Below are 72,089 nucleotides of genomic sequence, written 5' to 3'. Positions count from 1 at the left end.
TAGATAGGCTATTGGTGATACTATTGTGGTTGGGATCTAATGATGAATTGCCACTTCAGTTAAAGTAATTTTCTAAAACTGCTGAACTGAGAACAAAGGATTCCATTGATTCCAATCTCTTATCAAGCTCTTTCTTTTTAACTACTTCTGCACTAAGAGAAAAACAGCATATGTTCTGCAATCGCAGTCACTTATGAAGAGGATTTTGTGAAGAAAAAAGACCTTAATATCAAACATTATTAGAATTTACTTGTATTTTACACATATGTGTCCCTTACATAATTATTTTAATATTTTCTTTTAAATTATTTTATTTCTCTTATCTGAAATGAAAGTGATTGGTTAAATTTAAAAGCAATCATAATAAGGAAAACAGTGAATGCTTAACAATCTTTGTGTATACATTAATGTATATATTGGGAGATATATTGATATGCATTCATATCTCCATGATTCATTTGGTAGATTAAGATTTATTTTAATTTTTGCATTGTGTGTTTTCCTAGATGTTTGTACATGCACCAAGTTTGAACCTAGTGCCTATGACAACTAGAAGAAACTTGAGATATGTGTACTTATAAACCACCATGTGGATGCTGAGAATCAATTTGTGTCCACTGGGAGAGGGGGGGAACATGGCAAGTTCTTCTAACCTCTGAGCCATCACTCCATCCTTATATAAACTAAAAAAAAAACATAATCAAGATAATCATCTCCTCATAAGCTACATTTGCAGTGTGAGCCTAATTAGTCTTAATCAATAAAAACCCAGAGTCAGATATGGAGGTTGAAAGCTGAAAGATCAGAGAAGCAGCACAGCCACAATCACTTCTTACCTCTCTGGATCCTCAGACCAAATAGGGGGATCCCATCTCTATGAATCCTCAGACTGAATGGGCAGACGAGATCCTGTCTCTACCTGTCTTATATTCATATCTCCACCTCCCTAGTGCTGCGATTAAAGGCATGTACCACCACCAGCCAGTTCTGTTTCTCTTTTAGACTGGTTCAATCTCAAGTAGCCCAGTGACCTTGAACTCCTAATCTTCCTGTTTATTCCTCCCAAGTGCTGGGATTAAAGGTGTGTGCTGCCACTGCCTGGCCTCCATGGTTAACTAGTGGCTAGCTCTACCTTCTGATCTCCAGGCAAGCTTTATTAGTCAAAACACAAACAAAATATTACAAACATACATTTGAATATTTTATATATATACATATATATATGTGTACACACACACACACACACACACATATATAATAGCTCTGTGTGTGTAGGGGTGTGTGTGTGTGTGTGTGCATGTACTTGTGTGAGCCAGCCCATGCATGCACATGTGTGCATGTTCTTTCCACTTTATCTGTGAAGCCAGGCTCTAATTCTTCAGTAACATTTTGTATTCTGTTTCCCACTATTCAACTCTTGTTACATACATATTTTAGTACGGTATTGCAGTCTTATGTGAATTGACAAAATTAACTGTGTCTATTGACTAAAAATGTACTTGCTGGGAAGTTCCCCAAAATCAGTTTAATTACTATAAAATTATTCTAGTTAGAACCATCATGTAGAACCATATTTCAGAAGAGTGGTTTTTACTGGCAGGAGGAAACAGTGCTTTATAGTGAAAATAAATAGCTTAATGACAAAAGTGATACCTCAGTGTTCTAGGTACTAGAAGAAAATCATTCCTGCATTGTCATATAAATCAGATTGTTATGCTCCTTATATGTAAATAATTATATATAATAACAGAGTGTATATTATATGTAACATATCATACATTATAAATATGCAATATATAATACAATACATAAGTATAGATGAATATACTTATATATTACATATAATATATGCTAATAAATGTATACGTTTTATGTATTAAATACATACCGGTATATATAAATGTATAATTTATAAATGATTTATATAATACAAATTTTTTTCCAAGTAGCCAAGATTTTTATGGTTTTCATTTGATAACTTTTCTGGTAACAAGCTATGCCAAACTAATAATTTCAGATGCTTTCTCCTGAACTCTAATCAACACCCTCTCCCTTTATAGTGAATCTTCTAACACAGCTATTACAGATGAGGGGTGGGGGCTCTTGTGTTTGTTCCCTGCATTGCACTATAACACTTAATGCTCCCAAACTCAACTGTGACACTGGATTCATCTCACTGTATTGAATTGTTTCTTACTCTGAATTTTTTCAATTATGAAAACTTACTGGCATTCAGACTCCTCATTTTGTTAGCCTGATCTGTCATTTTGCTTTAAGTATTGACATTGGATGGAAATATGAGATTCAAGGAGCAAAATTTCCCTTGAATAACTACATAATGTATGACAAATTTATATACATATGAGCAATATGGAACTACCCTCTGAGGGTTTACTGCATTATGAATTACAAAATAAAGGGTGATGAGTATTCAGGTGGGTTTTATAAGTACTGTGTTATGTTTTTCTTTTTGTTGAACTATAAAAATCACAAGTCACTGAAGAATATAATAATGGTAATTGACCTATTAGTTTTAATGTTCTAAGAAAGGTATAATTCCAAGATTCTCCAAATAAAGAATGAATTATATTGCCCTTTAAAATACTGTAGTTCAACATATGAATAGGAATAAAGCAAGGCCTTGTGTAAGATACACCACTGAATCCCATCTGTCTCTTCTTGCTACACATTTTATACGGTTTGTTGAACCATATGTTAAAATGCCAGAGAATGTATTGGACTCTGTGACACACTTTTCCCAATTCCCAATTTAGCCCAGCTATTCTATGAGATAAGAATTAATTAAGACACACACACACACACACACACACACACACACACATACACACACACACTGGCTTTCTAATATATCATACAATTCTAATTTTGATTAGGTAATATTTAACGTTAACTCCTTCTCCTTTTCTGATAGGAATAGCTAAATTAAAATGAAATACCAGTTGAAGAGACTATTTCCTTCCCTGTGAATGTTTGCTAGACTAAGATCTTTGAGGAAAACTTTGCTGTTGCCTGTAACAGATAGTTCCACAAGTGAGATTAGTGAACTGACGAAAAAAAAGACTTAGGAAAACTAACTTACATTTTATTATGTTTAATATATTTTATAGAGTCCAGTACTTTAAACTTTCTGAAAACTGTTTCATGAGATAAAACGTTCAACTCCTGAGTTGGGTCTGGTGCATAAGCCTGTAACCTCTGCTATTAGGGAGCTAGTACAAGGATGACAGGTCAAGGCCTGGCCAGACTTCAGAGTTTTAAGGCAAGTTGAATGATTTAGTGAGATGCCATCTCAAAACTTAAAAAGTAACAGTCAGGGGGAACAGAGCACTAGCTGAGCATGGGTGAGGCTCTAGGTTCCATTCACTTCACTATGGTTTTAATTATGATAGCCTTAACTCACCACTAAGAAATTATTTTGTTGACTTAGCAATTTCATATGTACTAAGATTATGGATATTTTTGAGGTTTTTTTTGGATTTTTGGAAATCTCAGTGTTACTTATGCAAATTAATTTTCAGGCAGTAACTTAAGTCTTCTATTATATTCAGTCAAATGATTATTTAAATAAAGTTCATTATTTGTGGTGCATGTTTGAAAAGACTCATAAAAATAGTTATACACTATATTTCTCATTTTACCCCCAGCCATTATACAACTGGAATGGGTTATTTTCTTGGTTACTGTCTTATGGCTGTGATGAAATACCATGTCTGAGGCAACTTATAAAATAAAACATTTAATTTGGGGCTTTCTTATAGTTTCAGAAGGTTAGTACAGTTCCGTTGTGGTGGGGAGCATTGTGGTAAGCAGGCAGGCATGGCACTGTGGCGGTGGATGAGAGCTCACATCCAATCTGCCAGTGGCAGGCAGAGAGAAAGAGAGCAAGACTAGGCTTGAAGCAAGACACACTTCCTGAAACAAGAGCACATGTCCTCCAACAAGGCCACGCCTCCTACTACTTCCCAAATTGTTCCACTAACTGGGGACCAAATGTTTATCTTGAGCCTATTGGAGCCATTTTTATTCAAACCACCACAGCAATTACCTGAGCTTAAGGCAATGGCTCTCACACTGTGGGTCGGGGCACATTTGGGGGTTAAACAGCCCTTTCAGAGGGGTTGCCTATGAAACACCCTGCATATCAGATATTCACAAACAATTTACAGCAGTAGCAAAGTTGTGAAGTAGCAACAAAAAATAATTTTATACTTAGGGGTCACCACAGCCTCAGGATCTGTATTAAAGGGTTATAGCATTAGGAAAACTTAGAACCACTAGCTTGAGGCTTTTTAAACTATAAAATAAGATTTATATTTCCAAAATGCAAAGTTGAGCAAAAGCATTTTATTAAAATAATGAAGAACAATGGTAACACCAAAAGCCTTTCCAAAAACCATATGAAAATGTGATTATATAAGCTCTTTAAAATCTACACATATCTGAGAGGACTGTAAATGGAGTCACTGTACAATGGGGGAGAGAATGACGCAACTACATGTTATATGTCACCAAGTAAAACTTCCAGTGCCAGGATGGGCTACATTGTGTTGAATCATTGTCCAACAGGGTCCTATAGACATCATGGTTATTGTCAAGGCTATTGGTTGCTCTCTGCAACCTGATGGTAAGGCTCTGTTGCTAAAGACAACACATATTTTTGTCATTGAACATAGAGAAGGTGAGCAGGTGACAAACTAGAAGATTTGCCTTGACTAGCATCCATGGTACTGAGAGTTTGGGTTATTTTATTTGAGGTCCTTATACATCACCTACTTCTTGTATAGTAAGTGTCTCATTTGAACCAGAAACATGCCAATGTGTGAGCATAGAAGGAAATACTGGCATTCTTATCTACAGTTCATTATCTATTGGTTTTATCTAAGAAAAACATCAAAGAGAGTAATGAAAAATAAAATGACCCTATGAGCCTCTGACTATTATGATGTAAACATCAAAGTCAAGAGCATCTCAAAATAAGGCATATACGTGTAGCTTAAATGTTGCCACCATGAAAATGTGTGAATTGTTAAGGTAATGAACAAACATTTCACTAGTTTTGTCTGACTGTTTCTAGAATGTACATATAGATCAAAACATTACATTGTATCTTATAAATTTCAGTTATCATTTTATAATTAAAATAATATACAAACCCAACTAAACAAGAAAGCACAAGTGCTACTGAATTTAATAATGTACTTTGTAATTAAGATAGTATATAAAATGTTATCATTATAACATGAGATTATATTTATAAACTAATGAAATATTTTCTATTTCTGAATATGACTATTGATACTTCAAACTCTGGAATGTATTTTAATTTGCATTTAATTTAATTTAAATACATTTTAATTTGTATTAACCACATTTCAAGGAATGTAATCACACTCGTGATTAGCAATTACTCTAAGTATTTAGACATACAGGATATAAATTTGAGGAGGCTTAATTTCCTCCATGAATAATCAGGGAAAGCAGAAGACAAAGCAGGAACAGACTGAAAGTAGTTCTGAAAATCACTTCCCATTCATAAAGGAAACAAATATCTACAGAGGAGATTACTATAGATGTGTTTACACGTGGGCATATACTGGAAAACATAGAGTAGTGTGCACTCATTCATACCAATACTCAGGAAGCAGGGGCAGGAAGATCTCTATGAATTCAAGGCCAGTCAGGTTTATATAGTGATATATAAGCCAGCTTAAGTTACATAGTGAGACTCCTTCTCAAGCAAAACAACAACCAAAAGAGGAAGGAGAATGTAGAAGTCAATAAAAGGACCACAGCTTCCCTAAACATAACTTCAGAGGAGCTGAGACTAAAACTAGTTTGGTAGGGAAGACAGGAACATCTTGGAGATTCTTTTTCTCAATCAAGGACCAGCTAAATCCAGTATCTTTTGCAACCTTCAGCACCAAGTAGTGCTTGCTTGCTCTCTCTCCCTCTCCCTCCCTCCCTCCCTCCTCTCCCCCCCTTCTCTCACTCACTCTCTGTCTATTTGTCTGTTTCTTCCTCTCTCTGTCTGTGTGTGTGTGTAGGTGGGTGGATGTGCATGTGTGTGTGTACTCATTCACACATGTGTGTGCACTCACACTCATGTATGTGTATGTGTGTCTCTCTGTCTCTTTATGGGGATCAATAGCTTCGGCTTGCTAAACAAATATTCTAGCACTCTATAATTTACTTCTGGGCCTAATTTCTCAGCTCTGTTTATATATATTTCTCAGCTCTGTTTATAATGTGGAAAGTTTTAGACTCCCTTTTGATATATTTTAAGATTACTGTTATGTGACTATAACAGTATTTGGTATAACGAAATACCAAAATTTAAATAGCTAAATCATGGTTTGTATAAAACTATGATGGTCAGTACTGATTTTCAGTTTGGCAGGATCTGGAATCATTGAAGAGACAAGCATCTTGGGATGTCTGTGAGGGATTTTTTTTTTTTTAGATCAGTTTAATTGTAGTTAGAAGATCCACCCCAAATATGGGAGCACAGTCTTATGGGCAGGTATCCTGATCTATATAAAAGGAGAAAGCAGGCTGAGCACCAGCATCCATCACTGTTTCCTGATTGTGGATGTGATGTGATCACAGCCTTCTGCTTCTGTAGCCATACCTTCCCTTTCTTGGTGGACATTATTCCCAGAAGCTGTAGTCACACAAGTAAGAAAAACATAACCACTAAATTTTTCAGAGCGATTTTGTATCTGTTACTCTTTATACAGTTCTCCTTTATGATATCACAAAATTAAAATACAATATTTATGCTGAATGTTGATGGCTCAAACACCATATAATAAAAAGAAACAAATGAGGTTGTTTGGCCATGAGCTTTAATCTCATGATAACCCTAACCTGGCTTCTCTGCTCCTTTCTCCATATACATAAACTTGTCCCAAATGTAGAATTTTGTACTTTATACTTTTTCATTATAAGGAAACTAAACCACTAATCAGTCTTAGTGACTCCTACTTGCTATTTTACATTTTACCTTGAATCGGTCTTCTATAATGATCTATTTATTAGGTTTTTTTCACTTGATTCCTGTTTTCACACATTGCACTGAATTATTTCATTGCAAAGTCCTAAAAGGAATCATACAAATTTAGCCATCCCCAAACATTTGCTGCATGCAGCTGGCCTCAGGTGACACAGACCACTTTCCCAGAACCCACACACACGGACATGTATTCACAGGTCATGCTTCAATGAATGGAGCTTTTCAAGACAGCAAAGAAGGACCTGTGCTAACTTTGAAAGAACTGTTGTGCTATGTATACATATTCTACCACATTCACCATCTTTATTTGTCTAGCACAAATCTTTCTGTCCAAAGCTTTGCAGGATTTAGAATCTTATTCATTATTCACTATTTAATATTCATTTTTTCTGGGAAATGATAGGAGTTTGAATATTTAACTTGTCCTCATATAAAAATAAACAGCATGGTTAGCACCATCCCAGACAAGCTAAAAGCAGCAATTGAAGTAGTTGAAGCTGATCTGTGAATTCATAATTCATTTATTTGAATATATAGTTTTGAGATTCTTGAATCTGAGTAGTCATATATTTCTTATAGAATTCTTTGTTGGCAATAATTTTACAATACAAAGAGAGTTGTCATATTCAATACCATAACAATTAACATAATTAGGCACTTTTTTTTCTAAAAGGATAGCTACATTTAGATTTATGGATGTCAGATACATTTTCTGGTTTTTGTACAATTTGATTTTGATTTCATCACATACATGTATGTATATTTCTTTTTATTATATATTTATTATTTAAAATGTTTTTAAATTTAGATATATTTATTATATTCCTACCCTCCCTCAAGTCCTTCCAGATCCCCTCTCCCTCCATTCCTACACAACTTTAAGTTCTTTCTCAAAAAAATAAAATAAAATATCAATACAATAAAACCATGAAAACAAAATAATTTAACACCTCAAAACAAAACAAGATGTAACCCCATCCCAGTGGAAGCTTTGCTTGGTGATGACATGGCCAGTTGGGATTCTGACCCCTCCTCCCCATTATTTGGAAATTTCATTTAGATTGCTTTCATACATGTATATATTTTAGAAAGTTTCAGTTGCGTTAGGTTTCCATACTACCCCTTCAAATGCCCCTTAATTTTACTGTCTCTCCCTGAATTTCCTCCCACAAGCCCTCTTCCTTCCTGCTCACTACTTGATCCTTCCATTCCAGTATCCCCATCTGTCCACAGTCATATACTGTTTTTCGTTTTCCTAATTGGATCAATCTGTTCTCTCTAGTCTCTCATTCTATATCTACCCTCCACAGTTCTAAGGATTATAGCTTGGTTTTCACTGACGTTACAGCTAATATCCACATAGAAGCCAATACATACCATTATTTTTTCATTGTTTGGGTCTGGGAGGCACTCATTTAGATATGACTGTCACTTCAGTGAGTTTTTAATTATTTTTAAGGAAATGTAAATGGAAACTAGGTATTTTCCATAACTATAGTTTATCAGTATTTTTTTTCTTCCTTTCAATGAAGCAAGGGAATCACTCATGTATGCTGGGTATTAAAACTTTAGCGCTCTATACTTTCATTGGTGTATCATTTATTTACTCCATTATTATACATTTTCAAAGATCTTGTGTAAATGACATTCATAATTTTTCATAGATTAAAATGCCAATTATAAAAATTTTTGAGACATTAGCTAGTCTATTATCTATACAGCCCAAGATAGTCTTGAACTAAGTATGTAACATAAGGCTTCAAATTCATGTGGCCTCACAGGCTGGCATCAAATTCCCTATGAAGTTTAGGCATTTGCCTAGAATTCAAGACTTCCTAGGCTTAGTCTATGGAAGGCAAAACTATTAGGCCTGTCTTATGATGCCTTGTTCCAATTAGAAATCTTTATGGACAGTTATGGTTGTATTTTAACAAATTTTCTCTTAATAAAAAAAGTGATGAAAATATACTTAATTGTCAAATGTTCTTGTTATCGCTTTTTAAAACTACCCTGGAGCCTGTTTCTCAAAGAAACAAAGGAGAAATGATATAAAAATGGACAAATTGTAATAAAACTACAGTTATTTGGTATGATTTGTGAGTTTAGGGTGCATGTGATAGTTGAACCCAGTTTCATAGACAATCAAGAGATGTTGTGCATCCTCTATTTTCCCTCTGAGAGACAAATGAAGTATAATCAATGATTTCCTAAAGGCTTCTTATTGGCAACTAACTGCTTTTCTGTATTTCAGCTATACATAAAACTTAAGCTACCTGATAGAGTTCCAGGCAATAGAGGCATTTCTTATCAAGTGTAGCTTTACCTCACTTTGAAAGTTTTCTAGTGCATTATTTCTGAGTCACTAATTTTTTTTTCTCCCAAAGTAATGTTTTTCTTGATTTTTTTTAGAACTTCACACAAAGCACCCTCATCACACTCACTTTACATTCCTTGCAGGTCTACCCTCTCACCATTGCCCCCCCTCAAGAAAATATAAGTACAATTTGTTTTGCCTGTATACTCACTAGATAATAGTCAAACTCCTAGTGACCAAGCCCCTTAAAGATAAAGTCCTTTCCCATCCCCTGCCAGAAGCCAGCAACTGTGAAGAGCTCACTAAGTATTAATTTTATTTCATTTTGCAGTGGGTACTTTATTTTCAACTCCATCATCATGCTTCCTTTTCTATTGTCATTCTGTTCTTTCGGGTCCAGAATTTTCTTTTGTAAATTGTTTCCTGTTTTCTTCACACACCTTATTTTTCATTTGGTACACCCAATTTCCCTTGTAGTCTTTAAGATGCTGCCTTAGCATCTTGTCAACTTCTCTGCCAGCAAGTGGCTGTCTCAGTATTAACCAGTCACCCAGGGGCCATATTATAAAATTCTTCCTCATGTCGATCCTCAATCTCCAGCTACTTAGAAACTTTCACATCCCTGCTCAGTGCGACCTTTGTGCTCCACTGTAGCTCAACTTGCAAGTATCAGGATTCCTAAAACATCCTCCAGACAGATGTGAACAACACTCAGGCCTTTCCTCCTCTCAGGAAACAAACTACCAGATTATCAGTTTTTCAGTTTATGTAAGTAGTTATTTAGCATACAATGCCTTCTGGTACAGACAAGAGACCACAACTAGGGTAATTACTATCACTTGGGAGCAGAAGTCAACTGTTAATACATACTGTCATTACTTTTCTAAGGAACAAGGCAATTCATATTCCCATGAGCAAAGTGGAAAAATGCCCATTTTTAAAATACACATATTCATATTATTTTTTATTTTATATTTAAACATCAACATGAAAATTTTATGTGTGTTTTCTTTCATTTCTCTACCTAGTGAAACAACTATCTTCTTATCTTTTTATTTCATATAATCAGTTTAAATAGCTTCCTCATTTTAATTGACTTTATTTTATTATCTATTCATAAGGTCCCCACTGCATTTTAACAATTCATTTGATCTTTTACAAAAATTGCATTATTTTGAAATTATATATTCGGAAATTGATATTTAATTTGTAATCAATCTAATCTTGCTTAATTTTATCTATGTGTATTAGTTAATCTAATTATTAATAAAGAAAGACCTTATGATATATGCGTTGCATTTAATAAAAAAATATTAACTATGAACCACCTTCATGCAAGTAATGGGATCACATGTTTCTGAGTTTATTTTTTCCAGAGTATACCATTTAGTGCAGAAGGTAATTATTCAATAAGTCTAACTATGGCTTCCAAAAGAATTAGTTTCAGGGAAAGCTGATTGCTCTGTTTAAACAACTGTATTCACAGTAGGCACTTGCAGTGGCTTGTGATTCACTCAGTACACTACAACTGCAACTGTTAACTATTTTAAGAGACATTTTAATTACAGTAGATTGTAATAACAAAGGACAAGTTAAGACAAAAGTTGTCCTAATTTTTAAGAGCACCAGCTGCTCTTCCAGAGAACTTGGGTTCAATAACCAGCATCCACATGGTAGTTCACAACCATCTGAAATGCTAGTCCCAGGGGATCTGAAGCCTTCTGGATTCCTCAGGCATCATGCACACATGTAGTTCCATAGACACATCTGCAAACAAAACACACATACAAATAAAATAAATACACAAGTAAATAAATTTATCCAGTCATGTTAATGTATACTTTCAATTCAAGCATGGACAGCAGGCAGAAGTAAGTGGATCTCTAAGTTCAAGGATAGGCTGGTCTACAGAGTAAATACCAGGACAGCCAAGGCTACACAGAGAAACCCTGTCTCAGAAAGAAAAAAAGTTCCAATTTTTCTGTGTGGCAAACATGAGACAAATGCTTATGTTGTATTTCCATATTTAGTTAAGAATAGTTTTCTAGTATTTCACTGCATTTCAGAATGATTTCCAAAAGCATTTGTTCCTAAATGCTACCTGCCAAGTAGTAATGCTTTACATGGCACATATTTCTGGCCATTTTCTAATAATAATAAGGCAATAATAGTTCAAAAGCATGAATCTTCTTTTGTCAGACAGGCCAGACATTAGATTAATGCAATGAGTGGCCAAAATTATTATGAAATACTACAAAAGATCATACCAGGAGCCAATAAGCAAATGAATTCATGAAATTATATAACATATAAAATATATGCTTAGAAAGACATACATGAAAAATCAAATTCAAAGAGCTATATATGATAAATTGAAAATATTTTATTTCTAGGAAAGCATTAGAACTAATTTTCTTTTCAAAGATGTCTTACTATCATTGAGTTTCTGTTATTGTTTTGGTCATGTGTAGAAAAAGAATTAGGGTCACTGCATTTATTTACAGAAGCAATTGTATGTTAAATTTATGCCTGAATTTCAGCATCCCCACAAGACAGGCATGGCCCAAAGTATGCAAAGAGAAAACAAAAGTGAATAATATTAATATGTAAGTTTTCTTTGCACAACTGGTCAACCCACCATTGTTCTAATTATACCACTGCTCACTTAACTTATTTAAATTATTTTCCTGAATCTTTAGAAAAACTCTATAAGAAAATTACTTTCCTAAGTTGAAGAGAGTCAAACATCTTCAGGAATATTTAGCATATTGCATTTAGCCAACTTTGACAGATTATAGTGGTTGTGAACACAAAACCTTGCCTTTTAGATTAGAATCCTACAAAATAGAGTCCAAATACAGGATTCTTATGGACAGTGTTGAAAACACATTCACAGAAGATGAAATACTAGTGAGCAGTGGGGAGACTATAACAAAAGCCACTATTGTGACACAGTTTGCTCATCTTTTATGATGTACCACAGTCTCTGGTTACCATTCTCAGGCCTTCGTTACTCTATTCATCTACTTACAGTTGATGCTGGGATAAGCTAGAGGGTAGCTCATCTGAATGGCAACTTTATTCTGTCTTACCATCCACTATGTTATATGGAATCTACTGTCAAGAAATCTGACCTTCCCCCAATCATCATGCTCCATTGCTCCTCCCAATAATAATTCCTTGTTATTTAACCTGTGCCCAAAGTCAGCAATAGAAGTCACAGTTTCAAATTAAGTGATTGATGATTCTCTAAAGTCTCCTGATAGAAAGAAATGTGCATTTTAAAGAAACTGAATCTGAAATCATAAAGCATGCAGTTACAGGGAAATAACACAGATCCTATAAAACACATGAGGCCTGACATGGGTTCTGTCACCACAGAGCATGCTACCCACGGGTGCCAACTCTATAGTGTGGAGGAGCTGTCAGAACACACAGAAGTCTGAAGGTGGACATATTGGCTTAGTAAAATGGGTATCAAACGACAGCAGTGGTATATTACAGTTTTAATTCTATCATTTTGGACCAAATCACATCCTTTTAAAATGGGATTAGATGTTATAACATTCCTGTTCTAAACTTATTAATTTTAGCTTGGGAGTATGAAGGGCCAAGAGTTTGTCTCTTATATCAGTATGAGCAAAAGAGAAGCCTATCAAAGACTCTACATCTCACCTGAACCTGGTATATACAATAAGTTCCTGGGTCTTCCTCATAATTGGAAGACTGAATCTAATATCAGAATTATTCATTTTGGAAAGGTGTAGTTGTGTTTTGACTATGAGTTATTAAGGGAAAGATGACAAATTGTGGGACTATTCTTTAGATGATCACCTCCAAAAGCAAAGTCTTCCTTTTCTTATCCTTGTTCCACCCCCTTTCTTGTAAATGTGGACCCCCTAAAGCTTTAATCATTAGCATTATGCTGTTCCCAAGCCTAGTCTCTATACCTTGGAGATTCTGCTTATGCACCTACTCTGAGCAAGTTGGAGACACCATGGACAGGTCCTATAAAATAGCAAGAGACCTGGTAAGTACAAGAACTAATCCAAGAAGCTCAGCTGATGGCCTATATAAAGACTCTAGGTATGAGGCTATAAATACACAACACCAGATATTCAAGCAAGCACTAGGATCTTAAGCCATACCACACAAAGTTCAGACAGCCACTGTGGACTCCCTCATCTTACCAGATACCACATAGAGCAGAGAATGCCTTTCCTTGTTGTGCTATGTCTGATTTGCTGGCTTATAGAACAATGCAATGTAAAATGGCAATTACTTGAAATAATGGCACTTCAGTGCATTTTGTGAGGTTACCAAAAGGACAATAAAGTTTGCTCATTTGAATGATCAAAATGTCTATAGCACAAACAGTGGTAGCAACAACAACAAATCTATGAACACTGAGCTCAAATTCAATGCTAACAGAACAGCTCAAACACAGGCATCAACTCTTTATGGTGTCTTGCATGTTGTTTTTAACATTGAGTTAAATGTATTTGCATTACAGTTTCTGTATCAATTCTTTAACTTAACATCTGAAAACTCACTACAATAATGTAATCAAATGCATAAAATATTTTTCACTTTTAACAGAATTTGTTATAAAGAAGAATGATTTTTTTTTCAAAAATCTGTTTCCACTCAGTGATTCCAGCTTTTATTTTACAAATCTTTGTGGGAATACATTTTCCTGCTCTGCATTCCAATAGCCGTTTTATTTCATGTAGCTGTGTCAAAGGCAGTAATATGAAATGAAAAGAATAGAACAGGTTACCTTATAATATACATACTATATGGTCCCTTATCTTATCTCTATATTGGTTTGGGAATTACTGTATATGATCATTGCAAGCAATTCTACTACTTATACTCCCTTGCATATGACTATAAAAGCTGGTGGATATTGACCAGTAAAGACATAGCATATTTTTAAATCATCCCTTCCAAGATTTTTCTGTTTGTAATATCTTAACTATGGATGTTCTTTAAAATCTTCTGCCTGTGACCAAGCAATAGTTTTCATCTTATTGAATGTCTCTCTCTTTGCTGAAAAAAAAATTGTAGTTTAATTTTTAGTCTCCCCTGCAGGCTAAAAAATTTCGACCAGTAAGAAAATGTATGGAATCTAAACAAAATCAGATAAACAGCAAGCAAATTGCTCTATCAATGTGCTAAAATAACTACATGAAGGTCAGATGTGTTACCACACATCTGTATTCCCAGCAATTGGGGAAGTAGAAGTAGGAGAATTGTCACAAGTTAAATTCCAGCTCAGTCTAAATAATCAATTCCAGATCAAGTAGGACTACCTAGTAAGACCTCGTCTCCTAAAGCTGACAAAGAAATCACCACATAGAAGTTTGACTGTTCTGAAATTATAACGTGATCCCACTGAAGAGGCTCATCGTTGATTACAAAGAGCAGCTAAGTGTTAAGAGTCTGTCCTGAACTAAAACTTGACTTCACAGAACTATTTTATACCTATTAAATTATGGACTATACCTAACCAAATTTCCTGAACAAATGATCTAAGATAAAATAATTTTATCATTATACAGGCATAAAGATATTCAGGTAGAATGTGTATTTGCTAGATTAATCTTTGCTGTAATAACTCAATACACTTATGATACTAACAAATTTATGGATATTATACTATAAATGTAAACCACAGAATACACTTTTATTACTGGAATTAATCATATATTCCACAACTGTAATATCTTGGAAAACAAAGCTCAGGATGATACACATACTGATATGTATTCCTTGAGCTACATCCTAGAAACATACGTGAAGGCAACAAAAAAAAATGTTGCAGCATCATTTAAGAACTAGAATTTGAAAGCTGGGTATACTGGTGCATTCCTTTAATTCCAGCACTCAAGAGGCAGGGCCAGACAGATCTCTGTGAGATCAAGGTCAACATGGTATATATAGTAAATGGTAGGCCTCCAAGTCAGGTTGAGCAACATAGTGAAACCCTGTCTCAACAATGAAAAATGAAGGAATAAAGGAAGGAGTAAGGAAGGAAGGAAAGAAAGAAGGAAGAAGAAAAGAAGGAGGGACAGAAGGAGAGAGGAAGGAATGAAGAAAAATGGGAGCTTAAAATACATACCTATAATCTCCTCATTTGGAAGATACAAGCAGAGGACACTGAGTTCAAAGGCAGCCTGGATTCACAGTGTGCATGAGGACAAGCAAAACAGAATAATGTTGTTCTGACTCTACTAACTTCCATAGTTACATAACACAACATTTATCACATCAGATGTCTAAAGAGTTGCCCCATACACTAAGTAATACCTAGAAGTCACCAGCTAAGTGTTCTGTAATTTGGTTCAATTCTGACATCATCCACCTATAGATATTTTGATGTCTCCAAGGGCTCAGTCACATATAAAACTAATCTCCTCTACAGATTCTAATAAGTTTAAGGTTATCACTTACACTTCTGACAGCTTAAAATCTGGGCTCCCACTCTACCTTCTTGAGTTCACTAAATGTGTTTGAACAGTTTACATAACTAATAAAGCACTAATTACATATATATGATAATTAAAAATGTTTATAATAAAGGATGCAGACAGAGTGTCAGGCGAAAGAGGGCACACTCTAGAAGAGTTGCAGCTGTGGTCTTAGTATGCATCACTATCTCAACACATCCTCACTGATGCTCCCTAGATCCACAGAGCAGAAAACTTTATATAGCCTTCTCTGGGTAAGCATAATTAATCATTCATTGCACTTTCAGCTACTGTCTCCTCCACAGAGGTAACTTGACTTGGACTTTCTGCTGACAAGTTCTTTTTAAAAGCCAATCAAGTTTTACCTGTTTAGAACAAAAGGCAGTTCTATTGCTTAGGAAACTACTAGGGTTTAGAAACCATATGTGAGTCACCACAATCAAATATTAGCATGAAAGAGTCTGTTGGTACACTTGTCTACAAGGGTATCAAGGAGCTGTCTCAGAACTGAAGCAGAGGTAAAATAACACGGCTACACATACTCTCCTAGCACAGTTGCTAGGGAAATTTCAATGGTTTTAGGAGTTTTGTGCAAAGGAGTGTGTGTGTGTGTGTGTGTGTGTGTGTGTGTGTGTGTGTGTGTGTGTCACTGTTTCACAGTCCAAAAGACTAAACTAAATAATTTGCCAAAATTTAAACACAAATTCATCAACAAGCAAAGGTGGTCTGAGAAATTCACCCTAGTGCTACACAACACCCTCTAAATAGAATGAACCTCAAAGGGGTTGGGAGGTGGCATGATGGGTAAAGAACTTGACAGATAAGTATGAGGATTAGAGTTTGGGTCACTGAAACCTATTGAAAAGCCAGGTGGGTGTGGTGGGCTGGCTGTAATCCCAGCGGCAAATCATGTTAATCTTGAGTTTTTCTTAACAATAAACCCATGAACTGTAATAATATATAGATAAGTCAAATTATTAGTAGTAGGTTAGAGTGTGGCACTCCATTTAAAGAAAAAGTAAGTCTTTGCCCAGTTCACAATTTTCACCAGTAAGTTACCCAAGCCAGGAAGGCTAAGCATATGTCAGCATGTAGCAGGTTGAAAGGAGATGAAAAAATACTTGTATTCCAACTGATAAGCCTTAGAGATTACTTAATTCAGGAAACAGGAAAAAATGAAATGGCAAAGTGTTTGATGTAAGGTAGGAGAGTTCAACCAGCTTCTTTTCTCAGTGGAAAAAAAAAAAGATAGCACTTGAGGTAATGTTCTCCTGAATGTATGCTATTGGTTCAGTAGTGTACGCAATGTTGCAGAATGTCCAAATGTGTTCCCCCTTCTATGTATAGACACCTTTCAGTAAAATGAACTGGTATATAGACATCCAGCAAAGAGAATGTTCAATAATTGTAAATACCATTGTTAACCTATGTGATGAAGCTCTGGGCAAGACTATGCCTGCACTTTTTGTAAGAACACAAACAAAACAAATTAAAACTAATATTTTAATTATATACCATGAAGAAGGCAAAATAGAGATGCTGAACTGGTGAATGACTGATCTGACACAGTGTTAGATCAGAGAACATGGTGTGGAAAGGACGACAAAAAATATAAAATAAAAGATATAAGCAGACACATCTGAAAATCATGGAGGAAGTCATTTCTTCCCTAGGGTTTTGCAAAATTACCTTAATAGGTCTGTAAGCAGGAAGATGTCTAAGGGAGGCCTGGCAACTTCCTTAGATTTAAGACAGAATCTTGTCAGGTAAAGAGTGTGAGGGAGAGAAGAATCAGAGAGACAACTCCTGTGTTGCAATTTACAAATGAGAAAGGCTAGGGAAATGTACTCAAGAGAAATCTATGTTGGTTTTACTCTTTCTGTCTTTTGGGGAAGAGGAGAGAGTGTGTTTGTGTGGAGTGTGGAATTCAAGGCAAGGTGTTACTACCATGTCCAGACCAGTGTGGTGATTCTTCTCCATTGACCCCTATAAGATGAAATTGTAGGTATGTAACATCATGCCCAGATCTGGTACATTCCCTAACCATTAAAATATATCTTACCAGTGCTGATTCATCTCAAAGTACAATATGGTAATGAGTTCAACAGTTACAAAGAATAAAGAAACTTTTATTTAAGTTTTTTTTTTTCATATATTTTGATCACGGTTACCACCCCCCCACAACTGCTCCCAGATCTTCTCTGCCTTCCTACCTACAGAACTTTATGGTCTTTTTGTCCCTCAGGACAGAAAATTGAAACACAAAACAACAATAGAAGCAAGAAGAAACACACTAAAAATCTCTCTATTTGAAAATAAACAGAAATAAAATCATAATACACATGAAACCACAAAAATTAAAAAACTTTCAGTAGAGTAACACTTAAAAGTACCCATAATACAAATCAGTACTTGAACTAGTCATTTGCCTCTGACTTCACACACACACACACACACACACACACACACACACACACACACACACTAAATAAATAAATAATAAATAAATAAATAAATAAATAAATAAATAAATAAATAAATAAAATGTATAAAAATGAAAGCCTTTTAGGAAAAGGAATTTTTCCTAGCAAGGGCATCTGAGGTCAGACTTAGATTGAGAAAGTATTAAACCTGTCAGTCTGTACATACTTTTCTCTAGCCAAGACCTAATTATAAAAAAAAAATGAAACCTTATAAAAGCATTTGTAGCATGTCCTCAGTGTCCAAATAAAGACATATGTCCAAATTTTATAGTGTCGTGTAAGAAATACATATTATAGAAGATCCCTAGTTAGCCCAGTGGAAAGTATTAAAAAGATATTAGGATATACAATGGAAAAGTAAATTTAGACAACAAAATATCAAAGTGTAGTTGGCCAAAGATTAAAGTGAATTTTACAAATTAATAACTAAATTAATGTCTTTGTGAAGACAATAAAACGGCAAAATTTGCCCAGAGTGACTCACAACTGAACCCTGTGATACATGCTAATAATTCCAGCTACAAGGAAGGATAAAGCAGAAAAATAGCAAGTTCAAGGCTGGCAGGAGCTACTAAAGGTTCAAGGACAGCTTGGGTGACAAATGAGACATTGTCTCAAAACTAAAATGTAAAACGAGGGCTGAGCAAATAGATCAGTGGTAAGATGCTAGGCTGGTGTGATCGAGACCCTAGGTTCAATCCCCAGCTGAGCAAAGAAAACAAGACAACTAGTCTCGTTCTGTTTTCACACAGGAAAAAATTATTTAAGAAAAAGATATCATAGAGGTCAGATGAGATTTACTAAGTCTAAGAAGCATAATCTTGCTTAGCAAGACATCTGAGTAATAGAACAAGCAATAATCATATATTTAATAGAAAAGAATATCCTGTCTGAAATATAATTCAAGTCTGAGAATAAAAAGGACTAACTTCATGAACCCAGAAAAAGAAAGAAAGATAGTAAGTGACATATTAGTACCCAAGTTAGGAGTCATAATGACTTAAGAAAGATAGAATTTGGGCTGTACCCTGCTTTCTCTTTCTGCATAAGTGAATGCCAAAGGACAACAAAGAATATCCACACTATGCTTTACTGGAAAAAGTTTGTGACCTGAAAATTCCACATCAACCAATTTATTGTTCCAATATAAAAGCAGCAGAAGGCATTCCGAGGTTATAAAGACTTGGAAAATATTGTAGCCAAGCCTTCTTATTGGGAAATAAAAAGTCAGTAATATAATTCAAGTGATAAATACATAAATCAAAATAAAAGTACTGGTGATGGTCACTGAGATCAAATATGTGAGATTAATACAGTTGAATATAAATCCAAATAGCCTTCAACAAATTTGCTGAGTGCCTACCATGTGCAGACTCAACAATCCTGATCTAAGGCAGAATCCTGTGTAGGTTTCTGTTATATTGACAAAGTCAATTTGAGAAGGAAAAGGTTCATTGAGCTTACATTCATTACCGAGGGATGCCAGAACAGGAATTCCAGGAAGGAACCTGGAGACAGAAATTGAAGCAAAGACCATGGAGGAATGATGCTTACTGGCTTGCTTTCCATTGTTTGCTCAACCTGATCTCTTATACATCCCAGGACCACCTGTTCAGGGGTAGTACTGCCCAAAGTGGACTGGGAGCTCTAACATCAACCATTAATCAAGAAATGCCCCCATTGACTTGCCCACTGGCCAATTTGATGAAAGAAAATCCTTAATTGTGTTTCCCTCTTTCAAAGTGGCTCTAGTTTGTGTTAAGCTCACAAAACCTAATTTTCACAGACACCAACAGATCCTACTGTTCCCTGCCTGGATGGAGAATCAGAAGATGAGACAGGTGTTAAACACTAAGAGTATCTCATAGCGATCAATAGTCTGGGGGAAAAAAAAACACAAAGAAAATGACAGATATAAAACAGCTGTGGATTAGAGACCTGGCTGAAATAAAGAAATCAGTCTTTTAAAGGTCTCAGAAAAAGGATTCTGGGAGAATCCAAGTTCTTGAGATGAGAGAAAGCTTGCATGTTCCATGAAGAATAAGAAGGCAACGGTGAGAGCAATGAAGTGGCAAGAAGGGAGACAGAAGCTTGCAGACACGAGTCATCAGGTTCACAGGGTTTTGAACAATGCTTTCGTGAGGACTTGGGGTGTTGTGTTGGAACAGTTGGAGAGTCAATGGAGGGTTTTCAGAAAGGATATCATAAGGTCTAACATAGCTTTGAAAGTGTCACTCTCATTGGTACAGGGAATGAATGAGGTATGAGGAAAGAGACCAGTTAGAATGTTCTATCAGTAACTATCTATGAACTTATATTCATGCAGCAAAGATTGAATAGTTCTCCAAGGAATGTAGATCTGGGAATTTTAAATTTACTGTACTGCCTACATTTATTTCACTTTGATAACTAACTCTTCCCAAATCCTGCCCACCTCCCCAACCACCCAAATCTTACCCTTTCTTGCTGTCTCTGTCATTGGAAAACAAACAGGCATCTAAAAAATTAAAATGAAATAAAAACCAGAATAGGCAAAATAAACAAACAGGGAGAAAAGTCAAAGAAAAAGAAAAGAAATATACAGATACAGAGATGTACACATTCCAATACACAAAGATCCTATTAAAACACAACTCAGGTCTTCTGCAACAACAGCAAGTGCTCTTAAGCATTGAGCCATGTCCAGCCCCAAGGTCCTATATCTTAATGCTATTACAGAGGCAAATATATTTCCTCATGAGCTATGATTTGGTTTATCCCTAAGTCCATGGCCTATCTAGTCTTAGATGCTTGAGCACCCAAACAGTGTTGGGGATAGGTTCTATCTCATTGAGTGGGCCTCATAACCAATCAGATAGTGGTTAGTCACTGTGATGGTTTGAATGAAAATGAGTCTGATAGGCTCATATATTTGCATGCTTTGTATCCAGTTGATAAATTGTTTGGAAAAAATTAGGAGATGTGACCTTGTTGGAGGAGGTGTGTCACTAGGAGAGAGCATTGAGGGTTCATAAGCCAATGCTATGTCTAGTATCTCTTTCAGCCTTCTACCTATAGATCAAGATACAAAGTGCTCAGCTACTGCTCCAACACTATGCCAATTTGCTTCCTACCATGACAATAATTGACTAACCCTCTCAAATCGTAAGAAAGTTACCAATTAAATGTTTTCTTTTATAAGAGCTTCCTTCATGTTGTTTCTTCACAACAACATAAGAGTAACTAAGATAGTTACTCCTATAAATTTTGTGCCACTATTACAGCAGCATATCATGTAGGCAGGTCACCATCATAGATCAGATGATTTATAGGTGGGGTTGTGTTTTTTTCCTTTCTTCTCTGGTAGCATGCAGAGTACCTTCTAGTATCATGAGCACTAGTGAGAAATGGGTGAAGGCTCTATGTAGGCACCAGTTCAACTTCTTCATGGTCAGTGAGATATCTAGGTGCTATTTTCAGCAATAGGGCCTTACTGTCAGTTTGGGGAGAGCAACCAATAACTTTGACAATAGACTGGGTTGTTTGGGGGTTTCCATGAGGTTCCTTTGGCCAACAACTTGGCCAAAAACTGAGACATAATTCATTCCTCACACTGGAGGTTTCACTTGGTGGTGAAAGATATCTGGTTGGGGCCTTGTCTGTCCATTATTTGATGATTCCATTTAGGTTTCTTTAACTCGTGTATATGTATTAGGATGCTTTAACTGTAGTAGGTTTCTATAGGACACCTCAGATAGACCTTAGTTTTAGGGGTTTCTCTCTCTGTTTCCTTACCCCTCCTTGTTCCTTCCCCTCTTCATTAGTCCTCCCATTCTAGTGGTTTCACCATCCATCCATAACAATCTAATCTATCTCTGCTTGCTAAGAAAATACTTCCCTCCCCACTAGCCCATTACTCTATACCTAAACTCAGTGGTCATACAGATAACAACACACATATAGGGCTTAAAGGCTAACATCTACATATAAGCAAATGTATAATTAGTCTTTTTGCCTGGGTTATCACACTCAGATTATTCCATCCATTCACCTGTGAATTTCATGCTTTTCTTTCTTTCCCTTTTTTATATAATTGAGTAATATTACATTGTGTAAATATATCACATTTTCTTAATCAATGGATTCATTGATAGATATCTAGTCTGTTTCCAATTTCTGGATAGTATGAAATTAGCAGCAATGAACATGAATAAGCAAGTGCTTCGGTTGCACAATGAAAAGTCCTTTGGGTATATGCCAAAGGGTGGTACAGATGGATCTTGAAATAGATTGATTCCCATCTTCATGAGGAACTGCCACACTGATTTCCACAGTGGCTGTGCAAGATTGGACTCTCCCCAGCAATGGACATCATGCTCCCTTTACTCCCCATCTTCACCAGTGTGAGTGTGAGCTGTCATTTATTTTATTGACCTTGGCCACTATGGATGGTACAAGGTGAAATGTCAAAATAGTTTTGGTTTGCATCTCCCTGATAACTAAGGATGTTTAAGTGCTTCTCCACCATCTGTGTTTCATCTTTAGAGAACATCCTGTTTAGATCTGCAGCTCAGATTTTAATTGGTTTGTTTACTTGATGTCTAGGTTTTTGTGTTGTTTATGTATTTTAAATGTTATCCCTTTATTTAGTGTAGAGTTTATAAAAAGCTTTCCCCATCCTGTAGGCTGCTGCTTTGTCTGTAAGATGGTGTCCTTTACTATGGAGAAATTTTTCAGTTTCATGAGGTGTTATTTAATTGTATTTCATGGTGCCTGTAATATCAGTGTCCTGTTCAGAAAGTCTTATCCTGTGCCAATGAGTTCAAGACTAGTCTTCACTTTCTCTTTTATCAGTTTATCTGTCCTTATATTGAGGTCCTTGCTGTATTGGGAATTGAGTTTTGTTCAGGATTACATTATGGGTATATTTGCATTCTTCTACTTGCAGTTTGACCAGCAGCACCATTTATTGAAGATGCTGTCTTTTCTTACATATGTATTTGTAGCTTATTTATCAAAATTCAGGTGTCTCAGAGGTGTAGGCCTCAGTCTGGGTCTTCATTTTTATTCTATTAATCAATAGACATTTGTATTTATGCCAATACCATGCTGTTTTTATGACTATTTCTCTATAGTACATCTTTAAATTGGGAATGGTGATGCTTCACTTGCTTGGTTAGTTACCCAAGATTTTTGTGACTACTGTGAATGGTATTGTTTCCTTGACTTCTTTCTCAGACCATTGGTCATTTGTACTAGGAAGGTTATTGATTGTTGTGCATTTATGTTGTATACTGCAACTTTGCTGAAAGTGTTTGTCAGCTGTAGAAGTTTCCTGTGGAAAATATCATCTGCAAATAAATATACTTTGAGTCCTTTGTATACTATTCATATTCCCTTGATCTTCTTCAGTTGCAGTATTAAGCTAGCAAAGACTTAGAGATAGTGGAAAACTTTGTCTTGTTCTTGATTTTAGCAGAAATATTTTGAGTTTCACTCCATTTACATTAATGTTGGCTATTGGCTTGTTGTAAATCACCTTTATTATGTCGAAGTATGCCCCTTGTATCCCTAGTCTCCAGGTCTCTTTGATGCGTTCTTATAATAAGTTCACAAGTATTTTATTGATAATTTTTACATCTATGTTCATAAGGGAAATTGGTCTGTAATCCTCTATCTTTGTTGTGTCTTTATGTGGTTCGGATATCAGGGTAGCTGTGGCCTCATAAAATAAATTGGGCAATGTTTCTTATGTTTCTATTTTGTGAAATAATTTAAAGATTATTGGCATTGAACGTTCTTTGAAGGACTGGTAGAATTCTGTGATAAAAATCATCTGACCCTGGGACGTTTTTGTTGTTGTTGGGAGATTTTAAATTACTGCCTCTATTTCACTAGGGGTTACAGGTCTGTTTAAATTGCTTTTTGATATTGATTTCATTTTAACTAAGTGTGTGTGTGTGTGTGTGTGTGTGTGTGTGTGTGTGTGTGTTTAAAAAAGAATAGGGAAGTGGTTTTCCCCATTATGAAACTCAGCAAAGTGATTATAGTCCCACACCAATCCTAAGGGCCCTACTGAATCAATTTCTTTCTTAACTTTCCTGTAAACACAGTCCTACTGGGCCAGTGGCCTGTATATAAAACCCTATCTCTCAAATGCCCAATTCTGTAAGTATCACCAAGCCTTCCTCTGTTGTCTTCTAGATTCTAATGTCTTTGGGAATCTCAGCTTGTGATTACTAAATGTCCCTAATGGTCTCATGAGCAAGTCTAACAAGGACTGGTTTCTTCATACTGCCTTTCATTATGGAGCCTTTATCTCAAGTTACATTTGTTTCTTTGCTTTGCTGACAGTCAAATTGATCTCATTTTCCCCATACTCCATGAGCCAGCTATGAGGGATTCTTGTACCCTTTTAAAATCTCCAATTTGAGCAGTTAAAATAGAATATCCCTTAATTATCATAGTTTTTCTTATTGAGCAGTTCTTAAGGTCCTGTCTGTCTATATGCTGAGCCCCAGGATTTTACTTTCTCTATATTAATGGTTAGAACTAAGAAGTATGTTTTATAATTTCTACATTGTTTATGCCTTCCTTGCCGTCTGATGTTTCACATTGGTTCCAAGGTTTTGGCACAAATCTGACTTGTACTCTCCCTATTCGGTACCAGCTGCAAGAGACAACAAACCAACAGCTCCAACTGCTCTTCCTGTATTCTCTTTTTCTGTCTACTCAGAGTCTCATGCAGAAGACAGCATCTGCATGTCTTTTTCTCATTGTAATATCTCCTTTCTATGGGCAAATTCCTTTTAGGCAAAGAGCTAAGCTTCAGCTATAAGTCTCATCACCCATAGCAAGGACCACACAACTGTCCTAACAGCCTGCTTACAACCCTGTCCCATACAAACTACTATCAGGTATTAAATATATTTTCTAATCCATCAGTCAATGGAGAGACATCTATCTCCATACACAATACTGGAGTCTACTCGTCAAAAATACAGGACACCACATACACATACACATAAAGGAAAATAACCAATCCCAGGTTCCCTGCAAGGACACACTATGCTTTCAAATGCTCAACCATGGTTGAATGTATTGTCACCATGGAAAAAAAGATTCAACTGTTACTAGCAACAAAACACAATAACCAATACCACATGGTAGAATGTAGTAATCTGTACTGTGTAGACAATAATCTATGATAAACATGCTTTTGTTTTTAATTGATGGACTCAATTAAATTAAATATATGCCCATCAAGAGTAAAAGAACAATAGCAAATACCTGATAGAGATGAGTACCAGAAAGATAATAAAAGTCATTAAATTTGATGCTTACAACAGCTAGCAGAGTTGACTGGAGGAGCTTGATTGACAGTGTAAAAACAAAAGTAAAATCAAATGGGAAAGGTAGGCCAGTCATGTAGATGTTCCAGTTGGCTTTGTCTCCATGGATCAGCTGTTAGTGGATCAACTTCCTGCTTCCCACTCACACAGCTGGCCTTTTTATATGATGAGATTAAAAAACAGTAATCTACGTGGAAATAGTTCACCTTCTAGCTTTTCTAGAGGATGCAATGTTTTCACTGTTGGGTTGTTCTGCTCTTTCCTGTCACGGAGTTGGGGTGTGGATAGTCCATCCCCAGACAAGAAGTCTTGAAGGACACTTTGAGACAAACATATTTGAGTCTGAAATGAGAGGGTGTCCTGATTTAAATTCTGTTTCTGTGCTAAAAAGCACTCTAGCCAAGGCAGCTTGTGTTGGCTTGTTATTATAACTCATGGTTACCTACCTTTCTAATACAGCCAACGACAGCTTGCTCAGGAAACAACAACACCTATTCTGAGCTGAAATCTCCTACATTAGTTGAAAATCAAAACAACTATCTACAGTCAACCCTGGTGTGTAGCTGGAGTTTTTCTGGTCCTGCCTGGCTTATAAGTCAGGACAAATCTCTCTCACCCGCGAGTCCCACAGCTGCTCAGACCCAACCAAGTAAACACAGAGAGACTTATATTGCTTACAAACTGTATGGCCATGGCAGGCTTCTTGTTATCTACTTTCTATCTTAAATTAACCCATTTCTGTTAATCTATACTTTGCCACGTGGCTTGTGGCTTACCAGTACCTTACATCTCTCTTGTCATGGCGGTGGCTGGCAGTTTCTCTCTGCCTCAGCCTTCCACTCTCAGAATTCTCCTCTCCTTGTCCTGTCTATACTTCCTGCCTGACTACTGGTAAATCAATGTTTTATGTATTAACCAATCAGAGCAACTCATTTAACATACAGATCATCCCACAGCACTGATGTATATAATTCTCCAAAAAAGTTTTTTTTTTTTCCTCCCAGATAATTCTAGGGAATCTCATGTTGAAATTACAGCTAACTAGTACAGTTGGCCAATTCTGCTGCCAAAGCCCAGTTTCAAATAACACATGAATTTGAACAATTTATTAATATACTATACTTGACAGTCATATTTGGATTGTACACTTCATCTTCAAACAGCTCAGCCCAATTGCCTGATATCATCACCTCCTGGAGAGGCCATGCAGCCTCTCCTCCCTGACTCCTTTGTGTTCTGTCCTTCTGCACATCCTGCTTTCTACATGAATTGTATACACATTTCTCAGCTTGAACTTTTACAAATGCCTTCTAAGTGGTTTTACACAATCTAGTATTTCCTTTAAGCAGTCACTTTCAATTGTCATTTGTAACCTTGCCGAAAACTATTTTTTAGATGTAGATCCAAATTTGATTTGTTTTCTTGCTTCTTAACTTGAGTACTTCATTTAATTTTTTTAATAACTAACATCTTAGGTATCTGAAGCCCTAGTCTCAGACTGGAAGGAAGCTCCTTACTGCCACAAGTCTAAACCTCTTCTTTTAATTAAACATTTAAATTGGATTTTTATAGCACAATACTTTTTCAACAAAATTTTCAGCTAAGAATCCAGATACAGATGGTTTTCTCACACCCACAGAACTAAAACCCCATGATTTTTATTCTTTTTTACTTTTCTCTTAAATCAGTTAATGCCTCTCTGAGCTCATCCCTTTCCTGTGCTTTGTTACATACAATAAACAGCAAGTACACAATAATCTTCAGAACTTTTCTGTTCCTTCCTTATAGAACTGTTTGGTCTGTCTAAGTGACTTATTAGATTATTCCATTCAATCAGCACAGATACTAGAACTGCCTGTTTTTCTTTGTTCTATATGTACATTAACATTTGAGAAACCATAAAAACTAAGTATTTTCCACACCACATCAAAGAGGTCCAAGTTGTTGTCATCTCCCATACTTGGTGACAATGTTTGAAAATTTTATAAGATCATGTCCATCTAATTTTCCCTTTGCAAATGGACCTTTCTTAATTATAACAAACAAGTAATTAGATCTGATGTGAATATTCTGTTCCCAAAAGTGTTAACTCCATGTTTTTAGTTTTCACTAACATTTGCTTGAATTGCTTGATACAAGGACTTGTTTGGTTTGATTTAGTTTTACATGGGTCCCACAGTTATGAGATTACCTTCAGCCTCAGAAGACATTTGGGGTTTGGGACATTGAGTGGTGTAAGAACTATTAAGGATTATGGATTAAGAATTATAAGGATTATTGTGTAAGGATTGTGGCGATCCTTCAAAATGTATGAGCTTTTTTTTTTGTAACTCTTCCCCAGCTAGTACACTGATTTGAAAGGCTGTGTAACACTTAAGAGGTATAGTATCACAGGAATAAGTCAACATCTGTGGGTTGGCCTTGAGGCTTTGTAGTTCTGCTCCATTTCCTTTTTATTATCAGCTTCCTGGATGCACCTGCAATGTGAGTAGCCACCATGCATTCTCAACCATAATGGACTATTGGGTTCTTGGCAGGAAATCATGCACAAAATAAAAGTAACCAACACAGGAAGACTGGAAATCTGTAGCTTTAATGGGAGTGGCAGTATACATCTATAATCCTAGCATTGGATGCAGACAGAAGTGGACTGTGAGTGGCATAGCAAGCTCTTAACTCCAAAACAAGAGCAAGGATAGCTCAGAGGTACAGTGCTTACCTATCAAGGCCTTGTGATTGATCCTCAGTACAAAAAAACTACAAAAAATATAACAACAATAAAGAAAACTCAAACTGTAACTAAATAAACACTTTTTTATTAATTGAAGACTTCTATCTTTATACTAGACTTCCACACTCATCTTGTCTCAATGAATATCTTTTCATTTACAAAATGACTCACATTCTACCTTTCCTTTTTTTCTTTAATAAGAAATATTTCTACTCACTCTACATACCACCCACAGATCCCACCTCCTCCCTCCTCCCATCTCCTATCCCTCCCTCCCAAGCCACCTCATATCCCCACATCTCCCAAATCAAGGTCTCCCATGGGGAGTCAGCAGAGCCCGGCACACTGAGCCTAGGCAGATCCAAGCCCCATCCCACTGTACTAAGGCTGTGCAAGGTGCCACACCACAGGCACTGGATTCCCAAAAGCCTGCCCATGCACCAGGGATGGATCCCAATCCCCCTGCCTGGGTGCACCCCAAACAGTTCAAGCCAAACAACCATCTTCCATATCCAGTCTATTCCAGTCCTGTGGGTGCTTCATAGCCACTAGTCCACAGTTCATGGGCTTCCACCAGTGTCAGCTCTGTACTTCTTCCTGTCATGATCTTGATGTTCCCTGCCTGCAGAATCCCTCCTCTCTCTTATTTGATTGGATTCCCAGAGCTCAGCCTGGTGCCTGACCATGGATCTCTGCATCTGCCTCCATCAGTCACTGGACAAAGGCTCTATGAAGATAGTTAGGTTATTTGCTAGACTAGTCACCAAAGTAGACCAGTCCAGGCACCCTCTGGACCACTGCCAGCAGTCCAACGTGGTGTCATCCTTGTGGGTTCCTGAGAGCCTCCCCAGCACACTGCCTCTTCCTTTTCCCATGATGTCCTCATCTATCATGGTATCTCCCTCTCTGCCCTCCCACTCTGTCCCTATTACCTGTCCAGTTCATTCTATGCATTTCCACTATATATTGTAATTTCATTTTTAAAATCTGTGTGTAATTGACAAGGAGAGTTATCTATTTTTGCCATGTGATAAAGCCATATCTCCACAGAAAAACTGGGTCATTTAAAGCAACAATAGCATGGCTCATGGTCACAGTGGTTTGATTTCCTAAGAGTAAAATCTTGTGGGAAATTTGGAATGTTCCTAAAAAAGGCCCAAATATTTTTCCACCAAATAAATATACATTTCAGTTGTTTTTACACAAATGTGCAACATGCTTGGAGGATTTATAGAGTCCAGATCATGAGGTCATAACCAATAAATAAATTTCAAAATCATTTACTAATAGCTCTGTCTTAATTCTTCTATCGAACTTCATAATCTCTCAGTCACTACTTTAACTGAAGGCTCCAGAAAAAGGGAGGGGGGCTATCAAAACATAGATCATTATTAAAACAATAGAATAGCTTTAAAAGGGTGTCCATGAATCTTTTCACAAGTAGGGTAGTTTGAATAATAATGGCTCCAATAAATTCATATATTTAATTACTTGGTCCCCAGCTGGGGGAATTGTTTGGGAAGGCTTAGGAGATGTGGTCTTATTGGAGTAGGTGTGTCATTGGGATTGGGCTTTTCGTTTTAAAAAGATCTATGCAGCAGGGCAGTGGTGGTGGACACCTTTAATCATAGCACTCAGGAGGCAGAGCCAAATGGATCTCTATGAGTTCGAGGCCAGCCTAGTCTACAGAGTGAGGTTTACACAGAGAAACCTTGTTTCAAAAGTCTATGCCATTCCAAGTTAGCTCTCTCTCTCTCTCTACCTCCTGCTTGTGGATCAGAGGTAAGCTCTGGGCTACTGTTCCAACATCATGCCTGTCTGTCTGCTTCCATACTCCTTCCATGATGGTCATGAACTGTAATCCTTTGAAGCTGTAATCCCCCACTAAATGCATTCTTCTATAAGTTGCCTTAGTCATGGTGTTCTGTCAAGGCAATAGGAAACTAAGGCAACATGAAACCTAATTTATCCTCAAACTACTCCTTCATAACTTGAGCTCTAGCAAGTGAGAACATAATGTTATCTCCTTTCTCTTCTGCTATATTTTATGAGCAACTATGAATTATAATATTTAATGAACAACTTTGGTGAGAATATAAGAATATTATTAGATATAACACTTCTACCTCACATATACAGCAATAGCAACAAACACAAAGGAGGATCCCAATGAAAGATGGATATAAGGGAGAGAGTGGGGTATATGATCAAAAGAGTATGAGACTCTCAATAAATAAATACAAAATATATTTTAAAAGAAGGATATGAAACAAACAAAAATAGGAACCTGGGAGAAAATGACAGGTACATGGTCTTCAGATCTAAAAACAGGCACTGTGGCCTAATAATTTAATAACTATGTGGGAAAGAAGATTGTATTTACCTTACACATGTGAAATGAAGACAAGATCTAAACTGTGCTTGAGGCCATAGTTACTGGAAGACTTCTGGGTCATTTACAAAGGCTTGAAAATGTCAAATAATTAAATAAGTTAAATAAATATACAAAATTTATGAAAACACTTAAAATTATGTAATAAAAAGACACTATAGGCAAATGGTTATAATTTTGATAATAATCACAGAAGTATACAATGGAAAACATTTAAAATTACCTTGACATTAATAGGAAAAAGGAATAAATAAATTTCTAAGATTCATATCATTAAGTCCTATGCAGCCATTACAATTAAGTGTAGCTATAAGTAACAACACTAAAACATCCCATCAAATAATTATGCTAGTGGAAAACTAAGCCAAGAAATAAAATTACATTATCACAGATATAGTTTGAAATCACAAAAATAATATACATTGTATAAGAACGCATTCATATGTTACTGTATATGAAAATGCAAAATACTATGTTCAAAACAATTATTACTTAAGGATATGATGAGAAAAAAACAACATGAATGAACATTTTTATAAAGTTTCTTTTGTATATGAAAATTTATTTTTAAATAAAATGTCTTGCTTACTTTTCATAATTTTTGCATAAATGGAATAATTTAATCCATTTAATCTATTATTTGTGATTGAAACAAACATAATTTCATACTACACTAAAAAAATCATGATTCTTACTCAAAAACAGTTCTTGTTTTACAGAGAGCAAGGAAACATAATAAGTAAGCAGTAAACGCACAATTTATCCTAAGCCTTTTCTATATGAAATACATAAAAGCCTTTTAACATACGAAATACTCATTTATACTCCTGAAAATAGACTTCTAAGTCCCAGAACTTTTTTTAAGTTATCAGACACAGCCCCCATGCCAGGCAGCACTCCACATGTTGAAGTCAGGGAACAGACAGCGGTAAGGTAGTTCCTGGTGGAGCTTCCGTGACAATGGGAGAGGTAAATAAACAAAATTAGTACATTAGAAGCCTGACAGAAATGGCACCGGCCACAAAGAAAAGCTGAGCAGAGTTTCAGGCTCAGTTGTTATCTAAATAAAGTGCTCAACACAAAGCAAATCAAACCAACACGAGCCCCATCTCAGTGTTAAAGCACTATCAGAATAAAGACCTGAGACGGTGTGAGAGCAAACATGGGCACACACACGTGTGTGGAGCACACTCCTGATAGAAACACAGCAGAGGCTGTGACACCAAGGTTCTCAGTGGGCTGGAAAGCAGGGCAGTGGGGGAGGAGGAAGAAGATGGTGCGGGAACTATGTGGAATCCAACTGATGGTGGAGGGGCCCGCGCAGCTTTTAATGAATTAGATGGGAACACTTCAAAGAATTATGAGGTATGACCTGACATTTGTAAAAGTTATTCTCTGACTTTGGTGAAGCTGCAGCAAAGAAAAAGGAAGGGGTCAGGGAGACAAGTCAAAAGCTATTGTAATAATCTAGTGAGAAACGGTAGTGCCTAGAGTCCTGGTAAAGCAGCATTTAAAGAACTTCTGTAAATGTGTTAACAGTTCTGGGAACTGTCAGATCCTAAAGCTCTCTCTCTCTGTGTTTTTTGAAGCAACATGTGGCATACGAATTTAGAGGGCACCTTAACAAGGACACGCATGATGCTGGCATGCACAGTTCAGTGTGATAATTGTAGATACATGAGTTTATATACTAATGGTTTGGCCAGAAAAAAAAAAAAAAACTAAATGACAAACAAGGAGCAATCCTCTTTATAAACCCACATGTTTGTGGAGGTTTGGAAGGTTTATCCATGTGGCATGAAGAAGAAGAACAACAACAAAATTCAACGAGGTTCTCTGACAGTATTTTTTCTTTTTCTTTATTTTTATTATTTATTTTGATGTACTCATTTGTGTCCGACAAGATAACCAGCACTATTTGTGTGCTTTTATGAGGTGGATTATACTACTTGGAAAAAGTCCCTGGGTCTCTATAAAAATGGAGAAAATGATCCCATGTTGGCTAAAAGTGCATGGTACTGACCAAATCGTCTCCCAACTCCTGAAAAGGCCTAAGGAAAATGCTGTAAGTGTTTGGGAGTTGCTGTTTTTGAGCCAAAGATCAATTCAGTGTTTGCTTCCTTCCAGTTCTCTTTGTTCCCCAGCGCAGCAGAAAAGAACAGTAGGATCTGCAAGACAAGGTGGCTCCTGGAAGCCCAGAAAATGACAGCTTGTGTGAAACCCAAATCCACTGCTTGCTAGATGCCTTAGACAAAAAATAGTCATCTTGTAAATTTTTCAATTAATGCACTAAACATATGGTATGTAACTCATCATGAATAATACCATAATCTGTTTTGATTTATGCCACTAACCCCTTAATCACAAAACAATTTCCAAATGAACAATTTATTCAACAATGATTAAGGTTTATTTATGTTATTTTAGAAGCTTAAAAGTGTTGTTCCAATTATTGAAGAACATCTCAGAGTTGACATTTTAAAAGGAATTCAGATGGCTGAGATTTTACTGAGTGATGATCATATCCAGATGATGGGCTATTGTTCCTGTCAGATGCCTGAGGATCTGCTAATCAAGATGACTCCCACATAGAAGGCAGGAGGAATGCTGGTGACTCCCATCCAGCCTGCTACCCACATACTGCCCAAGGCCAACAAATGAATGTCTGCCCTAGACAGGGTTTTAATTACAGTACTAAGAAGCATACCTAGCTAAAATACATGCCTTTACTGCATTATGTCAAATCTCATAAAAATATTATTCTACTACTAAAATGAAAATTCACCTGTCCAAGATTGTGGAACAACCAGTAATTTTAAATACAAATAAACTTCTATGAGAACCTTTAGTTCTAGTACAAATCTCAGGAAAATGTTTTACTCCATTTAAAAATGCAAGTTTTGATGATGCTAGTTATTGTTTCTGTGGGGGAGCAGCCCCCACCATTATTTTACCCCTGGGACTCTTGATGGAATGAAGAATAAGAGACTTAGCTAGAAATAGAGAGGAGAGAAACAGAGAAGAAACCCAGGATAGACTTGGGTGGGCCTGGATCTTTATCCACCGGCCCAGAGCTTTATTCCAAAGGTCTATTTGTAAAAACTCCAAGTCTTCGCCCAGTGTCATGTGACTCACCTGCAATCTTAGCCTCAGAAGACAAAAGTAAGAAAAGACAGAGCTTAAGACTGTCAGGATCCTGTCTTAAAAACTCAAAAAGAAAAAAATCAAACAACAAAAATTCCAAATCTTATATCAGTTTAATCAATTTTCTCTATGCTATCTCTGTAAATAAAATTTGCTATAGAAAAGCCATACATCTGGGATATCTGTGTCTCTTCAATATATAAGGACTTTCATCTGAGGTACAAATGAGTCAACCTGATCACTCCCAGTTTGATTTTACAGTCCCAGTGTATCTTTGAAAGTATAGATGAAATTAGTCATTTTCTTGGAAAATAAAATATAACTAAATCATTTGTAGTAGAAATAGGATATAAGATGACCAGTTTTCATAAAGGGAAAATTTTTCTTTATCCCTCCAAAAGCAAAAGATTACTTCAGTATGTAATTTTAAAAGCTACATAACACAATGATTTTCATTCTAAGAGACTTCTATAATTACAAAACATCCATAGAGTGGCATGTGAAATTGAATTCAACATTTAACTGAGATTCCAAGAACAACACAGACAAACTAAATTTATGAATGCTGATGAGTATTCAATAATAAAATAACCACCATCACATTTCAAAATTATGACTCAGTGGATCTAATTCCAAGAATACATAGACAGATCAATAGTAATCATGGTGAAAAAGGAATAAAAAATCAGTTGATCACCTCATAGATATTAATGAGGCATTTGATAGAATCCAAGAAATATTTGGTTTTTTGTTAATGACATAAATATTAATATTGGAGAAGTGTTTTGTAACATGAAAATTATACATAGCTCATTCAAATCTAACATTATGCTTTAAAGGAAAATACTGGAAGTAGTGTCAGTAAAATAAAATGTAGATCATGGTGTCAGTATAGCACTATTAGTAAATGTTGCATGTTATTTGTGAATTACATTTTAATTTGTAAGTGAATTTCAAATGTAAACAAAATCATTTATAATACAGAATTTCATTTTCTTATATATTTTAACACTTTGTGGTCTGAACCTGTCTTGTTTGATATCGAGGTTACTATGTCAACTTATGCTTTAAAATGTGTATTTACTGGGTTTATTTTGTTAGTCAAAAAGTGTTTTTCCTTAACAGTTCTTTTTATGTCAACTGTAAACTGAACCATTGTATGTATTATGTCAGTAACAGATTTAATTAATGATTAAAAATCCCACAAACAGGCGAGGGATGTAGTTCATGTTTCTAGAGTGTGTCAAAACACGGAGTCCCGGGCTCAGTCCCCAGCATAAGATACACCGGATATGGTGGCATGCCTGTAATCCCAGCATTTGTAAAGTGGATGCAGGACCACAAGTTCAATAGCATAGTGAGTTCAAGGTCAGCTTGGCATACATAAGACCTTGTCTCAAAAACAAAACAATAAAAAGTGAGAACATCTAAGAAAATGAAATCTGGAAAGAGGGGGCTGCAGCTCTGATAAGCTAGTGTTTGTACTTCCTGAAGCACTGATATAAATGTGTGAGTCTGAACTTCTGAAAAACACAAGCAGTGATGCACAAATATCTGCATGTATGGTCTGTACATCAGTGGAAACTTTCTCCTCTCAGAGCACTGCTGTTTCTAAATGAACAGTGCCATGAGGGTGGAGGTCAGCCCTGAGACAATTATAGAGTGAACAGTCCCGTGTTCTAAGAAACACCCTGACTTGTCACAGGAGAACAGGACACACATTGTAGACCCTTTGTCTGTCTGACCACTGAGGCTTCTAACTGAGGTTTCAATTGCTTCCTTTCTACCCTGCAAGGTTGCTTGCTGTCTTTGACCAATTACACTCAGATATCACAGGTTGGAGGGGAATCTGGAAAGTAGTTTCTAGATTTAGATAGTAGCAATATTGCCAATTCAGTCACAATAATCTGATAGATAGTTGAGTAATTCTGCACTCTTTCTACACCCTCAAACACTGACATAGCTTTACAAATACATGAAAGAAAACGAGAGTGGGGAGAAAAGAAAGCAGATCCCAGTATCACAGGCATGTCCCCCAGGTGTTTTGGAGGTTGAGACAGGACTATTGAAAGTTCAAGGCCTTTCTGGTTTGTTTGTTTTTTTGGGGGGGGGGGTTGCTTGTTTGTTTGTTTGTGGTTTTGGTTTTTTTTTTTTTTTTTTTTTTGAGACAGTGTTTCTCTGTGTAGTTTTGGTGTCTGTCCTGAATCTCGCTCTGTAGACCAGGCTGGCCTAGAACTCACAGAGATCTGCCTGCCTCTGCCTCCTGAGTGCTGGGATTAAAGGCGTGTGCCACCACTGCCCAGCCACAAGGCCTTTCTGGACTATGAAGTTATTCCAAATCCTGGGCTCTACTCTAGTACTTTACTTCCTGATCTCCCTGAAGCAAGAGGATCTCTGTCACATGCTACCACCACCACACTACTGTTCCTCCAAGACTTGCCCACCACAATGGAGTGAAAACCCCTGAAACTGTGAGCCCAAATAAATCCATCTCTACTACACTACTTTGGTGAGGTTTTGAAAAATATGAGAAGTACTAGCTTGGATCAGTGACACCAAGAAAGAGATTCATCACTGTGACAAAACTCACCAAGAGGTTCACAAATACCTGGAATGTCTTCAGAAGTGTTTATAGAGTAGCCAGCTAGACAATCTTTAGAATGTTATAAACAGAGCTTTCTGGAACATTCAGTGGGAGTTTGGAAGACCCAAACATGTGGACAGTAGACAGAGCTTGTGGGATTTCATGGGGTAAGGGAACAGAAGACTTTTTCAGTAATTGTATTAGACTTAGAAAACATCAATGGGGCCAATTTCGGGAATAATGACAAAATCCCATCCACATAATGGATATTTCTCAAATCTACCCTACTAAATGCTTATCAGATTTTTTAAAAAAATAGCTCAAGAGGATCATGTAGATTGGTGTTTGACCAAACACCCAAGCACCGTATGTTACCAAATTTGACCAAAAATTAATAATCATTTATCCATAGAAGATTATATCTGGTCAAAAATATTAAAAATGCATGAGAACATGATTAAAATATACTCAGAGAATCAATGCCTCTAATAAGCATTCTGTTGTTCTCAATTGTGGAACAAACACACATACTGGGTTGTCCAATGTAGAGTGGTCATCCCTGAAACCATATACATACAGACAAGCAAAATGGACTCGGTGGATTTTATTTATATATTGGAACACACATGTATGTATGTAACAGTAATATTTAGAGAAAATTTCAGTCTTGGATTTTTTATATTAGAACTACAGAGACATTGTTGAAGGAATGAAAGTGTTTTTCCTTATACATAGGACAGTTGTATCATTTTAAGTGAAGTTATGACTTCGTTATTGCCTTTATTTAAGGATTGAATATGGTTTAAGAATGTGTTTTATGCTGGCAGTGGTGGTGCATGTCTTAATCCCAGCACTCGGGAGACAGAGCCAGGTGGATCTCTGTGAGTTCGAGGCCAACCTGGTCTACAGAGCGATATTCAGGACAGGCACCAAAACTAAACAGAGAAACCCTGTCTCAAAAAAAAATGTGTTTTATTTTAAATGTGTTTTGGTACAAAATCAACAAGGGCTGGAAATATAATGCTGAATATTGACTGTGATTTTATTGGATTCAAAGGTTCTTAGATTAACAAAGTATACCGCTAGCATGAAACTGGCATGTAATCCTAGAGGATTAGATCAAGGGACTGTGATTTACTGAATGGTTTAATCTATTTTTTTAATTTAATTTTATTTATTTATTTTATTTTACAATACTATTCAGTTCTACATAACAGCCACAGATTCCCTTGTTCTCCCCTTTCCTGCCCCCCTCCCCTTCCCCCCAGCCTACCCTCCATTCCCACCACCTCCAGATCAAGGCCTTGATCTGGAGGTTTAATCTATTGATCTATTAAAGCAGACTATTAGAAGCTAGTGAAACTGTAGAAGGGAGGTCTTCCACAGGAAGGAGTACATATGTACTGGAGGCACATCTCTGAAGGGCGTCCCTGGCCCTGGTTCATTTACCTTCACTCTGCCTTTCGGCTGCTGTGAGGATAAAGGTTCTGCTCCACCATATCCCTCTACCATGATGCTCAGTGGACATGGAACCAACCTATCCTGTCCTGTGCTGGAAACTGTGAGACTGCAGGCCAAAATAAACCCCCTTTCCCTAAAACAAATTGTCTTTAAATTCTAGACCTGAGAGTTGTGTCCACAAGTGAGGACTGTCTTGTATCCCTCAGCCTTTGTCAGATGGGTGTGTCTGGATTCTATGACTATGTATTATTTGCCCTGTGTCATTATCCTTCTAAAATTCATTATCACAAAGTGAAGTCAGGAAAAAAAAAGCCACAATGTTTAAGTCTCACAAAATGCAAGTATTTCTAACTAGTTTTCTGCTTTACATTATTAATCAACTTCTGTCCATATTATTTTATTCTATAAATCTAAACATGAAATTGTAAGGGTTCCATTATAAAGTCAGTTTGGAAAGTTGCCTTTCATTTTAATTTTTTGTTTTAGTTATTAGCTGGAAAGTTGCTTTCCATATTACATAAACAAGTGTTCTGAATAAAAGTAAAATGAAAAGTGAGAAGTGAATACTTGATAAACTTTTATATAATTATATGAGCAAAACAGTATGAAGAAATATATTCAAATGGTTAACTCATAATGTTACTGCCTTGAAAAATATTATAATACAACCATAGTCTACCTTGTGAAAAAGATGCCTATTTTTCTGCAATGCTAAGTAAATAAGCAGACCTCTATAAACACTATGATAAACCTAATAGCTCAGCCTTCTGAATTGGGATTCTGAATAGGACACAGAATAAAGTGAGTTCTGAGTCAAGAGCAGCAGGCTGCAGTTAAGACCCCTATGAATAGTAACACTTGAAGCTCTTCTCACAGAAATAAAAATATGAGTGTTGACTCTGGCAGCTGCCAGCATACGCTTAACCACTGAACCTTCAGAGAAGTGATGGGCAGCTGAACACCCTGTACAGTCCAGACCCACCCACTGTCCCTAAGAGTTCTTTACATTTGGAACATTTCACCACGAGTATTCATCATTCCTCACAAAATAATTACTGCTCAAGTTTCAAGCTATATAACACCTTTTTCAGAAGCATCATTTTATGCTCATTAAAAGTAAGAAAGCAAAAGAGGAAAGGTATTCATAAATTTAACATCCCACAAATGATTAAATGGAAATGATAATCTTTTAAGTATTCACTTTAAAGCCAAGAGTAATAATAGCCTTTATTCCACCAAGTGTCTCAGAAGATGAGAGCCTGCTATTAGATAACATCATAAAATAGTTGATCTGTGCCATAAAAACTAATTCATCATAGAGCACAAGAATCCTAAGAGTTACATATTTTCAGAAGCTAAAGTCTAAAATAAGATCAGGTTTAACTTAAGTTTTCAACAAAATGTTCCCTGTGAAGATCTACTAAATAAACAAAAGATGTCCTCAAATGGCTCTTGGATGCTAAAAAATGGAAATGGTTGGGGACATTGCTGTGGACTGGCTGAAGTAGGCGCCTGATTACCTCCCAGACTAGGTCAGATGAGGCGATGCTTCCTTTGAGGAGCAGTGTTCCTGTGCACCCCACTGCTGCCATTCAAACAATCTTCGGTCACAGACCTTCCCTGGAGGATGCTACTGAAGGTTCAAAAGGGGATGCAAGCTTCCGTGTGGTCCCCTCCCACAGATCCACTTGTTTGTGTAAAATAATTGCGCTGCCAACAGCTTTCCTCCAAAGATTCTGATTTCCATTTAGAAACATGCCATTCAATTTTTAACAACAAAATATCCATAACATCAAAAATATTTTAAAGAAAGCAACACACTGTTCAAATAAAAAATAAGCATCTTAAATTATACCAACTACTATATGGTACAATGTGACTATGAATTAACAATTATGAGTGTCTTATATCACTTCTACAAAATGTGTCCAAAACAGGCTAGTGAAAGTACTAACAGTGGCCAGGCAGTTGTGATGCATGCCTTTAATCCCAGCACTCAGGAGGCAGAGGCAGGTGGATCTCTGTGAGTTCAAGGCCAGCCTAGGTTACCAAGTGAGTTCCAGGAAAGGCACAAAGCTACACAGAGAAACCCTGTCTCGAAAAAACAAAAAACAAAAAAACAAAAAGAAAGAAAGAAGGAAGGAAAGAAAGAAAGAAAGAAAGAAAGAAAGAAAGAAAGAAAGAAAGAAGGAAAAGAAAGTGCTAACAGTAAAAACATTATGAGACACAAAATATGTTAACTGAAGAAATTCTCCATAAATGAAAGTGTATTTAACTTATGAGTGCATAGAGGTCAGACATTATTCAGATAATCATTTTTCTAAGGCTAGAGAAAAAGAAGGTATTGAGGAGGAACACATGCCTAACAATCTTGCATTCATTTCTTGTGACAAAGCCAAGTATGAATAAAATTGTTTGAACACCTATATCTTGGAGTTCATGCTGTAATAATCTGAAAAATTTAATTATAAACCAATGCATCATCTATAAAATTTTTCTATAAGTTCTGTATTCTTGGGACATATAACAATTCACTTATACATCATAAAACTTTAGGAAATATAATAAAGAAACATAAGAAAATAAATTTTATTATCCAAATTGAATATACAAGGGTCCACAGAAATATAGCCTTACCGTGATTGGAGCTGATTTCCAAATATTCAGTGTCTGTTCAGTAAGAAAATACTCAGCTATTCATTCAACAAGATTCAACCAGAATAACAGTGCCTCACTCTATTTTCGTTCTAAAATGTAGAAACTATGTTTTTTATTCTCAAAGCATTTTCAATACTGTTGGGGAAATAAATAAATACTAAAGGAATATGTACTCATTCAAATTACAGTAATTACTGTTATATAAAACTGAGTTACTATATTAATAATCCACAATATCATGAGACAAAGCAATTATTTCATCCCTGAGAAACAGCAGACTACCTCACATGTGCAGTGGACAGTGTTAAAGTGTAGTTGGAAGTTTTTCTTGGGTCCCACCTGGCTCCCTGTGGACCCACAACCTCTTATAAAATAATCACACAGAAGCTTATAGTAGTTATAAGTCCTTGGCCTTTAGCTCAGGCTTTTTACTGACTAGCTCTTACATTTAATTTAACCCATAATTCCTTTTTTTCATTTTATTTTATTTACAATATAATTTAATTCTACATATCAGCCACAGATTCCCTTGTTCTCCCCCCTCCCGCCCCCCTCCCTTTCCCCCAGCCCACCCCCAATTCCCATCTCCTCCAGGGCAAAGACTCCCCCAAGGATTGAGATCAACCTGGTAGACTCAGTCCAGGCAGGTCCAGTCCCCTCCTCCCAGGCTGAGCCAAGCATCCCTGCATAAGTCCCAGGTTTCAAACAGCCAACTCATGCACTGAGCACAGGACCCGGTCCCACTGCCTGGATGCCTCTCAAACAGATCAAGCCAATCAACTGTCTCACCTATTCAGAGAGCCTGATCCAGTTGGGGGCCCCTCAGCCTTTGGTTCATAGTTCATGTGTTTCCATTCGTTTGGCTATTTGTCCCTGTGCTTTTTCCAAACTTGTTCTCAACAATTCTCGCTCATATAAACCCTCCTCTTTCTCGCCAATTGGACTCCTGGAGCTCCACCCGGGGCCTAGCCGTGGATGTCTGCATCCAGTTCCCTCAGTCCTTGGATGGGGTTTCTAGCAAGATAATTGGGGTGTTTGGCCATCCTATCACCAGAGTAGGAGTTCGGGCTGTCTCTCGACCATTGCCAGCAGTCTATTGTTGGGGCATCTTTGTGGATTTCTGTGGGCCTCTTTAGCACTTTGCTTCTTCCTATTCTCATGTGGTCTTCATTTACCATGGTCTCCTATTCCTTGTTCTCCCTCTCTGTTTTTGATCCATCTGGGATCTCCCGCTCCCCCAAGCTCTCTTTCCCTCGACCCACGACCCTTGCCCTTCATTACCCCCACTCACGTCCAGGTTGTTCATGTAGATCTCATCCATTTCTCCATCATTGGGTGATCCCTATGTCTTTCTTGGGGTCCTGTTTTCCAGGTAGCCTCCCTGGTGTTGTGAGTAGCAGTCCAGTCATCCTTGTTCCACATATAGCATCCTCCTATGAGTGAGTACATACCATGTTTGTCTTTCTGAGTCTGGGTTACCTCACTCAGGATGATTTTTTCTAGATCCATCCATTTGCCTGCAAACCTCAGGATGTCATTGTTTTTCTCTGCTGAGTAGTATTCCATTTTGTATATGTGCCACATTTTATTTATCCATTCTTCAGTTGAAGGGCATCTAGGTTGTTTCTAGGTTATGGCTATTACAAACAATGCTGATATGAACATAGCTGAGCAAGTGTCCTTGTGGTATGATTGAGCATTCTTTTTTTTTTTTTTGTCTTTGGGATTTTTTTTTTATTATTATTATTTTACAACACCATTCAGCTCAACATAATAGCCACAGATTCCCCTGTTCTCCCCCTCTCGCCCACCCCTCCCCCCAGCCCACCCCCCATTCCCACCTCGTCCAGATCAAGGTCTCCCCCGAGGACCGGGGTTGACCTGGTAGACTCAGTCCAGGCAGGTCCATTCCCCCCTCCCAGACCGAGCCAAGTGTCCCTGCATAAGTCCCAGGATTCAAACAGCCAACTCATGCAACGAGCCCAGGACCTGGCACCAATGCACAGCTGCCTCCCAAACAGATCAAGCCAAATGACTGTCTCACCCGTTCAGGGGGCCTGATCCAGTTGGGGGCCCCTCAGCCTTTGGTTCATAGATCCTGTGCTTCCATTCATTTGGTTATTTGTCCCGGTGCTTTATCCAACCTTGGCTTCAACAATTCTCGCTCATATAAACCCTCTTCTTTCTCACTAATTAGACTCCCAGTGCTCCACGAGGGGCCCAGCTGTGGATGTCTGCATCCAGATTCCTCAGTCCTTGGATGGGGTTTATGGCACCACTATGTGGGTGTCTGGCCATCCCATCACCAGAGTAGGTCAGTTCCTGCCATCTCGAGACCATTGCCAGCAGTCTTTTGCGGGATATCTTTGTGGATCTCCGTGGGCCTCCCTAGCTCTCTGCTTCCTCCCCTTCTCACCGTCTCATGTGGTCTTCATTTACCATGGTCTCCTATTCCTTGTTCTCCCTCTCTTTTCTTGATCCAGCTAGGATCTCCCACTCTCTTTCCCTCGACTGTTGCCCTTCATTGTTCCCACTCATAACCAGGCTGTTCATGTAGATCTCGTCCATTTCTCCGTGTCTTTTTTTGGGGTCCCGTTTTCCAGGTAGCCTCACTGGTGATGTGAGTAGCAGTCCAGTCATCCTTGTTCCACATCTAGCATCTTCCTATGAGTGAGTATATACCATATTTGTCTTTCTGAGTCTGGGTTACCTCACTCAGGATGATTTTTTCTAGATCCATCCATTTGCCTGCAAACCGTATGATGTCATTGTTTTTCTCTGCTGAGTAGTATTCCATTGTGTATATGTGCCACAATTTATTTATCCATTCTTCAGTTGAAGGGCATCTAGGTTGTTTCCAGGTTTTGGCTATTACAAACAATGCTGATATGAACATAGCTGAGCAAGTGCTCTTGTGGTATGATTGAGCATTTCTTGGCTATATGCCCAAGAGTGGTATAGCTGGATCTTGGGGAGATTGATTCCCAATTTTCTAAGAAAGCGCCATATTGATTTCCAAAGTGGTTGTACAAGCTTGCATTCCCACCAGCAGTGGAGGAGAGTTCCCCTAGTTCCACATCCTCTCCAGCATAAAGTGTCTTCAGTGTTTTTGATCTTAGCCACTCTGATAGGCGTAAGGTGGTATCTCAGAGTTGTCTTGATTTGCATTTCCCTGATGATTAGGGAAGTTGAGCAATTCCTTAAATGTCTTTCAGCCATTTGGGATTCCTCTGTTGAGAATTCTCTGTTTAGTTCTAAAGCCCATTTCTCAATTGGACTGTTGGTCCTTTTGATGTCTAATTTCTTGAGTTCTTTATATATTCTGGATATCAGTCCGCTGTCCGATGTGGGGTTGGTGAAGATCTTTTCCCATTCTGTAGGCTGTCGCTTTGCCTTGTTGACAGTATCCTTTGCTCTACAAAAGCTTCTCAGTTTCAAGAGGTCCCATTGATTGATTGTTTGTCTCAGTGTCTGCGCTACTGGTGTTATATTTAGGAAGTGATCTCCTATGCCAAGGCGTTCAAGATTATTTCCTACTTTCTCTTCTAGCAGGTTCAGAGTAGCTGGATTTATGTTGAGGTCTTTGATCCACTTGGACTTAAGTTTTGTGCACGGTGACAGATATGGATCTATTTGCAGCCTTCTACACGCTGATATCCAGTTATGCCAGCACCATTTGTTGAAGATGCTTTCTTTTTTCCATTGTACACTTTTGGCTTCTTTGTCAAAAATTATATGTCCATAGGTGTGTGGGTTAATGTCAGGGTCTTCAATTTGATTCCATTGGTCCACATGTCGGTTTTTATGCCAATACCAAGCTGTTTTTATTACTGTAGCTCTATAGTAGAGCTTGAAGTCGGGGATTGTGATGCCTCCAGAAGTTGTTTTATTGTACAGGTTTCTTTTAGCTATCCTGGGTTTTTTGTTTTTCCATATGAAGTTTAGTATTGTTATTTTGATGTCTGTGAAAAATTGTGTTAGGATTTTAATGAGGATTGTATTGAATCTGTATATTGCTTTTGGTAAGATTGACATTTTTATTATGTTGGCTCTACCTATCCATGAGCATGGGAGATCTTTCCATTTTCTGACATCTTCTTCAATTTCTTTTTTCAGGGACTTAAAGTTCTTGTCATATAGGTCCTTCACTTGCTTGGTTAGTGTTACCCCAAGGTATTTTATGTCATTTTTGGCTATTGTAAAGGGTGATGTATCTCTAATTGCCTTCTCAGCTTCTTTGTCCATTGTATATAGGAGGGTTACTGATTTTTTTGAGTTGATCTTGTATCCTGCTATGTTGCTGAAGGTGTTTATAAGCTTTATCAATTCCTGGGTGGAATCTTTGGGGTCACTCAAGTATACTATCATGTCATCTGCAAATAGGGAAAGCTTGACTTCTTCCTTTCCAATTTGAATCCCCTTAATCTCCTTATGTTGTCTTATTGCTCTGGCTAGAACTTCAAGTACTATATTGAATAAGTATGGGGATAGTGGACAGCCTTGTCTCGTTCTTGATTTTAGTGGAATTGCTTTGAGTTTCTCTCCATTTAATTTGATGTTGGCTGTTGGTTTGCTATATATTGCCTTTATTATGTTTAGTTATGTTCCCTGTATTCCTGATCGCTCCAAGACTTTTATCATGAAGGGGTGTTGGATTTTGTCAAATGCCTTTTCTGCATCTAGTAAGATGATCATGTGGTTTTTTTCTTTGAGTTTGTTTATATGGTGTATTACATTGATGGACTTTCATATGTTGAACCACCCTTGCATCCCTGGGATGAAGCCTACTTGATCATGGTGGATAATTGTTCTGATGTGTTCTTGGAGTCTGTTTGCCAGTATTTTATTGAGTATTTTTGCATCAATGTTCATGAGGGAGATCGGTCTGTAGTTCTCTTTCTTTGTTGCATCCTTGTTTGGTTTAGGAATCAGGGTAATTGTAGCCTCATAGAAGGAGTTTGGTAATGTTCCTTCTGTTTCTATTATGTGGAACAATTTAGAGAGTATTGGTATTAACTCTTCTTTGAAGATCTGGTAGAATTCTGCGCTGAAACCATCTGGTCCTGGGTTTTTTTGGTTGGGAGAACTTTAATGACTGTTTCTATTTCCTTCGGGGTTATTGGACTATTTAAATAGTTTATCTGGTCTTGATTTAACTTAGGTATGTGGTATCTATCCAGAAAAAATGTCCATTTCTTTTAGGTTTTCCAGTTTTGTGGAGTATAGGTTTTTGAAATATGACCTTATAATTCTCTGGATTTCCTCAATGTCTGTTGTTATGTCCCCCTTTTCATTTCTGATTTTGTTGATTTGGATTCTCTCTCTCTGTCTTTTGGTTAGTTTGGATAAGGGCTTGTCTATCTTGTTGATTTTCTCAAAGAACCAACTCTTTGTTTCATTAATTTTTTGTATTATTCTCTTAGTTTCTAATTTATTAATTTCACCTCTCACTTTGATAATTTCCTGGCGTCTATTCTTCCTGGGAGACTTTGCTTCTTCTTGTTCTAGAGCTTTCAGGTGTGCTGTTAAGTCACTAGTGTGAGATTTCTCCAACTTCTTTATGTGGGCATTTAGTGCTATGAATTTCCCTCTTTGCACTGCTTTCATAGTGTCCCATAAGTTTGGGTATGTTATGTCTTCATTTTCATTGATCTCTAGGAAGTCTTTAATTTCTTTCTTTATTTCTTCCTTAACCCATTGGTGATTCAGTTGAGCATTATTCAGTTTCCATGAGATTGTAGGTTTTCTGTGGTTTTTGTTGTTGTTGAAATCTAGCTTTAAACCATGGTGGTCTGATAGAACACAGGAGGTTATTCTGATTGTTTTGTATCTGTTGAGATTTGCTTTGTGGCCAAGTATGTGGTCGATTTTAGAGAAAGTTCCATGGGGTGCTGAGAAGAAAGTATATTCTTTCTTGTTAGGATGGAATGTTCTGTAGATATCTATCAGGTCCAATTGGGTCATGACATCAGTTAAGTCCTTTATTTCTCTGTTAAGTTTCGATTTGGGAGATCTGTCCAGTGGTGAAAGTGGGGTGTTGAGATCTCCCACTATTAATGTGTGGGGTTTTATATGTGGTTTAAGCTTTAGTAATGTTTCTTTTACATATGTGGGTGCCCTTGTGTTTGGGCATATATGTTCAGAATTGAAACTTCATCTTGGTCGATCTTTCCTGTGATGAGGATGTAATGTCCTTCTTGATCTCTTTTGATTGATTTTAGTTTGAAGTCTATTTTGTTGGATATCAGGATGGCTACCCCTGCTTGTTTCTTAAGACCATTTGATTGAAAAGTCTTTTCCCAGCCTTTTATTCTTAGGTAGTGTCTGTCTTTGAATTTGAGATGTGTTTCTTGTATGCAGCAGAAAGATGGGTCCTGCTTTCGTATCCATTCTGTAAGTCTATGTCTTTTTATAGGTGAATTAAGTCCGTTGATATTAAGGGATATTAATGACCAGTGATTCTTCATCTCTGTTATTTTTGGTGGTAGTGTGTGTGTACTTCTCTTCTTTGGGGTTTACTGTTGTGGCTTTATCTATTGCCTGTGTTTTCAAGTGTGTATCTGACTTCCCTCGGTTGGAATTTTCCTTCTAGTGCTTTCTGTAGGGCTGGGTTTGTGGATAGGTATTGTTTAAATCTGGCTTTGTCTTCCAATGTCTTGTTCCTTCCGACTATGATGATTGAAAGTTTTGCTGGGTATATTAGTCTGGGCTGACATCCATGGTCTCTTAGTGTCTGCATTACATCTGTCCAGGTCCTTCTGGCTTTCAAAGTCTCCATTGAGAAGTCGGGTGTTATTCTGATGGGTTTACCTTTATAGGTCACTTGGCCTTTTTCCTTGGCTGCTCTTAATATTCTTTCTTTATTCTGTACATTTAGTTGTTTAATTATTATGTGTCGAGGGGACTTTTTGGGGGGTCTAGTCTGTTTGGTGTTCTATAGACTTCTTGTATCTTCATAGGCATTTCCTTCTTTAAGTTGGGAAAGTTTTCTTCTATAATTTTGTTGAATATGTTTTCTGTGCCTTTGAGTTGGTATTCTTCACCTTCTTCTATCCCTATAATTCGTAGGTTTGGTCTTTTCATGGTGTCCCAAATTTCTTGGACATTTTGGTTCATGACTCTGTTGGCTTTAGTGTTTCCTTCGACTGATGAAACTATTTCTTCTACTGTGTCTTCAATGCCAGAAATCCTCTCTTCCATCTCTTGCATTCTGTTGGTTATACTTGCATCTGAAGTTCCCGATCTTTTACTCAGGTTTTCTATTTCCAGCATTCCCTCTGTTTGTGTCTTCTTTATTTTTTTCAATTTCCCTTTTCAGTTCTTGGACTGTTTCCTTTGTTTGTTTCATTACTTTTTCATGATTTTCTTTCAGTGCTTTATTGTTTTCTTGCAGGACTTTATTGTTTTCTTCCAGGAATTTATTGTTTTCTTGGAGGGCTTTATTGTTTTCTTGGAGGGCTTTATTGTTTTCTTCTAATTTGTTTGCCCTTTCCTCTAGTTGTTTACAGCGTTCTTCCAATTTTCTTGTCTTTTCCTCTACACAAGCCTCTACCTTCTTCATGAAGTTACTCATAAGGCTACTTTCTTCTGCTTCTTCCAATTTTTGGTGTTCAGGTCTAGATGTTGGAGGCGGGCTAGGTTCTGGTGATGCTGTATTGCTCTTCATTTTGTTGTATGTACTTCTGCCTTGAGTCTGCCCATCTCCTTGTGGTTCCTTCTTGGTCTTATCAGTGTACTTGTTTCAGAAAGAGCTGACAGATTCAGGAAGACTCTCTCTTTTGTCCAAAAGGGAGTTCTCTTGTCCAACTCTCTGGTCCAGAAGGGAAGTCCGGGGCAGGCTCTGGTCCAGAATGGCAGTCGGGGACAGGCTGGGAGCTGGGGGCCGGTCTCTAAGTCTCAGGAAGTGGCTGTGGTCTTGGGCAGATGGGCATGGGGGCAGGGCGCGGAGATTGCAGGGGCTGCAGAGGGGCTTGGAAAAGGGGATCCCTCCCGGTGGGGCTAGAAGGGGAGCTGCCCCATGGCCAGAACCTGGTGCCAAGTTGGGCAGGTCTTCCCGGAGTGGCTGGTGCCCAGGGATGGGGTCCGGGTTGGACCCAGGTACTCCATGATTGAGCATTCTTAACCCATAATTCTTATTTATATTTAGGCATGTGTCTTGGTACCTTTTTTTCAGTTCTGCCTTGTCATCTTACCTTCTCTGTATCTGCCTGGCTACTCCTGACTCAGCCTTCCTCTTCCCAGAATTTTCCTTGTCTATTTATCCTGTTTATACTTTCTGCCTGGCTACTGGCCAATCAGCATTTTATGTATCAACAAACATTCACAGCATTCAGAATGACATTCCACAGCACTTCCCCTTTTCTGTCTAATCAAAAAGGAAGGTTTTAACTTTAACATAGTAGAATTACATATAATAGAAGAGTTATCAAGCAAGAATTACAGTTACAATATCTAGTTTATTTGTATTTGGCAACAAAATTAACTTTAAATTTGTATCAATAAATTAAAATCTATAGCAATTTGTAACAAGTTGTTCTTTAAAAGTAGATTCAATAATCCACCTTTTATCCTATCATATTTATATACTTTTTTCTTCTTTAGAAAGAGATTAACTATGACCATTAACAATTTATAACCAACAATCTAAACAAAGACAAATATCCATAATCCATTTTTGGGAATGTAGACATAGTGTTCTAAGCTATTTCTTGGTGATGGGGGTGCTGGTAGTCTTATGGGGATCCTGAGAAAATTTGAGATAATGGTCAAGTCCTGGAAAGACTGGTTATAACCTTTGTTGATAGATACCATCTGTCTATCAACAGGTTCAGGAGGTCTGGCTTGACCAAATATGCTCCATCTTAACCTGGAACAAATCCATAGCTTCTTGCTCCTGTGGAAACAAAAACAGAACCCCTTTTTTAAAACAACGTATTCTTAGACATAAATTTTGAAATCAAGATATCTTTAAAATATACATATTGATTTAACTCAGAAGCTTTTACAATCAAATGTCTCTCTGCAGTTAAAAATCCCAAAGACAATATAATCCAGACTTTCTGTGTGATTTCCATCTTTACGTGGCTTATTTTTTATATTATTTATACTGTCTTTTTAAAGACTTTATTTTTTAAAACTATTTCTTTATATAACTGTTTATCCTCCTTTTTTTCTCTCTTCCAAGCCTATGTACATTTTTACATACACTGTAAACTGTTCAGGGTTTAGTTCATCTGAATTTGTTTTATTGTGAATCTATAATCCTTCTCTGACCAGGAGAGATTTTAAACTGCTGAATCGTTTGGCTAGGACCATAGGACCAACACAACAGCCTACCTTCTACCTACTTCATGGTGGAAGTATGCCTACCGCCAACTCTGGGAAGCAGTGTATCTATGTCTCTAAGAAGCCTGTGTTACCCAGAACCTCCCCCCCGCCCCCCGCTATCTCTCTCTCTTTTGGTCTGTATTAGCAAAAGTTAAATCCACCATGCACACACTGGGTGGTTTGGAGACCCCACTGTGTACAGCTGTGTGAATTCGCTGTGATGCTTAACCCAAGCCCACATACTGTGAACCTGCCATAGTGTAGCTCAAGTCCGCATGCCATGGCATCTCTGTACCTTGCCATCTATATCTTGGCCCACATTTGGCTTGAAGTAGAAAGCTGTTTTTGGCTACATTTTTCTGTCTTTAGTAGCCCTCTTTAAACTCTTTTAGGCCTTATGGAAATTAGAGAGCCCCAAGTTGGACACCAAATGTATCTGGAAGCTTTTCTCGGGTCCCACTTGGCTCCCCACAGACCTGCAGCCTCTTATAAAATAATCACTACTTATAATAGTTATAATTCCTTGGTCATTAGCTCAGGCTTATTACTGACTAGCTCTTACATTTAATTTAACCCATAATTCTTATTTATATTTAGCCACATGTCTTGGTACCTTTTTTAGTTCTGCCTTGTCATCTTGCCTTCTCTGTATCTGGCTGGCGACTCCTGACTCAGCCTTCCCCTTCCAGAATTTTCCTTGTCTCTTTAAACCTCCTATACTTTCTGCCTGGCTACCGAACAATCAGTATTTTATTTATCAACACACATTCACAGCATTCAGAACAACATTCCACAGCATTAGGAAGCAGCAGTATATACTCATTCACTCATTCATTTAGTTTGTAAATATTTAATAAGAATCTGTCTTCCAAAGCCTGCATGCATGGATAAACAAAGATTATGTTTGTTAGCAGTTCCCTCCCTTTTCTTGTACATAGTCTACAGTATCTCTCTCCATAACATGCTCTCTGAGTTGAACAAATAACACAGTCTACACCCATCATGCTTACACATACTTCAGGCAATATTTGGCTCCAGTAAAATGTTGACCATTCCTTTAGAGTTGATATTTATACTTAATGTACTCTGTGCTCATATTAATTCAATTTAAAATATCTCAAATAATTATGCTAAACATTTCAAAGTAATTATAGGTATATAGGTAAATATAGTTAAGAAAATTTAAAGGTAAGATAATCATTTTTAGTCTCTATTCAATAAAAATGCATAGACAAAAGTCATAATTCTTAATATGTACATTTAGTTTGGCAAATTAGTCATTTTTGTAAGAAGAAGTGATGGATTTTATTCATCAGTGTATTATTCCATGTATCTTATTCTTCTTTTTAATTAAAGAAAGGATTGATTAGGGTTTTCTTGAGATAACAAGAAAGTCTCTTTCTCTTCTCTCTTCTCTCTCTCTCTCTCTCTCTCTCTCTCTCTCTCTCTCTCACACACACACACACACAAAAAAAAAATGGTGAGCTTTTATGGTCCACGATGCTCCTGTAGTTCTTGAGTCAGAATGAAAGGACTCTTCTGTTTAACAGTAATTTTTCAATGTGGAAAATAAGATTGTAAATTCACATGAACATAGAAAGAAAATTCTGGAAATGATTATCACTCCTAGTTAATTTACTGCAATGGGAAGTAAATTAGCAAATACTAACTATTCTCTGAGCCTATCAAAAGGCTTCTCAGAACAGTAAATTCAATGCTTGGTGTAATAAACTATAAATTATAGGTTACAGTTAACATACATAATAACTAAAATGTCTACAGGTAACATAACTGACATAATTTACTCACAAGTCAAACACAAACACACACACACACACACACACACACACACACACACACACATGCTCATGAGCCACCTTCTGTAAAAACTTATGTAAAAAACATTTTAAAGGATATGTGCTAAAGATCTATCTCTCTTAGTGAAGTATTTGTCTTGAGTGCAGGAGGCTCTGCATTCTATCTCCAACACCATTAAAAAATAAACACAGACACAAAACAAACCAAAAATCTAAAGGAGATAGAGATATGTTTTCATGCATATTTAGAATTATCCCTAATAAAAAGTTTTACACAATATATCTTGGAGTCAACATATCATACATTAAATGAATTCCAACAATACATGTCAACATAAAAATTATATGAAGCTATATACATAGCTTCAACTTTACACATCACCACTAATTACCAGTACTAATTAATAAATAATATAATCTTACCCTCCAGTGGTTCTTAGCCTTCCTAATGCTGTGACCTTCTAATACAGGTTCCTCTTGTGGTGACCTCCCAACCATAAAATTATTTCCTTGTTAGTTCACAACTATAATTTTGCTACTGTTATGAATTGTAATGTAAATATCTGATATGCAGAATATCTGATATTTGATCCTTGTGAAAGGGTCATTCAAACCCAAAAGGGTCACAACCCACAGGTTGAGAATCAGTGGTCCAAGCCCCTTTCTAGTTTTCTCAGTATATCCTACCTGCATATCCTGAAGCTGCTTTTGAGTCAAGAGAAAACTTCTCTCAAGGAAAGATGATTATTTTTCCAGAAATCATTCCAGTCATCATGGCTGTAGCTACCATTTATAGCAATTTTATCTATAACAAAGAATACTGGAAACATTTTTCTCAACTTTTGAATCATTGAGTGTTAAAATCAACACTAAACAAGAGCCAATGTTTCCAAGTTAAGTATCATCATCATAGAATGGATTTCTAGGAGATGAAAATAGACAATTTTACCAGGTCAATTTTATTTAAAATTTATTATTAAACATTGGTCAAAAATTTAAAGCTTGATATTGTAGCAACAAATCATTCCCATAATGCGATATCTGCCATACTAAATAAAAACCCATTTTCAAAAAGTGAGTTCAGGAAGGAGGCAAAATCATGTCACGCTTGCTTTTCCAATAGACACATGTACATACCGATGTGTATAGAAGGTATGTCAGATAATTCCACAGTATCAAGTCATTTATTTTATTCCTCTTTAATAATAATGGGTTGGTGTAAAGAAGTATATACTTTCCATTCCCTAGAAATGAACATCTTAGCTCTTGGTAATGATGAAGTTTCAGGACACGATAACACAGACTAAACCTTAGTACATTGCTTGAAAAGATAACTTTACAAATAAATCTAAGTCTAGACTTAAAAACTTATTTTAACACAGACAATTATCAATTATAGTATTTGTTGTAATCATTTTTATGAAAAAGAAAACATGATGCTAATTATATATTACTTGTTCTTCTAAAGGAATAAGGAATCTCCAGGATAAGAATTTTAAAAGAATAATTAAATATGGGTCTTAAGAAAAAGTTCTTATTGAGTGCAATGGTTGTATCAAAGACTATTAGAAATACCAGGCTTTTTTAGAGGGCATCTTTGAAGTAAGCAGAATCAGCACAACTGAAATCCCTTTTACTCTCACACTCGTCACTGAAGGATAAATAGGGAAGGCCCATGGGTGACTGTCTCAGGTAGCCACTGAGTATCACAATATTGGCAAAAGAATGATGTCTTTAGTCATATACCCTCCATCCTGGAACTTCTAACTTTGAATTGAGAGACTGAAGAACAAAGAATTATTTTGAAATGGGCCATATGACTGCCATGACTCCAAAAGAAAAATGACCTTCTCTACTGTTGAGGTTTCTAGAGCTTGTCTAGTATTAACACTTCCTATATTCTTTGCACTAGTCAACAATCTTCTCTCAATAAATTACCCTTTGTTCTTGTACTTGTGTTACAACTACCTGAAGTGTACAGACTTTATATTTCCATTTGCCCTTTATTCCTTACACACATTAAACTTTAAAACATTAGGTCATTTTTTTCAGTTATTAAAATTCTGATAATTACTATGTGATATTTTTAAAATGGTATGTGCCAATAGATTGATAGTATAAAATGTCTGAAAAATTTTAACAGTGAAACTTTCTGTGGTACTGTTTACAGTAGTAGAAATGAGCATACTCTAAGAAAACCAAACAGTAAATAGTATTATAAAACTTTGTAAATAGAACCTTGACAAAGGTGTGAAATTTTTATATATGTCTGCTCAGGTACAGAATGTTTCAATGTTCTCCCAATCAAAATAACTTCTCAATGGAAACATTCTTGGTTTTTGGTATTCTGCTTTAACAGAAAATATGTATTTACTAGTACACTGTTTTGGTTATGAGCAATAAGATTATTAAGAAAATAGTGTGTGAGAAAATATTTCTGTTGTATTTCAAATATGACCATTTATAAGTATAGCAGGTGCATGTGGTATCAAGTGACAAAACTGCATGTGACATGATCATTGTGTCTGCTTCTCTACCCTTTTCATGTCATTTTTATTCTTTACTTATTGTCATAAAATACATATCAAAAGTTTTAGAAAGATTTTATGAAAACTGTAGAGAATTCAGCAAAAATGTTCTTTAAGTAGAAATATTTTAATTTCCTATTTCTAAACAAAGTCTCATGATTAATCACCATATCAATTTCTGAAGGTCAGAATTCATTATTCTAAGCAGCTATTAAAATCTCAAACAAATAATTGTTACATTTATATGTTTATATTACAGTTGAATTTTGGAAAGTTTCTTGGGTTCTTATAGTTTACATGTAAATGTGATAATTTATTTGTCCAAGGGAATGGAGGAGAATCTTTTGTACATATTTTTATGAAATATTGGAAGGAATAATTTGTCACAATTATGTTATCCTGAGCAGAAATTCCAGTTACATAATGAGTTGGCACACAGTACTTGTATATTATCCTGCCTAATAAAGAAAAATGTTTCCAATTTCTGTTACCAGAATTCAGCATTAAAATTCAAAAGGCCATAATTCCCATTACTATTAGTGGAAAAACTCATAAGTAAATAATAAAATAAAAATACAGTCTCAAGAGGATTTATCATATACATGTCAGAACTAAAGAATGCTCACTGCTCTATTGATTTTAGATCATGTATTATGTGATTAAATAAGGATCTTTCCAATATAATAAAAGAAGCATTCAAAATTAAACAGCCATATGCAACTTTTGAGGCAGGAAACTCTACTTAAATGTATGACCTTGCAAATATTTCTATCCAGATGGGAGTAGGTGGCTGGAGAGATGGCTCAGCAGTTAAGGGCAGTAGATGCTCTTGCAGAGGCCTGGGGTTTGATTCCCATTATGCATATGGAGGCTCAGAACCATCTGCAACTTCAGTCCCAGAGGACACAATGCTTTCTTATGGTCTCCATGAGTACTACATGTGCATGCGATAAAGTGCGCAGACATGCATTTAGGCAAGAACACCATACATGTTAAATAAATGAATGAATGAATGAATGAATGAATAAACAAGCAAACAAATAAATAAATAATCAACATTTTAAAGTTGAGAGTAGGATAATTGTTGCCACTCATGCTAGGTAATTTAATTAAACAAAAAAAAAACCCACAGGAACCAAACTTTCTATTATTTTTCCATGACAGATTGAATATTCAAAAAACAATACATGAAACAAAGTAAGAATGCTTTAATATAGACTGCCTACAGAATCACAATCAAAAATTTAGATCAATAGTAAAATCTTAGAAAGCATAACAAATGAAGCAATTGTATGCACAATATTAATATTTTTACACTCAATGTAGAAATCAGTGAAGAAATGCTTGCTGAGCTATGAGGGGTCCACATCATGATAAATCCATCATGATTCAGGAGTTTGTCTAATGCACCTAAGATGCTCATCCATCACTAAGCACTGATTTGACTACACTTGGGAAATGTTTTCTAACACAAAGCCTCTTTAATGTCATAAAATGTTTTTGACTGAGGGACTAACTATGAAAAACAAATTGTTATATTTGTACATTGTACATCTTAACACCATTCTGCAGTCAAAGTATCATGTGCCAGAAACCATAAAATTCCCTAAATTTTATAAAAAATGATTTGGATAAATGCAAATAAAATTTTTTTATACACTGCTAAATCCATTGTCATATGCCCAGTGCATCAAAATTATACATAAAATTAATGCATTCTCAACATTAAGGTAAACATGCACCTCCCCATTCTTGTTGCCATTTTTCATGGTATAGCTATCTAATCTAGGAGCTCACTTATGCTAGGTAAGTATTCTGCAACTGAGCTACTTTAATTTCTCAGATGAGTGTCCCTGCGCAATCCAGGCTGTCCTCCACCTCTCAGTCCTGCCTCCATCTTCCTCTAAACACTGAGATTCAGGTAATTATATCATGCACTGCTCTTGCTCCTGTTCTAAAAGAAAAAAATTCAAAATAAATGTAAAGTTAATTTTTTAAAAATTCAACATATGAGATATGCAAGTAATATATTTTGGAGGCATGATAAGTGAAGGTCTATCTGTAAAATACTAAGTAATAAATCATTGCAATAAATCATTGCAGCAGAAGCACTACCATCAACTGACAGTCATTAGCGTGACCTAGATGGTGTAGTACAGGACCATAGCGCACAAAGTAATGCTGACTATTGCATGAAATTACCCCACGTCATGCAGAATATTGAAGGTTTACCACTGAAAGAAATAGACTTCAGGATGGCTGTGATGGTATGAAGGTTTGAGTTCCTCCCAAAGACGTAAGTTGAAATAGAATCTCCTATATAATGGCATTAGAAAGTAGGGCTATGGAGAAGTGATTGTGTAATGAGGGTAGAGTCTTAATAGGATTAATTCATTATAAAGGGGGCCCAAGAGAGTTGTCTTGCACCCCTGTTGTACAATGACAGTTGGACAGTGCAATTTGTGAGATGAGCATTAACCAAAAATCAAATACCCCATCTTCTTGCTACTTGATTTTAGATATTTCAGGATTCAAAGTTATAAGAAATAAGTTTCTTTGTTATAATGCACCTAAGCTTTTATACCTTTTATAAGAAGCAAAATGTACAAAGGTACAATCTTCAGGGAAAGGGGTGGATTTATTGGTTAAAGAAACCAATCCATGCAAATGCAAAATTTGCAGGCTTGTTAATGGAAATCAAAGATTATTTTTTCTGTAGTGGTCACAGTGCAAAAATCACAATGTCTGACACAGAGGAAGCAACAAACATGTCAATTTAGTGACTCGATTAAGAGCTGTCTGGGTTCCAGTATGAAAATAATGAGAAATGTGATAGACCTAAGGTATAAGTTGATTGTCTGTCTCAATCGTGAGCCTAGAGGTAACATCACATTAAAAAAAAAAAAATTTTTTTTTGAGACAGCGTTTCTGTGTAGCTTTGGTGCGTGCCCTGGATCTCATTCTGTAGACCAGGCTGGCCTCAAACTCACAGAGATCTGTCTGGCTCTAATTTTAATGCCTTAGAGGAAACACATAACTAGGAACAGAAGATAAGAGAACATTAAAGAAATTCTTTTTTGTTGTTGTTGGAGTTTTTTTTTGGGGGGGGTTGTTTGTTTTTTCTTTTAAACATCTATTTATTTTTTATTGTTATGTGCATGTGCCTAACATGCATTGATGTACACCACATGCATTCAAGAGGCCATGGAGGTCTGAAGAATATATTGGAACCCCTAGAACTGGAGTTACAGACAGTTGTGACCCAGTGAGTGGGTGCTGGGAACTGAAAGTGGGTTCTCTAAAGGAGCAACATGTGCTCTTAACCTCAGACCTGGAGGGCCAAGCCAAGTCCACCTGGAGTTTCAGAGGGCCTTATACTTGGAAACTTCTCTGTCTCCCATGATAGGAGGAAGGGAAGAGATTAGTGACAAGAAAGGGGAGGGAAAAGAAAAGTGATGGAAAGGATGAGTGTTTCCCCACCTACCACCAAAGGACTAGTGTTTTCCCACCTACCACCAAAGGACTAGTGTTTCCCACCTACCACCAAAGGACAAGTGTTTTCCCACCTACCACCAAAGGACAAATGCTTTTTCCATTAAAGAAATTCTAATTGAGGCAGTGGTGGCGCATGCCTTTAATCCAAGCACTCTGGAAACAGAGCCAGGTGGATCTCTGTGAGCTGGAGGCCAGCCTGGTCTACAGAGCGAGATCCAGGATAGGCACCAAAACTGCACAGAGAAACCATGTCGGGGGAAACAAAAAAAAAAAACAAAAAAAACAGTCAAACAGCAGAAATGTGTGGAGTGGCAGGAGCAATATGCAGGGAAGATATATAAGGGTCACACAAAATGTCTACAAATTAATTAAATCAAATACATGCTATAAGGAGGGAAAATGCCCCATTCTCTCATAAAGGATCCTGTTGAGAAAAGGTCTCACAACGATGCTCATGTTGATCATTTATTTCTGAACTGAAGTGATCCTCAGAGAGAGGCTGGCTCTATGGGCAAAGGATATGATACCTACTAGATAAAGAGCATTAAATAAAACAGACCTACTATTTATTACATTCAAGCTGTGATCCAGAGAACCCAGTAAGATACAAAGCATGCAGCAACACTCGGGAAAATGGACGATATTATCATTTGTATTTTATGAATGAGAATTTGAAATTCAAAAGCAAGTGGGTTGTTCAGGATAGTGTAATTAGTAATTTGAGCCTATACACGTAAACTCTTTATGTAGTGAACACTGACACTTCATACAGACTCAAAATTGTCCCTTAAAGGTCTCCTTCTTTTGTCGCAGACTCAAATCCAGAAGCTTTCATTCCTGTTTGCATAGCTTTCAGAGCAGTCTGGATTAAATGCCTAATATCATACTAGCAAAGTAAAGAAAATGCCAGCATGTTTCTTTTAAATCTTGGGCCACTGGCACTGAAATGCTCTTGTTTCTGTAGGCAATCAGTGCCTTCTCTCTGCCCTCAAGATCAGACTCCTCACAGGAGTCTTCAGTTCTGTATGGTAGCCAAAGCCACAACAAACTGCTGAAAAAATAGGTTTCCCAGATACTGGGCACTGGGTACCAAGGGGCCAATAGGGGGTTGCAAAGCAGCAATCAGAGCTTCAGTTTATAAATTAGGTCTTCCTGTGTTCTAGCTGGCAGAGTGTGAAGGTGGTTCTCTTCCATGCTGGGATCCCTCCACCCTGAAGTGAATAAGTATTTTCCCCTCATTTGCTTTCCTGATGAGTTTTTCAAGTTGAGAACAGTTGTAGGGAGTGGCTCAGTTTGTAACGGGCTGAGCTCACAGTGGACGGTTTACTCCATGCAGCTCCTCCCTATTTCTGTCCATACTGGGCCTGAGCCATGCTCCCTGGGACTATGGCTCTTCTGGCCAAGGATAAGGCCTCCAGTCAATGTTGAAACTTTTCAGTTGGGCCTCTGGTTGGTATTTTAAAAACTGACCTGAACTGAAGCTTATTCTAAATTATTCAGCCACAGCAATGAACAACTTTGAGACTTCAGTAATACTACATGCAAGACTAACCATTTTCACCAATGTTAATGTAACATGACCTCAGATATTTTCCATTGCTTCCAAATGTTTAACCAATACAGAATTTTTATCCGCTCCAAAATATTCAGCTTGTGGAACTTTATCACATTTTTTAACAGCAATGCATTCTTCCCTATGCCTTGCCATAAAATTTCAGCCTATATATAAATATTATTCAAGCTTCCAGGGCAGCTAAACATTTATGTAGTGTAGACAGAACTCTCAAAATAATATACTGAATCTCAGTAAGGAATATAGGTTACTCTGCTATGTATTATACAAATTTATAATGTGTGTGCAACTAATACATATTATAAAAAACACTGTAGGTTATTAGTATATGTGATACAATATAATTTTACTTTATCCTGTTGAAATTCATTTTTTGCTTTTTAAAATACTTCAATTTTTCCAGACTGGTGTATCATTCACTAACAAAGTACAAAAGACAAGAAGCGTACCCAGGGCAGTAGCAAAGATGTGCTCTTCTCATGGATACAAAACACTGAATCATTTTTGAAAATCAGAGTCTGAGATAGAGGCCTTAAATGTCTTTTCCTGCTTCTGCATTTTTCGATGATCTTGGAAAGAAGAGAGAAATTTAATTGGAAACTCCGGAATCCCTTTTGTTAACAAATATTTTTTGACTCACTAGGTACTCATGTACAGTTTTTAGAGCATTCTATGTCTTTCATACTAAGTTTCATGTTAATCTACTGTCATGCTCCAAATCTATGAAGCCTTATAAAAGTTCCTCTTCACCATTAATTCTCCACCATGGTAACAGCCATTGTCTCAAAGTAATTAGTCCTAATTCTAAGTGCATCAACTCATCCTTCTTACAAGTATATGTTGCCAGGAGGTTTTTTTTTTCATCTCCAAATTATCTTCCATACAACTGGTATTAATTCTATTCTGCAATATTCAAGCCTATGAAATTTCATATTCATTGATGGATCTAAATCACTATCCTGTAAACTCTACCTAACTTACTGACAGTAAACGTAGTAGAGCTAATGTTAGGATGCCACCATAAAACATAAAAGAAATCCCTTTTCTCATGTTTGAAGAAGAATGCATTATCGTTTCCTTTGCCCCTTCATCATCACTCAGCTTCAGCAGAGCAGTGATGTTCACTTTATCAGGTAGTAGTAGTTCTCACTACTGACTTCTAGATGACAGTGCAGTGCAATCCTTAAATGCACCTCCAGCATTGGCCACCTATGGTGTCTGAATACAGGTTTGAACAGGAGAAGCTGCAAGTCTTTGTAAACCTCAGGTAACTTCATCTTCTTGCACCAGTCACATTTTTTGACCCCAGTGAAAACTCACTTTTACTGTTTACTTCTGTGGAATAATTAAGCTTTTAAACAATGTTCTTTCCTCTCTTGAATGTATGGAATTTAGAACTTTTAAAATATAGTGAGGAGTTTTTCCTTTAAGGGAATGGACTGAGCATGGAGAGAGATGCCATATTCTGTGTGTGTGTGTGTGTGTGTGTGTGTGTGTGTGTGTGTGTGCGTGCGAGTGCAGCAAGGAAAACAAAGACACTGTTAGTAGCAGTAGTAATAGAATCAGAGGAGAGAAAAAGGAAGAAAGTTTTGTTTTCGGTTCATTATAATTTAACATAACCTTATTTGCACCAATCTTCATTGCACATTTTCGGGATCTCTGCCCTTGGAAGCCTGAATGAGAAGGACCCCCAGTTCCAGACTGAGGTGGTGAAATTAAGGTAGCCTTGACTGCCAAAATAAACAAATAAATAAAATCCCTCTTTTGAGTAGAAGCTAGATAAGGAAGCAGAGAAAAGATTGAATAAATTCTTTAGAAACATTCCAGAATATTTTCTCTTTGTCTCCTCAGGAAAAAATTTCATAAAATATTTTGATATTTTATAAATATAAATATAAATATAAAATATTTCTTCTTTGAATATTTCTGAAATTGCATACCCTGTTTAATAAATACAATTTTGAAAATAATTAAGAGCAATATGTTTGTATCAGGAAAGGAATTATGAACTTTTGTCTTACCACCAAAGGAAAGCCTCTTTACTTTTGGAAGAAGTACAAGTCTTTAGAACATAACTACCTTTGCATCCATGGAACTTTTAAAATGGAACCTGGCATGATGGCACACTCCTTTAATCTTAGTACTCAGAAGGCAGAGACAAATGGATCTTTATGAGCTTGAAGCAGCAGGATTGACATAAAGAGTTCCAGGCCAGCCAGGGCCACATGGTAATATGCTATGTAAACAAACAAAAACTTTAAGAGTGGGATTGGTCTAGATTAAGACAACCAAAACAATAACAAAAAGACAACAAAATAAGGGGCATTAGTAAGGGTTCTCTAGAGGAACAGAACTCATACAATGAAACACAATATGTATGTAAATGATGAATGCCATTAGAGTCGCTTACAGACTGTCCTCCAGCTAGTTCTACAATGGCTGTCTTCCAATGGGAAGTCTGAGAATCCAGTAATTGTTCAGTCCATGAGGCTGGATGTCTCAGCTGATTGTCAGTCTAAATTCCTGAATAAGTAGTCATACCAGTCAGTTGAGAGTGACAGCAACCAGGCCAAGAGCAAAAGCTTTCATCTTCCATGTCCTTTATGTAGGCTGTCACCAGAAGGGGAAGCCCAGATCAAAGGTCTCTCTTCCCACCTCAAGACATTGCAATTAAAGTTGGGTTTCCCCACTTCAAATGATTTAAATAAGAAAAATCCCTCATAGATGTATCCAGTTACTTGGGTTTTAGTTAATTCTGGGTGTAGTCAAGTTAACAACTAAGAATAGCCATGACACAATGGCTCCTGAGTTCTTATCATGTCAAGTAGAAAAATGCATCCTAATCCATAGACAGAAGCAATATTTTGGACCTAGATAAGCAAATGAGTTCCATTTTTTAAATGACCAGAAATATGATTTATGACATTATGAATAGTAGAGAAAATATTAGAGAATCAGCTTCCAGAAAAATCACTGCTTTCCTTCTCATGCATGGCACAAACATGAACTCACATTCTATGATTAGATTCACTATCATTGTTCCTACCACCAGTATGAGAGTGAAGAGGATTAAATATAGTGGTTATGTAAAATTTTTCTCATTTCACTGAATAAGAGAGAGAAACATAACACTGACCACTCAACAAACCAGAGAAATTAAAGGATTTTTGCTTGCCACAGCAATTCCAATGAGCTAATTAATTCCATTTACATTTTTTCAGTTGGTTTCTTTCATTTTTTGAGGTTAACTTTGCAGTTAGAGTTTTTTTAAATGTTTCTGTTTCAGCTTAAGTATATTCAATATTCCTAAATGGCCAGTTATAAAGTTATTAAAAACATATTTGATTTTGCTATGGATGACAAATATTTGTACATGTATACATAAATACACATATAAACACTAGAAAGAACAAATGCAAAAAAGAAAAACTGAAGGGAAAATAATGGGGCTGGCATTAGAATGTCTGTCAACGAGGCCAACTGTTTATATTACTATTTTTTAAAGTTATACTAGTTTTGCTAATAACTTTTGCTAAATTATTTTACAGTGCTAAGCAAGGCAGATGTCACAGTAGAAACATCCAAAGCAAAGCAGGTTGATTCTGCTCATGCTGCTTTTCCTTCACAGTTTGGCTAGAGCTTTTCTTCACATTGCCTTGCTTGCAGGACCAAACCTGAAATCAATGCCCCAGACATTTTCTCATGGCAGAAGAAGGAAACCAGGTCAGAACCAGGCAATACTCACAAGGCCTCCCTTCAGCCATGTTACACTTCACTTTTACTCCCATCGCGTTGGTCAGAGATACAAGTAAGCCATGCTGGCAGTGGACATGAACCAGAAGTGCGGTCCTCTCTTGGGGATACCATTGCACAGTACACGACAATGGGTATAGTGCATTTGAATGCTTCCTGGGCATATGGGGATTAAATAGGTTCAACAAGGTTGGTCTTACTGCAGAGCCTTGTCAGTATTCCTTTTTTCAAGCTTTAGTATGTGAATCATGAGCCTAATTAGTGTTATCAATAAAAACCAGGAGTCAGATATTCAGGTAATAACCAGAAATATCAGAGAAACGGGAGCAGTCACCACTGACTTCTTACCTCTCCGGATCCTCTGACCAAAAGGACCGAGGTCCTGTCTCTGCCCCACATTATCACTTTCTGTCTCCACGTCTATAGTGCTGGGATTAAAGGCATGAGCTTCCCAAATGCTGAGATTAAACACCTGAGCAACCACTACCCAGCTTTTGTGGTTAACTAGTGGCTAGCTCTGCCCTCCGATCTTCAGGCAAGCTTTATTTGTCAGAACACAAAATACCGCACAACACTTCCCCCTTTTGTCTAAAAAAAGTGGAGGTTTTAACTAACAAAAACTATATATGATAAGTACAATAACTATATATAAATATATACAGGGAACAATTACATTAACAATGTCTAGTCCACTAACATTTGACAAATTCAGAGAAAACACTCCATTACCTATCCTATTTTGATGAGTTCAATGTGTTGTACCTAATTTACTTTCTATCCTAACTTGCATTGCCAAGCCAAAATTATCTTTTATGTCTCTCAATCGTATACATCTTATACCTCTTTAGTGAGTCTCTTTTCTGAGTCTGGTAACAAGGAAAACTATAACTATCTAGTATTCAACTCCATCAGAGACATGAGAAGGATATAATATTACCTGAGTAAACAGAAAGTTCAGAACAAACAACTTCCAAAATTAAGAAATGACAGAAACAGTCGGTTGTAAATTTAAAACAAATTTTAAAAGGTCTTATTAATAGAAAAACCCATAGCCAGGTATTAGGGTGAATGCTGAAAGATCAGAGAAACAGAACAAGATACATCCAACCTCTCCTCACCAACTTCACAGCTGATCTTGTTTCCTCAAACTGAAAGCCTCTGAATCCTCACCCTAATGGATCTCAGCTGAACTGCTACTAAAAGCTAAAAGCTTAAAAAGGCTCTAATTCCTGTTCCTCATGGCTTATGTACCTTTGTCATCCAAGCCATAACTTCCTGGGATTAAAGGCATGTGTCTTTCCCAAGCAAGACATGAGATCTTAAGTGTTGGGATTAAAGGCATGCATACTACCATTTCCTTGCCTCTATGTCTATCTGGTGGCTGTTCTGTTCTCTGACCACAGATAAGTTTATTAGGGTACACAGTATATTGGGGGACACAATATCACCGCAGTTAATTACTTGGACAGTCACTTAAGGTTCCTCTGCAATGTTGGGGCATCCATCATTAACCTATAGGTCTGGAATATCTGACGGATTTTTCTGTGAAGCAGGATTTTTGAAGGACTGTCCTGAATTGTCTTAGCAAATTAAGCATTCACTTTCTTTTCTGTCCTGGTGTCCAATTTGCACAGCATACTGTCAGCAGTTGAAACAAGGGCAGTTGCTTGCCCAGTAACTAAATTTGCCACAAAGAAAGTAAACTCCCTATGAAGTTTTTTCAATGTCCATCATCTTTTCTGCAGTATATTGGTGCTTCTAGGAGTAGACATGTCTCATTGTCATAAATAAAAGAACCTTATGTTATTAGCACATCTTAAATGCCATACTCTGTAGATCAAGTATTTGAAAACAACTTGCCTATCTAAAATATATCTCTGTTTGACTTTGACAGGCATAAGGTGGTATCTCAGAGTTGTTTTGATTTGCATTTCCCTGATGATTAGGGATGTTGAGCAATTCCTTAAATGTCTTTCAGCCATTTGAGTTTCCTCTGTTGAGAATTCTCTGTTTAGTTCTATAGCCCATTTCTTAATTGGACTGTTGGGCATTTTGATGTCTAATTTTATTAGTTCTTTATATATTCTGGATATCAGCCCTCTGTCAGATGTGGGGTTGGTGAAGATCTTTTCCCATTCTGTAGGCTGTCACTTTGCCTTGTTGACAGTATCCTTTGCTCTAAAAAAGCTTCTCAGTTTCAAGAGGTCCCATTGAATGATTGCTTCTCTCAGTGTCTGTGCTACTGGTGCTATATTTAGGAAGTGATCTCCTATGCCAATGTGTTCAAGATTCCTTCCTACTTTCTCTTCTAGCAGGTTCAGAGTAGCTGGATTTATGTTGAGGTCCTTGATCCACTTGTACTTAAGTTTTGTGCACGGTGAACGATATGGATCTATTTGCAGCCTTCTACATGTTGATATCCAGTTATGCCAGCACTATTTGTTGAAGATGCTTTCTTTTTTCCATTGTACACTTTTGGCTTCTTTGTCAAAAATTATATGTTCATAGGTGTGTGGATTAATGTCAGGGTCTTCAATTCGATTCCATTGGTCCACATGTTGGTTTTATGCCAGTACCAAGCTATTTTTATTACTGTAGCTCTATAGTAGAGCTTGAGGTCAGGGATCATGATGCCTCCAGAGATTGTTTTATTGTACAGGATTCTTTTGGTTATCCTGGGTTTTTTGTTTTTCCATATGAAGTTGAGTATTATTCTTTCCAGGTTTGTGAAGAATTGTGTTGGTATTTTGATGGGGATTGCTTTTGGTAAAATTGCCATTTTTACTATGTTGGTCCTGCCTATCCATGAGCATGGGAGATATTTCCATTTTCTGACATCTTCTTCAATTTCTTTTTTCAGGGACTTAAAGTTCTTGTCATATAGGTCCTTTACTTGCTTGGTTAGTGTTACCCCAAGGTATTTTATATCATTTGTGGCTATTGTAAAGAGTGATGTATCACTGATTTCCTTCTCAGCCTGTTTGTCAATTGTATATAGGAGGGCTACTGGTTTTTTTGAGTTGATCTTGTATCCTGCTATGTTGCTGAAGGTGTTTATAAGCTGTATCAGTTCCTTGGTGGAATCTTTGGGGTCACTCAAGTATCATGTCATCTGCAAACAGGGAAAACTTAATTTCTCCCTTTCCAATTTATATCCCTTTAATCTCCTTACGTTGTCTTATTGCTCTGGCTACAACTTCAAGTACTATATTGAATAAGTATGGGGAGAGTGGACAGCTTTGCCTCATTCCTGATTTTAGTGGAATTGCTTTGAGTTTCTCTCCATTTAATTTGATGTTGGCTGTTGGCTTGCTGTAAATTGCCTTTATTATGTTTAGGTATGTTCCCTGTATTCCTGATTGCTCCAAGACCTTTATCATGAAGAGGTGTTGTATTTTGTCAAATGCCTTTTCTGCATCTAGTGAGATGATCATGTGGTTTTTTTCTTTGAGTTTGTTTATATGGTGTATTACATTGATGGACTTTCATATGTTGAACCACCCTTGCATCCCTGGGATGAAGCCTACTTCATCATGGTGGATAATTATTTTGATGTGTTCTTGGAGTCTGTTTGCCAGTATTTTATTGAGTGTTTTTGCATCAATGTTCATGAGGGAGATTGGTCTGTAGTTCTCTTTCTTTGTTGTATCCCTGTTTGGTTTAGGAATCAGGGTAATTGTAGCCTCATAGAAGGAGTTTGGTAATGTTCCTTCTGTTTCTATTATGTGGAACAATTTAGAGAGTATTGGTATTAACTCTACTTTAAAGATCTGGTAGAATTCTGAACTGAAACCATCTGGCCCTGGGCTTTTTTGGTTGGGAGACTTTTAATGACTGTTTCTATTTCCTTAGGGGTTATTGGACTATTTAAATAGTTTATCTGGTCTTGATTTAACTTAGGTATGTTGTACCTATCCAGAAAAATGTCCATTTCTTTTAGGTTTTCCAGTTTTGTGGAGTAGAGATTTTTGAAGTATGACCTGATGATTCTCTAGATTTCCTCAATGTCTGTTGTTATGTCTCCCTTTTCATTTCTGATTTTGTTAATTTGGATGCTCTCTCTGTCTTTTTTTGGATCTAAACACCTACATATGTAAAAGTAACACTACTAAAGCTTAAACCACATATAAAACCTCACATATTAATAGTGGGAGACTTCAACACCCCACTTTCACCCACTGGACAGATCTCCCAAATCGAAACTTAACAGAAATAAAGGACTTTACTGATGCCATGACTCAAATGGATTGATAAGTTTGGATAAGGGCTTGTCTATCTTGTTGATTTTCTCAAAGAACCAACTCTTTGTTTCATTAATTTTTTTTGAATTGTTCTCTTTGTCTCTATTTAATTGATTTCAGCTCTCACTTTGATAATTTCCTGGCATCTATTCTTCCTGGGAGACTTTGCTTCTTCTTGTTATAGAGCTTTCAGGTGTGCTGTTAAGTCACTAGTGTGAGATTTCTCCAACTTCTTTATGTGGGCATTTAGTGCTATGAATTTCCCTCTTAGCACTGCTTTCATAGTGTCCCATAAGTTTGGGTATGTGGTGTCTTCATTTTCGTTGATCTCTAGGAAGTCTTTAATTTCTTTCTTTATTTCTTCCTTAAACCATTGGTGATTCAGTTGAGCATATTCAGTTTCCATGGGATTGTAGGTTTTGTGTAGTTTTTGCTGTTGTTGAAATCTAACTTTAAACCATGGTGGTATGATAGAATGCAGAAGGTTTTTCCAATTGTTTTGTATCTGTTGAGATTTGCTTTGTGGCCAAGTATGTGGTCGATTTTAGAGAAGGTTCCATGGGGTGCTAAGAAGAAGGTACATTCTTTTTTGATAGGGTGGAATGTTCTGTAGATATCAATTAAGTCCATTTGAGTCATGACATCAGTTAAGTCCTTTATTTCTATTAAGTTTCGATTTTGGAGATCTGTCCAGTGGTGAAAGTGGGGTGTTGAAGTCTCCCACTATTAATGTGTGAGGTTTTATATGTGGTTTAAGCTTTAGTAGTGCTACTTTTACATATGTGGGTGTCCTTGTGTCTGGGGCATAAATGTTCAGAATTGAAACTTCATCTTGGTGGATATTTCCTGTGATGAGTATGTAATGCCCTTCTTGATCTCTTTTGATTGATTTTAGTTTGAAGTCTATTTTGCTGGATATCAGGATGGCTACACTCACTTGTTTCTTAAGACCATTTGATTGGAAATTCTTTTCCCAGCCTTTTATTCTTAGGTAGTGTCTATCTTTGAGGTGTGTTTCTTGTATGCAGCAGAAAGATGGGTCCTGCTTTGTTTAAATCTGGTTTTGTCTTGGAATGTCTTGTTCACTCCGTCTATGATGATTGAGAGTTTTGCTGGGTATATTAGTCTAGGATGGCATCCATGGTCTCTTAGTGTGTGCATTTCATCTGTCCATGTCCTTCTGGCTTTCAAAGTCTCCATTGAGAAATCGGGTGTTATTCTGATGGGTTTGCCTTTATAAGTTTCTTGGCCTTTTTCCTTTGCTGCTCTTAATATTCTTTCTTTATTCTGTACATTTAGTTGTTTAATTATTATGTGGCAAGGGGACGTTTTTTGGGGGGTCTAGTCTGTTTGGTGTTCTATAGACTTCTTGTATCTTCATAGGCATTTCCTTCTTTAAGTTGGGCAAGTTTTCTGGTATGATCTTGTTGAATATATTTTCAGTGCCTTTGAGTTGATATTCTTCTCCTTCCTCTATCCCTATTATTCGTAGGTTTGGTCTTTTCATGGTGTCACAAATTTCTTGGACATTTTGCATCATGACTTTGTTGGCTTTAGTGTTTTCTTTGACTGATGAATCTATTTCTTCTACTGTATCTTCCATGCCAGAGATCCTCTCTTCCATCTCTTGCATTCTGTTGGTTATACTTGCATCTGAAGTTCCTGTTCCTTTACTCAGATTTTCTATTTCCATCATTCCTTCTGTTTGTGTCTTCTTCATTTTTTCTATTTCCCTTTTCAGGTCTTGGACTGTTTCCTTCATCTGTTGCATTGCTTTTTCATGATTTTCTTTCAGGGCTTTATTGTTTTCTTCCAGGGCTTTATTGTTTTCTTCTGCTTTATTTGTCCTTTCCTCCTCTCTCTCTTGTCTAGATGGGAGCTCTGGGGTGGGATGGGAGCTCTTGTCCAGATGGGAGGTCTGGGCAGGATGGGAGCTGGGGGCTGGTCTCTAAGTCTCAGGAAGTGGCTAGGGTCTTGGGCAGATGGGCATGAGGGCAGGGCGTGGAGATTGCAAGATCTACTGGGGGTCTTGGAGAAGAGGAGCCTTCCCGGTGGGGGTGGAGGGGATCCTGTCCGATGGCCAGAACCTGGGGCCAAGTTGGGCAGGTCTTCCCTGGAATGGCTGGTACCCAGGGATGGGATCTAGGCTGAGCCCAGGCACTCACCTCTTGTCCAGATGGGAGGTCCCTCTGTTTGACTTTGAAAACATATGTAATATAAGTTTGATTGTAATAGGTGAGTAACTACTAATCTGCATTTCTTTATTATCCTAAATAGTTTGGAATAATAACTTTCAAGGGCTAGAAATTTACATTACATTGTTAGATGAGCTGCATTTGTATAATACCTTAAACAAGAGTAGAAATGTATATACAGTATGTTCTAACAAAAATAACCTTAAACTTGTATCAATATACAAAATCCAAGCCAATGTAAAATATTTAAGACTGGTAGTTGATGTTTTGGTTTAAAAGTATATTCAATAATCTACCCTTTTATTCTATTTCTATATGTTCCCTTTTTCTTTTTAGAATAAGATTCCTGAATCTAATCTCCTTTGTTCAGTTTTTTTTTCCTGATTGTACCAATAACAACTTTTAGCCAACACCCCTAAACAATGACAAATATCCATAACCCAGTGAACGACCAAAAGCTACCCAGCCCACCTCTTGGGAATATGGGCACTGTGTTCATAAAATTAATTCCTGTTGTCTGGTGGTCAATGGCATCTTTTGGGACTCTGAAGAAAAATCGGAATAACTGTCAAGTCCTGGGAGAGCTAGCTGTATCATTTGTTGTTCAGTCTCTGTGTAATGGGAATGTGCAGGGCTTATCTCAAGTCTTGGCTAGAGTAGTCTATGAGGCTAGACCATCTCAGCTAACCACCTTGAAATTGTCCTGAGCAGTTTATAGTCCTAAACTGGTCTTTGGGTGGTGTTTGTCAGCTTAGTGGCATTACCACAGTCCAGGTAGAATTGTCATTGTAGGGCCCCATCCTCCTTTTGGAAACTTCAAAGGTGTTAGGCATGGTCATGGTTCACTACAGAAAACTTAAACATTTTAAATATCATGTACAGTAGATTTTGAAAAGACCATAATTTGTTATATATATATATCCAGAGTACAAAAGTGTAATTCCTAGTTACCTGATAGAGACTCAAACCTGAAATTTTGTACAAGAAGCTAGATGAAGCCTTTTTCTACATTATACCAAAAGATCATGAGCTAAGTAGCAATAGAATAGTTCCTTAATTTTTTGTTTTTCTTCTGTCCCATATTAGGTAGCTCTTCTGGCATGAGACAGATTTTGAATTTTCCTTTTAACCAACATGCTTGGGTTTAGAGAAGGAAAGAAGCAGCCACCAGTGACTTTTTACCTCTCTGGATCCTCCAACCAAAAAAGCCAAGATCCTGTCTCCTCCTTGCCTTATCACTTCCTGTCTCAGCCTCCTGAGTACTGGAATTAAAGGCATGAGCCTACCAAGTATTGGGATTAAGCATAAGAGCCACTACTGCCCAACTTCTTTGGTTAACTAGTTGTTAGCTCCACCCTCTGATCTCTAGGCAAGCTTTATTTGTCAGAACACAAACAAAATATCACAGACAGTAATGTATGCAGCACAAGTGATTTACAAGGGACTCCTTGGAATTATAGTTCAAAAAAAGAAAGGACAGAAGGAAGGGAGGGGGAGGGAGGGAGAAAGGAGGGAGGGAGAGAGGAGGGAGGGAGAGGGGAACGAGGGAGAGGAAAAAAGAAGATGAGTATTTAAAAGTTGTAGTTAAGGAACTTTTATTTACAAGCAAAACATTACTCTCAATGCTAGTCCATTGAAAAAAATCTATGTTACATGCATAGGTGAATAGCATACAACAGGAAAAAAAAAACCTCTTGGTCAAATTGCTTTTTTTTCTCTTCCTATTAGATGTAGTGTGTCTACTGGAAAAACTACAAAACAAAGACATTAAGCCAACTAGGCTCTGGGTGCCACTCTCTCCTCTGTGCATATCACTCAGCAACCTTCAGAAACAGCAGGCAGTTTCCTTACCTGTGACATTGGTGCTCTCACCTGCACTTAGGACCATTCTTTCCTTATGCCTCACTTCTATCTCAAATCCACCACCTTGTTAACAAGCATGACGTACTGTGATCAGAAGAAAGCTATGGGGAAAGAAGGAGCATGGAGAGCGATTGTCTAAGATGATTATTAGGAGGAAAACTTAAAAGGTAGAACAGCATCAAACTCTCAGCACAGTAAACTCAGGGAACAATGTGAATTTGGTATCAAAATGAAACAAACAAAAGCAACAAAAACTAGTATCACTGCCATCTATTATACTCAAAACTTAAGAAAGTGTTTTGGAAAAAAGAAAGTTTCTTGTTTCTAGGCATCAGCAATATTGATCTGTGATTTTTTTTTAATCAGTGTACCTGGAATACATATGAATGAAAAATATGCTCACTAAATATATAAAGTAATCAACTATCAGTGAAACTGTACTTAGGTCATATCTAGATGTAAGAAATATCAGAGTGGGAATTTTAAATAACTATACTTAATCTGATGAAAAAAGAAATGCAAACACCTTTCTGTAATAAAGGTAAACTTTTGAAGAGATAAGGACTATTAGGAAAATTCAAATAATAAAACCTTGAGAAGGAACAAGCACATGGTAAGACAGGAAGCATGCCTGCATGTCTGCAAGTGGCCCATGAACATATGTTAAAAATTCAGTCATGAACAAGATTAATT

Source organism: Peromyscus leucopus, chromosome 6, assembly GCF_004664715.2.
Source record: "Peromyscus leucopus breed LL Stock chromosome 6, UCI_PerLeu_2.1, whole genome shotgun sequence".
NCBI lineage: Eukaryota > Metazoa > Chordata > Mammalia > Rodentia > Cricetidae > Peromyscus > Peromyscus leucopus.
This window is presented reverse-complemented; position numbering follows the sequence as displayed.